Source organism: Semicossyphus pulcher, unplaced genomic scaffold (assembly GCF_022749685.1).
Source record: "Semicossyphus pulcher isolate SPU_LCO1_2020_fin unplaced genomic scaffold, fSemPul1.0.p SCAF_37, whole genome shotgun sequence".
In the NCBI taxonomy this organism is placed as follows: Eukaryota; Metazoa; Chordata; class Actinopteri; order Labriformes; family Labridae; genus Semicossyphus; species Semicossyphus pulcher.
Window position 1 is genome coordinate 641,453 of NW_027211712.1, and position 70,236 is coordinate 711,688.

Here is a 70,236-nt window from a genome sequence, read left to right on the forward strand (position 1 = left end):
CTCAGGAACCTTCAACACAAGGGAGCACAAGAGCTCCCGGGAAGATATGTGGTTAGTAATGTTACCTCCCCTCCTCTCCTCTTTTCTAATCTCTTCTCCTTTCTTCCTTCCCTCTTCTTCCTCCACCTTCCCTTCTCTCCTCATCCTTCTCTCCTCTTTCACCTCCATTCTTCTTACATGTTTCTTTCTCTGACTCAATTTTTGCCTTTCACCCTTTCTTTCTCATATTGCTGCGGGGCGCCTGGGCGCCGCCCCCGTCAAAACATCTCGAGCAACTACATGTTAAACAAACGTATAAATATTATAAATTAAAAATAATGTCTACAATGCGCCAAGTAGTCTGTCAGCAGTCAGCAACTGTCGGCAATCCTTAAAATTTCGTTTTGAATTGAATTTAGTTAATTTCTGTGTGAATACATGTACTTTACATGAGAGGGACGCCGGCCATATGAGAGCGTATGTAAGTCCTTCAACTTTTGGCAAGCAGCTGACCTGAGGCTACTCTCTAATTGGTTGCTTCAGATTTCACACGGGACGCAGCTCCCTGCGCTCCGGACACGCCTACTTTTATTTTCAGCGAATTGATATTGTTTTTGTGTTTTGTGAAATAATGTGATTGGATGTCGACACTGTCTGTCAAGTTCGGCTACGTCAACGTCTAACGTCCCCGTCACTTCCCCGCTAGCCCGCTCTTTCGCTAGTTTGGTAGCGTACTTAGAAATGGCAACTTTGAGTGGAACCGTAACCGAGAGCAAAGAAAATTCGGTTATTTCTCTACTAAAACACCCTTTCTCAAGACGTTCGTTGGAAGAGAAAAACAGGATAAAGGCGCTTGGACCGGACCGACCGGATTTACAAATTCAGCAGCAGGCAAGTGATCGAGGACGAGCTTACACCCGGGGCTTCTCCCGTTCTTGTTATGAAAAGCGGAGTTGGCTAGCTGGATGTTGTGAAAGCAATGCCTTTTATTGCTTTCCCTGTTTGCTGCTAAGTGTTGGCACCGAAGTGTTGTGGACAACGACAGGGGTACGAGACCTTAAACACTCAAGTGGCTTTGACCCCAACACCATCAGAGAAGCAGGAGCCTTCATTAAGCAACTGGAAAATCCAGAGTTCAGGTTCTTCACCACATCATGCCACATGTAGACCTTCTCTATGCCAAGCTCCAGAACAGGGACATTGATTCGGTCCATATCAAGGGGTGCATCCAGCAGTTCCAACAGGACATACAAAAGATCGGGTACCTGTGCTTCTGTTATTATTATTGTTATCATTATTATTATTGTTATTTGCTTTCTCTCTTGTGTTATCATCACTCTCTCTTTTATTATAATAAATTGTCTTTGTCTTTGGCAGAAACTCTCTCCATTCCATGGTTGAGCAAAGCAGTGACTCTCATCCACCAAGCACAGAAGAGTTCAAGGCCTGTTGTGGTGCTGTGGACTTGTTCCAGCTGTTCAAGGAGAATAATCTTGAAGAAGTCTTCTCAGAAACTGTCGCTCTCCTGAAGATCCTCATCACCACACCCATGACCACGGTGGAAGCTGAGAGGTGCTTCTCAACATTGAAAAGAATTCAAACTTTTCTCAGAAACACCATGACCCAGGAGAGGCTGAATGCTCTGGCCATGCTGTCAATGGAGAAGAGTCTGGTGACGGAGATGACTGACTTTAACCAGAAAGTCATTGACAGTTTGCAGGCCAGAAGGAACGGAGGGCAAAATGTATGTTCCAATAGAGGCCAGTGTTTCGGCAACATTACAGTGTGTTGTTTATAGATTAATTTTAATGTTTTGTTTTTTTGCTTAGCTATGACGGAGGACTAGCCCGATGTATCCAGCTGATTTTGGGGTTTTATACCATCGGATACATGTTTATATACCAGTGGGTCCTCTGAGTTATTCGCTACTCAAAGAGTTTGTTTGTTCACATATTAAAAAACACAGCAAACTAGTTCAGTGGATAGCCTACACGCCTGAGTCTTCCCTCGGGCTGTGCTGGACTGTGAGGAATGCTATGGAAATGTTGGTTATATATTAGTTAGTTTGTATATTAATTTCTTGTTTACTCACGCTAATGTAAGGTTTCTGTTAAGCAGAGATGGCACTAGATAGTAGTTTTGTTCAAGTTCAAGTTTTGGCCCGATAAAAATGCCATTTATAGCCTATATGTTGTATTTATTATTATTACTCAATGACTGTATATATAGATGACGCGTCTCTTTCTCTCACTGTATGAAACTGAGGCCTAAATAGAAAGTTTTTGGCCTCACGGTCACGTTAGCATATTTAACAGCAGAACAGCTTCTTTGTGTTGGTCTGAAGCAGACGTTCAGATACGTTCACCTCTCATCGTTGCTCCTCTGTTCTGCTAATCCGGAACAGATCATAACAGCATAAGAACTAACTATAATGACAGAAACCATGTTTGAGAAAAATGTATTTGACTTGTATTTTGATTGTTTGACTCATGTCCCATCTGTTAACATGGATCTGTGCTTTATGAGCTATACTGCAGCCAGCCAGCAGGGGGCGATAGAGAGGGTTTGGCTTCACTGTTAGGGAGCTGTCATGTCCATCTTTTTATACAGTCTGTTATTAATACTACAAATATAGGTTAGATGATGTACAGTCTACCTATATAATCTTGCAATTCATCAGGTAGAGGAAAAAAATATTTAATCTTTTCCTTGATATGTTGGACTGTAGCTTATGGTGGCCTATGCCTGGCTATAGCCTTTTTTGAAGGTCCCTAATGAAGACCGGTACATTTTAATTTTAACAAAGTGATCAAATAGGCTGAAGTAGCCTATTTATAGGCCTAGGGTCTTGGTCTTTTTTCAGCAGGTTCAGGGGTTTGGCCAGCGTTGTGTTAGCCTTCAGTAGGCCTTCATTTTTTAAAATATGCTCATGTCTCACTCACAATTTCAGATTGGAGTTCATACCAACATTGGTTCTCCACAGTGGCTCATTTAATGAGTTTAGTTTCCTTATGCATACAATGATAACCAAGCATGAAATTCATTAGGCTGTCGGCATGGGAGAGGAAAAATGCATGGACTGTAGACCCATAGCATCCATTGCTGATGAAACCTAAGTAAAGACATTTCACCAAAGGTTTGTGTTATTCTATAATTTTACACTACGATTACACAGAAGTGCTGCTTCATATTTGTGAATTCAGCAGCAGGTAAATTGCGCCCCCCCAAAATCTTTTATCACCAGCCTCCAAATTCTTCCCTTATTTTCTATCCTCTCTTGTTTCCTCAGCCCCTCTTACCGACTCTATCTCCTCTTCCTTTCCTTTTCTTCTTGTTTCCTCTCCTCGGTTGCCCCCCCCCCCGCCCCCCGGTGGGCGGGTCTCTTTTCTCTCTCGGATGTGGATCAGATGATTCGGGCTGCAGCGGACTGATCTGCAGTCAGACATGGAGTGAGTACACTTTGCTTTCTTCTCTCTTCATCCTTTTCTTCTTTCTTCTTTTCCTTTTTCTTCTTCTTCGTGTGTGTAATTCGTTGTAAGTTTATGACGTTGGGTGTGACTTTAATGTGAGCGCGCGGAGCCTCGTGTGTCGTCATGGTGCAGCATCAGTCTGTCAGATCGCTGAGTCAGGGGCGTCTTTCCCTGGAAACAGCAGCGGGAGAGCTGCGCAAAAACTGCGTTTAAACTGCGCAATAACTGCGCACAGTTGTGATCAGAATAAGTTTACAGAGAGGTCTGTTAGATCAGTGAGAGTCTCTGCGGCGGGACATGAAGGGTTAAACCCATTAAATCAGGCGTAACACACACACACACACTCACTCTATGCTCTACTTTTCTGTGCGGAAGCCGCGGACTGATCTGATCTGATCACTCATCAATTGAGCAGCACGAGCCGCTATAATTACTTATGGATCAGGGTTCGCCATGAAGGACCTGAATAGTGATCAATAGGATGCAAAGATAGACATGTTAGGACGACACCACTTCCGGTCACACCCTTCAGTATAAAGGCCTTAATTAGGTCCAGGCATATCAACAACAATTAAATATTTATTGTAATAAATAAATATTTAATTAAAACAATAAGAACATCAAAAACAATAAAACTGAGAAATGACAGAAATAAAACTAAATGAGTCACATTTTAAATTTCTGAAGACGTTTCAACAAAGTTTGATGATGATGATGAGAGCGCTCGTTCTGTCTTTAATGATCAGAGAGGAACAACGCTAACATCATCTCTGAAACACAAAGTCCGACATCTGGTCATCAGCCTCTTCTTTTTTCTACTTCCTGTTGATCAGTGAACTCTGACTCTGATCAATAAACATATATAACTATATATATAAATATAGATATAACTAATGCTTCTAGCTTCGTCACTTCCTTCAAAGCTCTTCACAGATTTGTTGATTTGAATTCCTGTCCCATAATTTCTCTGACAGAACGTCTTCGTATATGACTCGATCAAATATGTAGTCTTATTGTGAAGGCAATCCTGGCTCATTTCCTGTGTGTTGCTGCAGCAGTGGGCGGGACCTCAGGGGCGGGATTCCTGTCAAGGACACGGAGAGTTTACTGTGTCAGACACTGTTCAGCTTTTATTTTCTTAATAAAAATAAACAATAAAAACAACATAAGCATTTCTGTCAGTTCAGCTGTTAAAGGGGCCGTATCTTTTTCACACGTTTGGGTGTTTACCGTTCACAGTGAAAAAGTGAAAACTGCAATGTTTAAAAAGGTCGCCTCTGAAGTGGGCGGTTCAGAACAGCTGCAGGTTTCTATGCAGAACCTCGCATTGGCTGAAACTGACCAATAGCCATTCACCATCATTCACCTCAGGCTGCCTTCTCGCACTCGCTTGTAGTCAAGATTTCAGCTTCCCATTCTGATACCTCCTGGAGATTACAACTTTGGAGTGACAGTGCGGTGCAGCCACTCCCCCACATGGGACCGCACACGTGGGGGAGGGGCTACGCGGTCACTCCAAACACTGTCAGCCAATCGTGGCTAAGGTCTGACCTTTGAATGGCAAAACTGCTTGTTGGTTTCAGGAGGAAGATCAATTAATCAGCTGATCGTTGTTTCAGTCATCAGGTTGTAAAAAACACAATAATTACAGTTAATCTGTCTCCGCTGCAGCTTTTCAAATTAAAACAAGTAGAATGAGCACACTGTTTCATTGTAGATGAGATAAATCTGATCTCAGGTTCACTGATCTGAACTGGTGCTGGCTGCTGATTGGACAAAAGGATCAGTTGGTATTTTTTTCATTTTTATTTTGTAGTTTGGTTGTTATACTTCCTGTGTGTGCTGCTCTGCAGTCTGAACTGGTTCCCTGTCGACCCAGTTTGTGTCTGTGAGCTCAGATTGTCTGTTGGTGTGTTCGGTCTCCATGGAGACGAGCAGCTTTGTTCCTTTGAGTTCAGACCATGTGCTGAGTCCCACAGCTTCCAGTTAAACCAGCGACTGTCTCTAAAGATGGACGACACGTCTCTTCCTCTGTTTGTAAGAAGTGAAGCTGAAATACACCCGAGGAGGAGGCACCGCCATCTTGAACATTTAGAGTCTGGACTGTTTGAAGAAGGAGGAGGCCCATTACTATGCCTTTCTCTTGTCTGACCTGTCACTCACAGGTAGCCCCGCCCTAACCCCTCCCCTCCTCCTGGTGTGTGTGACTCTCAATGGGAGCATCAGTGACTAAATGAACATCATGCTGTGTTGAAGAAGACTTGAGACTAGAGACTGAGACCATAAACTCATCAGGAACATGTTTACTGAGGGAATACATCAGGAGAGGAGGAGGAGCACTTTCTCATAGACTTCTATAGGATCACACTGAATGCAGCTTCAAGCAACTTCCTCCGTCAGATATAAGAGCCAACACTTCCTGTTCTGTCAGCTCGTTGTTGACAAGCTGTATAAACAGATACATTTTAGAGGTTACTGAAACCGGACTGCAAACAGAAACCAGACCTCTGATACTGTCAGTCTGTGTTCATATACATTTATCTATTCAAAGAGATCACTGAGACGCTGAATGTAGCTCCACCCACACCTGTGATCTCATGCTGTCAGGCGGAGTCACTGATTGGACGGTCAGGATGTTAACAGAGCTGAAAAACTGTGGACTGTCCCTATACAGGCTGAACACAGTGCTTTATTATCAAACATCATGAACTAACACCTGTATGTCTGTCTGTCTGTCTGTCTGTCTGTCTCAGAGTGAATGAAGCTCTCTATCAGCAGGATCGACTGCAGCTCCTCGCAGTGAGTCTAATTTACACACAGCCATTGAACACAACACGCCCATGTATAAATACAAACCTGCATGAACACACACACACACACACACACACACACACTGCAGCAGATATTTAAACTTCCAGACCCCCAACCCCCGGGCTCTTTCACTAATGCACTTATTGATCCACGCACACGCACACACACGCACACACACGCACACACATGCACGCAGATACACACACACACAGACAGATCTGCTTCCTGTGTAACTCTATCATGCTGCTGTGTCAGACCTCAGCAGTAGTGCTGTAGTAAAAGTACCACACAGTGAAGTACCACACAGTGAAAGTACCACACAGTGAAAGTACCACACAGTAAGAGTACCACACAGTGAAGTACCACACAGTGAAAGTACCACACAGTGAAGTACCACACAGTGAAAGTACCACACAGTGAAGTACCACACAGTGAAGTACCACACAGTGAAAGTACCACACAGTGAAGTACCACACAGTGAAGTACCACACAGTGAAAGTACCACACAGTGAAGTACCACACAGTGAAGTACCACACAGTGAAAGTACCACACAGTGAAGTACCACACAGTGAAGTACCACACAGTGAAAGTACCACACAGTAAGAGTACCACACAGTGAAAGTACCACACAGTAAGAGTACCACACAGTGAAGTACCACACAGTAAGAGTACCACACAGTGAAGTACCACACAGTGAAGTACCACACAGTGAAAGTACCACACAGTGAAGTACCACACAGTGAAAGTACCACACAGTAAGAGTACCACACAGTAAGAGTACTACACAGTAAGAGTACTACACAGTGAAGTACCACACAGTGAAAGTACCACACAGTGAAGTACCACACAGTGAAAGTACCACACAGTAAGAGTACCACACAGTAAGAGTACCACACAGTAAGAGTACTACACAGTGAAGTACCACACAGTGAAGTACCACACAGTGAAAGTACCACACAGTGAAGTACCACACAGTGAAGTACCACACAGTGAAGTACCACACAGTAAGAGTACCACACAGTGAAGTACCACACAGTGAAGTACTACACAGTGAAGTACCACACAGTGAAGTACCACACAGTAAGAGTACCACACAGTGAAGTACCACACAGTGAAGTACCACACAGTGAAAGTACCACACAGTGAAGTACCACACAGTGAAAGTACCACACAGTAAGAGTACCACACAGTGAAGTACCACACAGTGAAGTACCACACAGTGAAAGTACCACACAGTGAAGTACCACACAGTGAAAGTACCACACAGTAAGAGTACCACACAGTAAGAGTACCACACAGTAAGAGTACTACACAGTAAGAGTACCACACAGTGAAGTACCACACAGTGAAGTACCACACAGTGAAGTACCACACAGTGAAAGTACCACACAGTGAAGTACCACACAGTGAAGTACCACACAGTAAGAGTACCACACAGTGAAGTACCACACAGTGAAGTACCACACAGTGAAAGTACCACACAGTGAAGTACCACACAGTGAAAGTACCACACAGTGAAAGTACCACACAGTAAGAGTACCACACAGTAAGAGTACCACACAGTAAGAGTACCACACAGTGAAGTACCACACAGTGAAGTACCACACAGTGAAAGTACCACACAGTGAAGTACCACACAGTGAAAGTACCACACAGTAAAGTACCACACAGTAAGAGTACCACACAGTGAAGTACCACACAGTGAAGTACCACACAGTGAAAGTACCACACAGTAAGAGTACCACACAGTGAAGTACCACACAGTGAAGTACCACACAGTGAAAGTACCACACAGTAAAGTACCACACAGTAAGAGTACCACACAGTGAAGTACCACACAGTGAAGTACCACACAGTGAAAGTACCACACAGTAAGAGTACCACACAGTGAAGTACCACACAGTGAAGTACCACACAGTGAAAGTACCACACAGTAAGAGTACCACACAGTGAAGTACCACACAGTGAAGTACCACACAGTGAAAGTACCACACAGTGAAGTACCACACAGTGAAGTACCACACAGTGAAAGTACCACACAGTGAAGTACCACACAGTGAAGTACCACACAGTGAAAGTACCACACAGTGAAAGTACCACACAGTAAGAGTACCACACAGTAAGAGTACCACACAGTGAAAGTACCACACAGTGAAGTACCACACAGTGAAGTACCACACAGTGAAAGTACCACACAGTGAAGTACCACACAGTGAAAGTACCACACAGTAAGAGTACCACACAGTGAAGTACCACACAGTGAAGTACCACACAGTGAAAGTACCACACAGTAAGAGTACCACACAGTGAAGTACCACACAGTGAAAGTACCACACAGTGAAAGTACCACACAGTGAAGTACCACACAGTGAAAGTACCACACAGTGAAAGTACCACACAGTGAAGTACCACACAGTGAAAGTACCACACAGTGAAAGTACCACACAGTGAGAGTACCACACAGTAAGAGTACCACACAGTAAGAGTACCACACAGTGAAAGTACCACACAGTGAAGTACCACACAGTGAAGTACCACACAGTGAAGTACCACACAGTGAAAGTACCACACAGTGAAGTACCACACAGTGAAGTACCACACAGTGAAAGTACCACACAGTGAAGTACCACACAGTGAAGTACCACACAGTAAGAGTACCACACAGTGAAGTACCACACAGTGAAGTACCACACAGTGAAGTACCACACAGTAAGAGTACCACACAGTGAAGTACCACACAGTAAGAGTACCACACAGTGAAGTACCACACAGTGAAGTACCACACAGTAAGAGTACCACACAGTAAGAGTACCACACAGTGAAGTACCACACAGTAAGAGTACCACACAGTAAGAGTACCACACAGTGAAGTACCACACAGTGAAGTACCACACAGTAAGAGTACCACACAGTGAAGTACCACACAGTGAAAGTACCACACAGTGAAAGTACCACACCGTGAAGTACCACACAGTAAGAGTACCACACAGTGAAGTACCACACAGTAAGAGTACCACACAGTGAAGTACCACACAGTAAGAGTACCACACAGTGAAGTACCACACAGTAAGAGTACCACAGACTACTGTGAAGCACTAACAGATCATTCAAGTGTTTCACTGTAAAAAAAAATAAAGGTTAAATCTGCTGTAATTTAAAGTGTTGTTCAGGGACTAACGGACATCAGCTGATGTTAACATTCAGACCCAAACACACCTGAAAGAACCTGAAGTGTCTGATAAACTGTTACTGTGCCTCACTACATATCCCATCATGCCTCAGGAGAAGAGGAAGTGGCAGACTGAGATCGAGAACAAGAAACGTCAACTTGAGGACGACAGGAGAGCACTGCAACACCTGAAGGTGAGGCAAGCAGGCTGACACACCCAGACAGACAGACAGACAGACAGATCTACTGACTCTGAGTGCTTTTATTTTGTTAAACACAATGTTTCCTGTTGTCAGTCGAAGGCTCTAAGGGAGCGCTGGCTGCTTGATGGAGCGCCCCCCGCTGGACAGGAGCAGGACGAAGTCAAGAGACAACTGGAGCAGGACGAGGCCAAGACCAGGACCCTGGAGGACACCATCAACAGGTCATCTGTAATCTGACCCTCGTAATCTGACCCACCTAATCTGACCCTCGTTATCTGACCCTCGTTATCTGACCCTCGTAATCTGACCCTCGTTATCTGACCCTCGTTATCTGACCCACCTAATCTGACCCTCGTTATCTGACCCTCGTTATCTGACCCACCTAATCTGACCCACATAATCTGACCCTCGTAATCTGACCCTCATAATCTGACCCTTGTAATCTAGTGTGGAATGTGAAAACAGGAAGTGAACGCTGACATGTTGACCCTAACCCTAGAGTGAGGATATAATGTATAAAATGTGGAGTTTATTTCATTACAAGAATATTTAAAAAAAAATGTTTTTATGATTAAATTGAAAATAAAATGTATAAAAAAAGATTAAATTAAATATTTACTGTGTTTGTGTTTCAGGTTGGAGAAAGAACTCGTCAATCTGGAAACTGGAGGCGTGTGTGAGACCATAACACACACTATTGTGAGTACACACATACACACACAGTCATCAAATATATACACACACATACACACTCACACTCACTAACACACACACACACACACATAGTCATCAAATATATACACACACACACACACATACACACAGTCGTCATATATACAACCACACACACACACACACACACACACACACACACACAGAGATCGATTTATCATCATGTAGTAGCGTCAAGTTTAAGTTGTGTTTCCTGTTGGACTTTTATTGTGAAGTTGAACTTCCTGTCTCTTGTCTGTGTCTCCAGGTGTCTCCTGGATCAGTAAAAGGTACGTTTCTTCTTCTGTGTCAGTGTCCTTGGTTTTCTCTCCTCTTCCTGACTGTGTGTCTCTGATCAGCTGTAGAGGTCAAAGGTCACAGCAGCCGTCAGCAGGACCGAGCTGCAGCGTCAGGACAGGTAGTTCAAGGTGAGACTGTAGTCAGATAACAATAACACGGTTTGAGAGGGATGTCTGATTATAACATTAGTTAGATTATAATCAGATTACGTCGAGCTTCAGTCTGTCCTCTGTCTCTGTGCCCACCTCCTTTCTTTCCCATGAGCCCTTGCAGAGGTCAAAGTTCACAAAAGTCCTGGTGTAAACAAAGCGAAGGAGGTGACAGAGGAGATAAAGAGAGGTGAGTGACGAGGAGGAGTCAGATTATTTTGTAACAGACAGGGTGAACACACCTGAGTAATCCACAAATACTGTGATGATGTCACAGTGAGTCTGTTGTCATGGTGATTAATCCTAAAGTGCAGTAAAGCATCTCTCAGAAATAGAACATGTTTCTGTGAGTTGCGGCCAAAACAACAAAACATGTTAGCTTAGCTGTTAGCTCCCTTAGCTAGCCTTTAGCATTCACTCCTGAACTCCAACATGCCTCTAACTGTCAGCTAATCACAGCATGTTACACACCTCACTGTCAGGAAGCTGCAGGTGACATCAGTTAGAGTCAACATGTGTCTGTGTAACATTTAACCACCGTCTTTAACAACTGTCTGTCTGTGTGTGTGTGTGTGTGTCTGCCTGTCTGTGTGTGTGTGTGTGTCTGCCTGTCTGTGTGTGTGTCTGTCTGTCTGTCTGTCTGTCTGTCAATGAGTCTGTGAGCTTCAGTGTTTTATTTTCTGTCTCGATTTTTGTTTCTTTACTTTAAATCAGTAGCTGTGCGTGCGTGTGTGTGTGTGTGCGCGTGTGTGTGTGTGTGTGTGTGTGCGCGCGCGTGTGTGTGTGTCTTGTTGACCCTGTGTGACCTCGTCCTCAGCAATGTACTCGGTGGAGATTAAAGTAGAGCGGGACCGAGTGACGGGGGAAACCAGGGTTCTGTCCACTAACACCACACTTCCTGTTGACCTCTCTCACCAAGGGGTCAAAGTTTACGAAGACAAGCAGAAAGGTGATGTCAGCAAAGAAAAAAAAAACAGAGCTGGCTTTACGAGAGGTTACCTGCTTTTCATGAAAAAAACATGTCCCCAAGAGTGGACAGAGAAATAAAGTTACACATAAGAAGTTCTTTAACGTGGGCTCGAGCACATCATGTCGCTGTTATGATGCAGTGAGGAATGTTTTTAACACGGCTGCAGTGAACTTCTCTTAAAGTTTAACCTGCCAGCATGATGATGCATGATCACATGACCCCCATCCTCTAGGATTCTAACCAGGAAGCTTCACTGCAAAAAGAAAGACAAAGATAAACTCAGGTAGGGGACGAACAGGTGATGTTCAGGTGTCAGACAGGTGACTGGCAGGTGATGTGCAGGTGTCAGACAGATGACAGACAGGTGACTGGCAGGTGTTGTTCAGGTGTCAGACAGGTGACTGGCAGGTGATGTGCAGGTGTCAGACATGTGACTGGCAGGTGATGTGCAGGTGTCAGACAGATGACAGACAGGTGACTGGCAGGTGTTGTTCAGGTGTCAGACAGGTGACTGGCAGGTGATGTTCAGGTGTCAGACAGGTGACTGGCAGGTGATGTTCAGGTGTCAGACAGATGACAGACAGGTGACTGGCAGGTGTTGTTCAGGTGTCAGACAGGTGACTGGCAGGTGATGTGCAGGTGTCAGACATGTGACTGGCAGGTGATGTTCAGGTGTCAGACAGGTGACTGGCAGGTGATGTTCAGGTGTCAGACAGATGACAGACAGGTGACTGGCAGGTGTTGTTCAGGTGTCAGACATGTGACTGGCAGGTGATGTGCAGGTGTCAGACAGGTGACTGGCAGGTGATGTGCAGGTGTCAGACATGTGACTGGCAGGTGATGTGCAGGTGTCAGACATGTGACTGGCAGGTGATGTGCAGGTGTCAGACAGGTGACTGGCAGGTGTTGTTCAGGTGTCAGACATGTGTCAGACAGGTATCAGACAGGTGATGTTCAGGTGTCAGACATGTGACTGGCAGGTGATGTGCAGGTGTCAGACAGGTGACTGGCAGGTGATGTGCAGGTGTCAGACAGGTGACTGGCAGGTGTTGTTCAGGTGTCAGACATGTGTCAGACAGGTATCAGACAGGTGATGTTCAGGTGTCAGACATGTATCAGACAGGTGACTGGCAAGTGATGTTCAGGCTGTGACATCACAGATATAGTCATTTTCTATTGGTCCTTGAGCTGGAGATCACCTGTGAGCTGTAACAGCCAGGTGTCCTGATCCTGGTTCTGTCTCTGTGTCTCAGTGGTCCATGAGATGAACGGTGAAGATGGCATCCAACTGCTCAGCCTGTCGGAGGTTGAAGAGCTCATCCACAAAGCTGACGAGGCCTCGATGATGTCACAGACTGTCACCACGGTGACGTCTCTCCCTACAGAGGAGGTCCATGAGGAGGTGTGTCTTGAGCTGCCGGTTCCTGTGGAGATCACAGGGCTGGAGACCAAAGCGGGTGGCGAGCCCAGCATGGCGGAGGCGAGCGTGGAGAACCCGGTCACCATGGTGTTCATGGGATATCAGAACGTGGAGGACGAGGATGAGACGAAGAAGGTTCTGGGCCTGCAGGGGGCGGTAAAGGCTGAGCTGGTGCTGATCCACGACACCAACGGGAAAACACCACCCAGTGAGGAAAGGGAGGAGCCAGGCAGTCCTCCCACAGAAGCTCCGCCTCCACCCACCACGACTGCCCCGCCTCCCTCCACCAAACCTCCAGAGACAACAGCAGCAGCAGCGAGCAACGGAGAGACGGCGGGGGAGGCAGGGGAGGTGAAGGGAGGAGTGGTGCAGGTAAAGAAGGAGAAGCAGCCATGTAAGTGCTGCAGCATCATGTGATCCTGCAGGGGGCGCTGCCTTATTGTATAATATTATAAAATAAAGGAGGAAGACTTTCCAGGACAAAAACTCCAGGAACTAAACTCCACCCACTGCCCTAAGCCCCACCTCTAACAACATGACATCATCTCCTGTTTTTTCATTCCGCTGTTTTATAAAATCTTTCCTTTTTTCTATTTTTGTGGCCTTTTTACTTTTGTACTCCTTGTGTTTCCAGTAGCATTAGCATTAGCATTAGCACTGGCCGAGCAGTCCTGACATCTGTAACATTAACCTCTTTTATGAGCTCTATAATATCAACAGTGCTTTCATTTTATTTATTTCATCTTTGATTCTGTTTGTTCCAGAAACTTCTCAGATTTTTTTTTTAAGAGAAAATAAAAAACTGACGACTCAACAGAGCAAACGCCGTCTGGGTTTCTGTTTGCAGGTTAACGTCACAGACGCTGTAACCTCCATCTCCTTCACCTCCATCTCCTCACACTTCCCTGCACTTTGTTTGCAACATGACGCTTTCAGTGCAGCAGATTTTATTTATTCAGTCATAAACTATTTTTTTTCAGCATGAAGGTAAAACCCATAAATAAAGATTAATAAGTATGAGGAGAGAATCAAAGAATACCAAAGAAATTAGCTCGGTAAGGTCAGTTGGAGAAAAACAGTCGAGGTAAACATCAGGTGAACCTGATCAGAAACCTCTGCAGCAGTTAACGGCAGGAGGTTACAGAGTCTCTTATCTTTAGGATTCTATCATTAAAGAAGCTCATGAAATCGTCACCGCTGAGGGCTGTAGGAAAACATGGCTCAATGGAGCTGTGACTCTCTGTCAGCCTGGCTACAGTGCTGAAAAGGTACCTGGGATTGTTTATTTTCTTCTGTTAGGGAGGAGGAGTAGAGGAAGTGACATCATGTCTGACATCACAGTCGTTTGCCTCTGGAATCAAAGTTCAGTCTGCAGTCATGCTAGCTGCTCTGTGAAGCTGTTATGAGGCTCAGGGGGGACTTTGGTAATGCTAATGTTAGCATTCTAACATGCTAACAGTGTCTGTACAAAATGTCCAGTCCAGTCCATCAAATAGATCCTGAAATATTTCGCTGATTACATGAAAACATGACCTCATCATGACCTCATCATGACCTCATCATGAAGCTGATTGTACAGTTCATGTTCGGGGGAGTAACAATGTCCGAACCACCAATCACACAGATGGTGACAGACAGACAGGCAGACAGACAGAGAGACAGACCATCTGATCATTTGTAAAGACGGTCATCGCTGCAATCACTCGCTCTTTTCTCCATCTTTTGTGTAAATGTAGTTGTTGGGTTTTTTTTGTATGTTTATTGGATTTTCTTACTTTACACGAAGACATACTCTACATAGCCATTATAAAATGACCAAACAAACAAAGACAAACAAAAAACAAACAAAACACAGGAGGTTACAGAAGTCAACAGATTGGTTATAGGTTACCATACAGACTTAAGAGACTCCTCGTAAGACTGCAGCGAGATCGGGCCCGAGATAGTTCAGATAGGGCTGCCAGACTTTGTACAACTGATCTGTATTTGAATGTAGAACAATGTGGGATATTCCAAGGGAACCAGTTCAAATATGATTGTACACCTTTAACAGAAGGGCCTTTATCACTAATCTATTTAATAATCTATTTTTTCTAGCAGCAAAGGTGAGAATGTTTTATTCCTACTCAGGAGTCCCAGAATCAGACACATCAGATCCATTTCTAAATTTTTGGCAAATATTTTTTTCCATTTCAAGTATTTCAGACCAATATTTCTGCAGATGACGACATGACCATAGACAGGGGGTTATGGTTCCTATTTCTGTTTTACATTTGGGACACAAAGGAGAAAGTGAGGGATTAAAGGAGTGTAGTTTTTTAATCGATGGCGCTGATGTGAAGCAGTCTCACATCACATCCGGTTTAAACGGCTTCATGTCTTCATCAACAGATCTGAACTGATCTGATGCCGGAAGGTCACCATGGTGATGAAGCAACAAAGAGTAATGAAGTTCTGACAGAGAGAGACGATCAGCGGGTTCTCGTCCTGAGAGAAGAGAGTAAACGGACAGGTGTGTCCTCTGAAGAGCAGGAGTCTGCCACCTGACCGACTGTCGCATGCTGAATCTATTCACAGTGACATCATCACGACATTGCATCTGAAACTAACAGAGCCTTAAATAACACGTCTGTAGATTGTCTTCATGAACGAACCCTCGACCCTCCTTGTGTCTCTGCTGCCTCCACGCTGGAGTCAAACTCACATTCAGGACGTGAAAAGGGCTGATTTTATAGAAACAGGAGCTGCGTTTCATAGATACCTTCAGATAAAACCTCCTCCTCCTCCTCCTCCTCCTCCTCCTCCTCCTCCTACTCCCCCTCTTCTCTGCTGGACTCAAAACTAACTGCATGAAAGCCTCCACCCCTCCTCTGACACCAGAAATGATAAAAAGAGAAAGGGTCCCAGACTGGAGCCCTGTGGAACTCCTCAGTATGTAAACGTCACATATTCACTAATAAATATGAATCCACAGATGCTGAGACGCTTTGTGTTGTATGATCATGATGATTCCTTGTTATTTTTCTTTCCTTTCTAAATCTTTAATTTTACATAAAGTCCAAAGATATCAGAGCTAGAGTTTACTGACCAGGAAGCCTCACGCCGGGGATACACCGGATGCCGAAGCGCTGCGGTGTGTCCCCGGCGTGAGGCTTCCGCTGGTCGACAAGCGCCTCTGCTCCTCAGCTGTCGTTTACTCACATTTAGAGCTGTTTTTTAATCATGCTCTCTCTCTGTTTGCGTGTGTGTTTTGACACCCCGCCTGCACCCCCTATAGCCAGTCCACGTTGTGTCTAACTCTTTCTTGTGCGTGTGTGTGTGTGTGCGTGTGCGTGTGCGTGTGTGTGTGTCTATGTCTGTATGTCTGTGTCTGTGTGTATCTTCGTCTCTCTCGCGCTCTGTTTAGATACTGACAAATATATAAAAGCACACAAATATAACATCGCATTTGTCAATCGCGGCTATTCGCGGCGCTTCGGCGTCCGGTGTGTTCCCGGAGTCACACCTCCACCTACATCGAAAAACTGCCTCAAATAGACAAGTTCAACGTTAAAATGGCAGAACAAATAAAAATCGAGTTTATCAAATATGTGATGATTTGCTAAACAATTAAACACCGTTCAACACGCCAGGTGGACGTCTTTATCTCAAGTGATTAAATAAATACATTTCCTATTTATATTCAGTGTTGAAGTCAGACAGGTTTACACATGGAAAATATATCAATCACAATACAGTCAAGTCACATGTTCATTCTGACCAACAGCAAACAGCTGATGAGTCGTTTACATCATCATGTGTGTTAGAGTCCACCTGATAAAGCTTCTCACCTGGGCCTCACATGGAATAATGGACTCATCCAACCACACACACGTCTCCTCATTTGTCCTCAATGAAAAACTGCACTGTTAAAAAAACACAGCTTCACACTGTTTATGTGTGAGTGATGTAATTATCCTACAATTGATCAGGTGATCAGGTTCATGTCTAAGCAGCTGATTGTCTCTTTACACCGTGAGATGTTTGAAGACCTCGGCAGGTTCGGACGCTGCAGCGGGTTCATCTCTGACTGAAAGTCGTGACCTCATAAATCACTTCCTGTTTGTACAGCAGCGTCACAGAGCGTGGACTCTGAGAGATGACGGCACACTGTCAGAGTAACATCATACACACCTGCAGACTGTATTTAACACAACTTTATTTAAAACCATGACCTCATGTTGTCATGGTAACCTGCTGACTGATGCTCAGCGTTGTCCCCTGCAGGACAACAACAACAACAACACACGACAGAGTTACTGAGAGACATAAAAGCTTCCTCTCAATTCAAAGCTTCAGTTTGTCTGAAGCCCAAACACACACACACACACACACACACACACACACACACACACACACAATCACTATGTAGTGGGAGCGGTCAGTCATTGTGTGTGTTTCTGTTGGTCAGCAGCATTCCTGACAAATTCTATTGCTCAGCAACACACATACACACACACACACATACACACACACACACACACACCACACACATACACGTACACACACACACACACATACACATACACATATACACACAGACACGCACGCACACACAGAAAGACACACATACACACACAGACACACGCACACAGTCTGGATCAGTCGTCCGTCAGCTGGCCGAGCAGCTCCTGCAGGTGAGTCCATGCAAACATACAAACATGTTTACAGACATGTTTACAAACAGACTCAATGATGATGTTGTTTCATCGATCACTCTGATTGGACGGAGAACAAAATGAAAAGTGTTGAGTATAAAAAGAGTAAAATGTTTGAGGGATGATCTTTATTGATTGAACTTTGTCTCTGAATTGTTCTGGTGATTGAATCTTTTCATCCTGCTGTGACCATCATGCTCTCTCTTAAACTTCAGTGAAACACATTGTCCTCTCAGATAAACTTTACTTTGACAGTTTGTTGGTGACTTCCTGTTTACATTACTGCTGATTGCTGATTGGACGCCACATGAGCAGATAATCACATGACTCTTTAAGATTTAATGGAACAAAGTTATTCTCTTTTTCTCTCGCAGGTTGATGGTGATTGGTCCCTGCTGGCTGTGGGTCTGACATCATCACCATCATCACCATCACACAGACCAGAACCAGTACGAACCAGTCAAGTGTGGTTCAGGTCCAGTATGTTCAGGTACACTCCTCCCTGGCAGGTCCTCTGTCAGAGTCTGGACCACGACACCAAGGTGAGACTAATTAATTGACTGACCGACTGACCGACTGACCGACTAACTGACTGACCGACCGACCGACCGACCGACTAACTAACTGACTGACCAACCAACCAACGGACCCACCGACCCACTGACTGACTGACTGACCAACCGACCAACGGACCCACCGACCAACCGACCGAATAATTAACTGACCGAACGACCGACCAACGGACCCACCGACCGACCGACCGACTAACTAACTGACCGACCAACGGACCCACCGACCGACCGACAGACTGACAAACTAACTGACTGACCAACTGACCAACGGACCCACCGACCGACCGACAGACTGACAAACTAACTGACTGACCAACGGACCAACCGACTGACAAACTAACTGACTGACCAACTGACCAACGGACCCACCGACCCACCGACCGACAAACTAACTGACCGACCAACGGACCCACCGACCGACCGACAGACTGACAAACTAACTGACTGACCAACGGACCAACCGACCAACCGACCGACAAACTAACTGACTGCCTGACTGCCTGACTGACCGACCAAGGGATCCACTGACCGACCGACAAACTAACTGACTGACCGACAAACTAACTGTCTAACTGACCGACTGACCGTCTTGCTGCCTCACTGACGGACTGACTGTCTGACTGCCTGACCGTCCAACCGTCCAGTTTAGTGTTCAGTGTGTCTGTGACCAGCAGGGGGCGGCAGCTGGTTCCTGTTAAACATTGAGAGGTTAAAAACAGGTGAATAAAACAATAAACAAAATAAAACTTGAAGATAAATAAATAAACTTGCGTCTGATTGGCTGAGAGAGAAAGATTAAAGCCAATCTGCATTAAAATGTGTTTAAATGATTCTTAATAACTAAATAAAGTTAGAAAAACAAACAGTTAAAGCAGGTACACTGTAAAAACACTGAAGTTAAATCAGGAAGGTGTGATCAGCAGGTTTACAGTGTGCAGACAGGTCAAAGGTCAGTCTGACTCTACTGACTACTGACTCTGCACCCACACCAGAGTGTCCTCAAGTCAGGCAGTGTGTGTGTGTGTGTGTGTGTGTGTGTCAGAGAGGGCGGGGCCTCTGATTGGGCGATAGAAGCTGAACTTTGTCACGTCAGTTATTTTTCAGTCTGAAGTTTCTGCTGGTGACTGAAGCTGAGCTCAGGTAGGAACCGTACAACACTGTTAAACCTTTATTCATTATAAAATCCTCTTTAATTATAAACTCGACACTCGACTAGCAGACGTCTGAACGTGTCTCTTATTTTTATAATAAAACGTATTCAATGTTTATGAATCATCACGTTCATGTGAATATTTCAAAGCGTCGTTATAGCAACAGTAAAGTTTATCATCCATCAGCTCTGACTTCCTGTTTCACAAACATTACAGCGACTTTAATCTTTAAAATACAAAGTAATGATTTTAATTTGGACGTTAACGTTTCGTGTGAAACAGGAAGTGTGACAGTGAGCGCCCCGAAGGCTAACTGCTAACAACACGCTAATTTACGTACAGAACGTCCTGATGGTGGCGCTACAACCAACATCACACTGACATTAAAATGTGTGTGTGTGTGTGTGTGTGAGAGAGAGAGAGAGATTAACAGGAGTGTTATCAGCTGACAGCAGAGTGAGGCTGCAGGCGGGGCAGTTTATCACTGACACACACACACACACACACACACACACACACACACACACACGCACACACACATACACTAACGTACAGTAATGCTAACAGCGCCTCTGAAAGCTAAAGGAAGCTTAGCTTTATATTCCTGCTCCTGTTTCTGTGAATGATTTATGACATTAATGAAACAGATATAATAACAGACGACAGCTCCATGTCTGTTTATTACAGGCTCACCTGTGTGATGACTCAGTGGTTGTCGTGGTAACAGGTGTATCAGGTGTATGTAGATGGGTCATCTAAACTTTACTGACATTCCTCAGATTCATTTTTATTTCCTTTAAAACTTGAACACAACTTTTACTGTCGTGAAACTTTAGTTGCAGGACTTGTACTTGTTAACTAGTACTAGTAACTAGTACTGAGTTATTAATGTGAGCTGCTGATCCATAGTCACTGCAGTAATACTGTTAATAATTATGATGAATATTAAATACTGCACAGGTGAGTACTTCAGGTATTCTTGCAGAGATCTGTAGACCTTAAAGTATAAAGTGCGTTAAACTGTTTGATTTGGATGAGTGCCACAATGCTTTGCAGCAACACCCCCAGACTTCTCTGACCTGTTGTAATTTTTTTACCTGTCCTCTCGATGTTTCAGAGACTCTCGGCAGGCAACCGTCAGGACATTTCAACTTCTCAGAGTTTCCAAACATCAAGCTCTGTTCAGCGTCCTCCATTAGAAGCTCCGCCCCCTGCCAGCCCCACAGCGCCCCCTGTAGCCATGGACAGCATCCCGCGGAGGTGGGTGCTGAAGCCTCTGTCCCCACTGCTGCAACCCTCAGACCTGCGTACCATCGCCAGCCCGACCCGGAGCCCTGCCCCTGACCTGGACAACCAGGTGTTTAGCTCTGACAGCATCTCCATCTCTCGCAGTCTGTCCTCGGTGGTCGTCTCCTCACAGGGAGGCGGGTCCAGGGACGTGGTGGTTCAGGCCCGGCAGGTGGCGGTGTCACAGGATGGAGGCAGCACCAGCGACGAGTGGCACCCCAGCAGCACCAGCAGCCCCAGCAGCCCCAGCAGCAGCTCGGGCTCTCAGTGTGGTTTCTACTCCTTCGTGGAGGACCCAACAAGTCCAGAGGCCGAGCTGAATGAAGCCTGGATGATCTCACCACAGCGGCAGACTCAGCTGGCAACCCTGAAGGAGGAAAAAGGATTCAAACTACAGACCTACACCGACAGCAGGAAGCCAGAGAGTCTGTTTTCAGAGAGCAATGGAGACTCACGGTACAAAGTGGATCCAAACAACGACTTTGTGGTGGTCCGGGAGGAAGAGGAGAAGCAGCTTCGGAAAGAGATCATTCGCAGCCAAGCACAGAAGAAGAGCACGACACTCAGAGATCAGCTCAGTGGTCTTGAAAATCTGGATCTGAGCAGATCCACAGACAGACTCATAGAAGGATTCAGTGTGAGCTACAGTCCTGTCAGAACCACACCAGAACCTCCCCACCCTGCTGAGCCTGGCACCATCGACAAAGAGCAGATCAACTTCAGCGCTGCCAGACAACAGTTCCTGAAGATGGAGCAGGACCGACTGACTGCACTCCTCAACCCTCCGAGGTCTTCAAAAACCCGTCTGAACAGATCTCTGCAACCAGACCCCAACCTGTCCTCATCCAATCAGGTGGCGACTTATGACAGCGTGGAGGAGAGTGGAGATAAACCAAGGTTTAGACCAACATATGAAGAAGAGACCTACCCACGGAGGAAGGTGAAGGTGTGCCAGACGGAGGAGAGTCTCAGTCGGCAGAGTAGTGTGGATCTGGACTCCAGCCTGGAGGAGCTGTCTGTGGAGGTGGGTGGTGGCTACACCAGTGATGAAGGTGTGTTCAATGACAAGTCAGTGAGTGACTTTGAGACCCCAATTGAGAGGGAGATCCGGTTAGTTCAGGAACGTGAGGAGAACCTTCGACGATCTCGAGGGATGAGGCTCAGCGACAGCAGGGCTGAGATGATCCAGATCAAAACCAAACGTTTACAGTTGCTGCAAACGCCTGTCAGAGCCAAAGAGAAGAATCGAGTCAGCTTCATCATCCAACGTGAGATCCAGAAGGAGACCCAGAGAAGGGAAGACCCTCAGCAGCAAGGAGGGTTCCTGGGGCGATACAGTCTAAATCAGGCACCTGAGTACATGAAGAGGGAGTTTGACCAACAAGACGAGGTTGAGGGTACAAAACAAAGACCCCAGTCTGAGTCTAAAGATGCTGAAGTCTTCCTGTCTCCTTGCTGTCCTCACCGACACCCCGAGGAAACCGAGCTGTACATCAGCCAAATGAGTTCAACTCCTTCCTCTGCGAGAGACTCAGCCGTCCAGGGCACAAGAGGTCTCTTTCGAGATCGAACAACATCCTCATCCTCCCACTCCTCCTCCGCTCCCTCCTCTCCAACACCGACACATCGGCATGACACGACCCTCACCACACCTCGGTCCTGGAGGGAGAACCTGGAGTCGACCGGCCTGCAGTCCAGAGGACAAGGAGCTCCAGATTTCATCGAGAAGGAGATCGAGGAGGCCCTGAGGCGTGAGCAGGAGCTGAGGGAGACCAGGAAGGAAACTGATCGGCAGCTCTGCTCTCCAGCTCCTCTGGTGGAACAGGCAACCAAGATTGCCGTCAGTCAGTTCTACCCACCTGTAAAAACAGGTATGTGGTCCTTATCAATGCTGGAGTAACAACCTGGCCATCTGGGCACCTTGTTCGTGGCCCCAGAACTCCAAAGGTCCCCAAATCCACATGTCCACTGGGTGCCAGATGCTTTTAGTTATTTCCTGTTAGCTGTTTGTGAATCCATCACTGAGTTAGTGGGTAAAGTCGTCTCCAAGTTTTCAGTTAGTTTCAGACAAAATGAGACAAAAAGATAAAACTTCAGAAGAATTTCAGCGAGTAAAGTCTCATACTGTCCAATCAACAGAACGTGACGGAAGCATCAGGAGCTGGGATGTAAACTTAGAGTCCTTTGTTTTTATTTTATCTGCATGCATGTAGAAATCTATTTTTTCATGTGAGCGGGAATATCATCACAGTATTTCTGGTAATTTGAGGTCTTTGTGTGAAATGTAATTTAAAGTCTTCCTAGTCTGTATGCTAAGTTACGGTAGCTTTTTCTACTCTTCATGCTAAGTTAAGGTAGCTGTTTCTACTCTTCATGCTAAGTTACGGTAGCTTTTTCTACTCTTCATGCTAAGTTAAGGTAGCTGTTTCTACTCTTCATGCTAAGCTAAGGTAGCTGTTTCTACTCTTCATGCTAAGCTAAGGTAGCTGTTTCCACTCTTCATGCTAAGCTAAGGTAGCTGTTTCTACTCTTCATGCTGAGTTAAGGAAGCTGTTTCTACTCTTCATGCTAAGTTAAGGTAGCTGTTTCTACTCTTCATGCTAAGCTAAGGTAGCTGTTTCTACTCTTCATGCTGAGTTAAGGAAGCTGTTTCTACTCTTCATGCTAAGCTAAGGTAGCTGTTTCTACTCTTCATGCTAAGCTAAGGTAGCTGTTTCTACTCTTCATGCTGAGTTAAGGAAGCTGTTTCTACTCTTCATGCTAAGCTAAGGTAGCTGTTTCTACTCTTCATGCTGAGTTAAGGTAGCTGTTTCTACTCTTCATGCTGAGTTAAGGTAGCTGTTTCTACTCTTCATGCTAAGCTAAGGTAGCTGTTTCTACTCTTCATGCTGAGTTAAGGTAGCTGTTTCTACTCTTCATGCTAAGCTAAGGTAGCTGTTTCTACTCTTCATGCTGAGTTAAGGTAGCTGTTTCTACTCTTCATGCTAAGCTAAGGTAGCTGTTTCTACTCTTCATGCTGAGTTAAGGTAGCTGTTTCTACTCTTCATGCTGAGTTAAGGTAGCTGTTTCTACTCTTCATGCTAAGTTAAGGAAGCTGTTTCTACTCTTCATGCTAAGCTAAGGTAGCTGTTTCTACTCTTCATGCTAAGCTAAGGTAGCTGTTTCCACTCTTCATGCTAAGCTAAGGTAGCTGTTTCTACTCTTCATGCTGAGTTAAGGAAGCTGTTTCTACTCTTCATGCTAAGTTAAGGTAGCTGTTTCTACTCTTCATGCTAAGCTAAGGTAGCTGTTTCTACTCTTCATGCTGAGTTAAGGAAGCTGTTTCTACTCTTCATGCTGAGTTAAGGAAGCTGTTTCTACTCTTCATGCTAAGCTAAGGTAGCTGTTTCTACTCTTCATGCTAAGCTAAGGTAGCTGTTTCTACTCTTCATGCTGAGTTAAGGAAGCTGTTTCTACTCTTCATGCTAAGCTAAGGTAGCTGTTTCTACTCTTCATGCTAAGCTAAGGTAGCTGTTTCTACTCTTCATGCTAAGCTAAGGTAGCTGTTTCCACTCTTCATGCTAAGCTAAGGAAGCTGTTTCTACTCTTCATGCTGAGTTAAGGAAGCTGTTTCTACTCTTCATGCTAAGTTAAGGTAGCTGTTTCTACTCTTCATGCTAAGCTAAGGTAGCTGTTTCTACTCTTCATGCTGAGTTAAGGAAGCTGTTTCTACTCTTCATGCTAAGCTAAGGTAGCTGTTTCTACTCTTCATGCTAAGCTAAGGTAGCTGTTTCTACTCTTCATGCTGAGTTAAGGAAGCTGTTTCTACTCTTCATGCTAAGCTAAGGTAGCTGTTTCTACTCTTCATGCTGAGTTAAGGAAGCTGTTTCTACTCTTCATGCTAAGCTAAGGTAGCTGTTTCTACTCTTCATGCTGAGTTAAGGTAGCTGTTTCTACTCTTCATGCTGAGTTAAGGAAGCTGTTTCTACTCTTCATGCTAAGCTAAGGTAGCTGTTTCTACTCTTCATGCTAAGCTAAGGTAGCTGTTTCTACTCTTCATGCTGAGTTAAGGAAGCTGTTTCTACTCTTCATGCTAAGCTAAGGTAGCTGTTTCTACTCTTCATGCTAAGCTAAGGTAGCTGTTTCTACTCTTCATGCTAAGTTAAGGTAGCTGTTTCTACTCTTCATGCTAAGCTAAGGTAGCTGTTTCTACTCTTCATGCTAAGCTAAGGTAGCTGTTTCTACTCTTCATGCTAAGTTAAGGTAGCTGTTTCTACTCTTCATGTTAAGTTAAGGAAGCTGTTTCTACTCTTCATGCTAAGCTAAGGTAGCTGTTTCTACTCTTCATGCTAAGCTAAGGTAGCTGTTTCTACTCTTCATGCTAAGTTAAGGAAGCTGTTTCTACTCTTCATGCTAAGCTAAGGTAGCTGTTTCTACTCTTCAGGCTAAGCTAAGGTAGCTGTTTCTACTCTTCAGGCTAAGCTAAGGTAGCTGTTTCTACTCTTCATGCTAAGCTAAGGTAGCTGTTTCTACTCTTCAGGCTAAGCTAAGGTAGCTGTTTCTACTCTTCAGGCTAAGCTCAGCTAGGTAGCTGTAGCATTACATTTGTTGTATAGACATATATATATATAAGATTTTACTTTCTTATTTACTTTCACACAGACGTTTGTTTTAGGGGCGGCTGTGGCTCAGTGGTAGAGTTGGTCGTCTTTCAATCGGAAGATCAGAGATTCGATCCCCAGCTCCTCAGGCAACATGTCGAAGTGTCCTTGGACAACACACTGAACCCCAAATTGCTCCCGGTGGCATAGCCAACGGGTATGAATGTGATATCTGATTGACAGTTGGGCAGTTTACGTAGCAGCCTCTGCCATCAGTGTGTGAATGGGTGAATGTGACATGTAGTGTAAAAGCAGCTTTGAGTGGTCTCAAAGACTAGACAAGCGCTATAGAAGTACAGTCCATTTACCATTTACCATTCTTCTTTGGGAAATTAACCAGACAGACTTTTAAAGAAATGATAATAAAAGAAACGGCACCTAGAAGGAAGGATTCAGTGTATGATTTAAAAAATGATGAGCAGGATTATAGAATGGACGTTTGGAGAACAGACTAAAAAGTGAATGGAGTTTGGTGTGGCTGTGTGATAAACTGGAGAGAATGAGTAACTTAATGGGAGGACGACCAAAGTTCAGCAGCAGCTTGTGTGAATCAGTAACAGACAGAAACATAAACTCAACGTCTTCTTCAACAGAGTTCAAACTAACAAACCAGAGGTCAGAGGTCAGTGCTTCAGTCCAGCTGACAACACACTCTGTCACTCATGATGTAACTCATTTATTGTTCTCTTGGTTGTGTTTCAGATAAAACCATCACCTTTTCGTCTCCTCATCCTTTCGTCCGCCTGCCCTTCATCGCTGCTCAGACCTGGACCTACTCCCCTCCCCCCTCCTCCTTCTCCCCTCCCCCCGTCCCCTCCCCCCTCTCCCCCTCCCCCTTCCCTGCAGGGGTCCGGCAGGCCCCGCCTCCTCTCAGAGGTCTGACAGGCACTCTTCTTCAGGACTTTGAGGAGAGACGAGTCCAGCTGAAGTTAGAAGAGAGCTCAGTGAGTCATCCATATACCCAAGCTCTTATTTTGAAGGTTTTGTGCCTTATCCTGTCAGAATAAAGTTTCACTCGGCAGGTTTAAGACAGCTGAAGGAAAAATAGTTCTTAGAGATATTTGTTGATTAAGTAGTGAATGATATAACTAAAAGGAAGTATGCAAAGAAACTTTCACAATAACAGCTGGGATATAAAAATGTAAAAGATGATCATCAGATGTTTTTAACAGCAGCTTCTCTGTTTCAGTACGCAGGAATCCAGCCGGTCGATGCCGTCAACAACGAGGTACAACCTGATTTCACTACACTGTTAACCAGCCTGTTAACAGGCCTGTAAAGCAGCCTGCTAACCAGCCTGCTAACAAGTTAACCAGACTGTTAACATGTTAGCAACCTGTTAACCAGCCTGCTAACATGTTAACCAGCCCTTTAACCAGCCTATTAACATGTTAGCAACCTGCTAACCAGCCTGCTAACCTGCTTGATGTGGTGACCTCAAGTGTTTAGTTATCTTATGATCTCACAGGACTCTGTGTCTTTGTCTCTTTGTCCCTCTGTATCTTTGTCTCTGTATCTTTGTCTCTCTGTATCTTTGTCTCTTTGTTTATATGTCCCTCTGTATCTTTGTCTCTTTGTTTATATGTCCCTCTGTATCTTTGTCTCTGTATCTTTGTCCCTCTGTATCTTTGTCTCTTCGTTTATATGTCTCTCTGTATCTTTGTCTCTCTGTATCTTTGTCTCTTTGTTTATATGTCCCTCTGTATCTTTGTCTCTGTATCTTTGTCTCTTTGTTTATATGTCTCTCTGTATCTTTGTCTCTGTATCTTTGTCTCTCTGTATCTTTGTCTCTTTGTTTATATGTCTCTCTGTATCTTTGTCTCTTTGTTTATATGTCCCTCTGTATCTTTGTCTCTGTTTATTTGTCTCTCTGTATCGTTGTCTCTTTGTTTCCTCTTGGCTCAGGTTGTTGAGTCGACTCGAGTTATACGTCATAAAAACAAACGAGCTCTGCGCTGGGAGGCCGGAGTGTTTGCAAACCAGGAGGACCAGTGAGACCAGCAGGACCAGACCCAGGACCAGGACCTGCAGGATCTCTGGTTTCTCTGCTTTTCCGCTTTAGTTGAGATTAAAATTATTTTAACTGGAACACTCCAAAGGAAGGGCGGCTCCTGATTGGTCCTAAAAGATCCAGCCTTTCTCCCTGTCCAATCAGCTGCTGAGTAGAGATGGAGTGAGTGAAGAGGAGCAGAGTGATGAAGGCTTCAGTTTACTAAGATCAGCTGATTGTTTGTGATTTAAAGATTCTGAAAATGACACAAAGAATAAAAACTATTTTTCAAACTGTCTCAGACGTGAAAACATTTCATCAGAAGGGTTAATGTCAAATATTTCACAGGTGACATCACTTCCTGTCACATGACCCTCATGCCCAGATGATCAGAAACATGCTGCTGACTCAACTCAGGAGCATGACTGATGGTACTGTCAGGATGCAGTGCTCTCTGGAGCCTGCAGGGGGCGACATCTGTCTGTCTTTATGCTTGCACACACACACACACACACACACACACAAACACACACACACACACACACACACACATACACACACACACACACACACACACACACAACACACAAAGCGACTGCATGCTAAGCTATTAAAGTGATAAACTGCACCCCCCCCCCCCCCCCCCCCCCCCCCCCACCTCCCACACACACACACACACACACACACACATTCCTGGTTGCTGTTGCCATGGCAACAGGCTGGCTGCTGGATGGCCTCCAGGAAGCAAAGAACAGTGTGTGTGTGTGTGTGTGTGTGTGTGTGTGTGTGTGTGTGTGTGTGAATAACAGTGTGTGTGTGTGTGTGTGTGTATAACAGTGTGTGTGTTAATGTGTTTGGTGCCAGATTCAGTGTGAAGAGGTGTGGTGTTTTTCTTTAATACACAAACATATATGTGTGTTCGTGTGTGTGTTTGAGCTCTTATCTTGACATCAGCCATCCACACTGTTGCCATAGAAACTACATAATTGGGGTGGAGGTACAGGCACGAGGCGAAGAGTGTGAGTGTGTGTTAATGATGTCACAAACCAGAGTGTGACATCACCAGGTGAGCTGACCTCACACATCTGTACACACAAATGATGTCTTTAATAAACACATTTCTTCCTCTTCTTCTCCTTCTTCTTTTCTTCTTCATGTGTTCTCTCTGTGTTCTCTGAGGACCATTCAGGTTCTTTACAGCGTTTACCTTAAGCTCCACCTTCAGAGCAGGTTCTCTCTTAGCACAGGTGGAACACTGAGTGATGTCGTGTTTGCTGATTGGTCAAACTCATGAGCTGAAGCAGCTCGAGCAGACGCCATCTGCTTCAGACTCCGTTATTGTTTTAACACGGGTTGTAACACCTGTTGTTGTTACGCTGCTTTGCACCACCTGAGCAACACCTGGGCGTCACCTGGGCGCTCCAGTCGGAGGTCTTAATAAGAGCAGAAAGAAGTTTGTATTTCTCTGAACGGTTTGTTTGAAACAGTTTGACCCGCTGATGCAGAGAGCGTTGCATGATGGGATTTTCACAGCTGTCATGATGCCTGCTGGTCGGTGTTTTCATGAGCGTCTGAAGGTCTGGAAAGTTAAAATGAGGATTTTTATTTAAGTGTTCTCTGGAGGCTGAGCGGGGAAACCTCCCGCTGTCAGTCTGACTCTGAACACCTCGTGAGTCTTTAATCTCTCAGCACTAATTGGTCGTTTGAACGAGACACCCGGCGGGAGCCCGAACTCCAGGAAGCTCTAGCTATGAAAAACTGCAGGAGGAAGATAATCTGAAGCTCTTATTCTGAAGGATTAAAACGAGTCAGATGAAGTTCATCGTCTCTAATAAAAACATTTTTAAACCCTTGAAGAGGAGATAACCTGAAGGTGACTGACTGATTCAAGACTCAGTCTGATTTGTGATGATGATTGAACTGGCTCACCTGACAAAACTACCTGACACTGACCTCTGTTTTTAACCTAAAGCGACAAGATTTGTTCTTTGAAATGGTCAAAAAAGACACCAATTCATTTTCAAGCAATAACTTTTTAGACAAAAAAGTCACAGTGTATAAAGCTTGTAAAAATAAGCGTGTATAAAGCATGTATAAATAACAGTGTGTAAAGCATGTATAAATAGGTGCGTATGAAGCTTGTATAAATAAGCGTGTATAAAGTGTATAAATAAGCATATATGAAGCATGTATAAATAAGCGTGTATAAATCGTGTAAAAATAAGCGTGTATGAAGGGTATATAAAAAACAGTGTATTAAGCGTATATAAAAAACAGTGTATAAAGCTTGTAGAATAAAAATGTATGAATAGGTGTGTATGAAGCTTGTATAAATAAGCGTGTATAAATAAGCATATATAAAGCGTGTACAAATAAGCATGTACAAAGCTTGTATAAATAAACATGCATAAACCGTGTAAAAATAAGCATATATAAAGCACGTATAAATAAGCATGTATAAAGTGTGTATAAATAAAAGTGTATAAAGCGTGAATAAATAGGCATGTATAAAGTGTGTATAAATAAGCGTGTACAAAGCTTGTATAAATAAGCATATATAAACCGTTTATAAATAGGCGTATATAAAGTGTGTATAAATAAAAGTGTATAAAGCGTGAATAAATAGGCATGTATGAAGTGTGTATAAATAAGCGTGTACAAAGCTTGTATAAATAAGCATGTATAAACCGTTTATAAATAGGCGTATATAAAGCGTGTATAAATAGGTGTATATAAAGAGTGTATAAATAAGCATGTATAAAGCGTGAATAAATAAGAGTGTATAAAGTGTGTATAAATAGGTGTATATAAAGCGTGTATAAATAAGCATGTATAAAGCATGAATAAATAAGAGTGTATAAAGTGTGTATAAATAAGAGTGTATAAAGTGTGTATAAATAGGTGTCATGTTATGTCTGTTTAGTTCATGTTTCCCCCTGCTGGTCATTTGAAAGTATTTCATGTTATCTATCATGTTAATTTCCCGCCATCGGTTCTTATTGGTCGATACAGTCATGTGACACAGTCAGGTGGCAGCTTAGACTTGAATCAGGAAATGCTTAGTTATTGCCATGCGGTCAGCTTGCAGTTCCAGTCGCCTTTTTCTTTCCTCCCTTTGTTTGTGCCTGGAAAAGCTTCGCTTGTAAGTTTAGCTGCTCTCGCGGCATATTATATCAGTTCATAAGTGTTGTTAATTGAATTCTGTCGTGTGAATTTAAAATGGACATATTTACAAGTGAACATTGCTAATGTTAAAATAGCCATGAGTGGCACTCATGTTTTCTACTGTAGTTGTTTATTGATAGTTTCATTGCTACATTTGTACCAGTACTGTTTAAATTAATATATTGTGCTGGTCAAATTTATGTGAAATATTTACAGAATATTTACACGTTTTATTCAGCTATTCTTGTGTTATATTTTTGTAGCTGCTGTTTGCTTTGTTTAATGTATATGGACGTGTAATGTTATTTTACTAGCATCCAGTAATTGGTGCTTTCCTTTTGTATCATTTCAGTTTTACAAACAAAAGAGTATCTTCGTGAGAATGACGACAACAGTTAAGAGAATTTAACTTTACTCCAGCCTCTGACTTTCTCTTGAAGTCTGTTAGCTATCTGTCGATTCCTGTACAGCAAACACGTTGAGGACAGAATCATAGGCGTGTATAAAGCGTGTTTAAATAAGCGTGTAACACGTAGGTGGTGAAGAACACGGTTTAATTGAACTTTATGTCACACAGCATGCAGCGTCCTTCACTCTGAAATCTTTCTGACATTCAGACTTTTTACAGTTTTTTCTTTTTTCTGTTTCACCAAAGTTTCCAGATAAATTCATGTTTTACATTCAAATGTTCTCAGGATAAAAGAAACTTATGAGACATGTGACACATGCAGCGACACACGGACACGCAAACACACAGATTTCATGTTTACACACAAACTGATTCTGTTTCAGACAGCTCGACGTCTCCCTCACTTCCTGTTCTGTTCCTTTCAGTGTAAGAGTAACTGTAAGAATCATCATCAGAGAATATTTAGATCTATTACAGACAATCATTCAACATTCCGTAATATAACTTTTATTTTGAAACGTCCCATTTGTCCTAATAGTGTGCTTTATATTTAAACTGAATCAGTTCTTTTTTCAAAGATATACAAGCCTGTTGGATATTTCATTATAGTCATGGAGAGTAACAATTCATGTTCATCCCTCTCTTTGCCACTAAAGATGAAAACTTTAAAGAATAAATAATAAAATCTTTTTTAAATTTATATCAGACACTTTAAACTTTTAAAGAGTTTAAATTTTGAATATCTTTATAAATATTTAATCTCACGTTGGTCCATTCTTAATAAACACCCACACATCCACACACACAAACACGGACTGACAGCCTCAACCAATCAGAGCACAACACACTGACAACAAACATGCTGAGAATCACTGTAGCAACCAAACCATCACAACAGAAGGCAACAACACTCGTCCAAAATATACAACCAGTGAGAGCTCCAACATGGCCCCGTCTTCCTGTTCCTGCATGGACACAACAGGAAACACTGCTCAGGCCACACCCTAGGAGAAGGTGGAGCCTGAGGCAGGAAGCTGACGGTTGGTGGTAATGTGAAGGGGGCGGAGCTTCACTGCATATCTGTGCTTCCAGAAGAGTCTTTAAAAACGGCTCTGTGCTCAGTCAAAGAGGGAGTTGCCATGGAAACTGTCCTGCTTCCTGCTTGGGGGCTCCTCCCTGTGGACGGTCGTGTAAAGATGGAGGGAGAGCGTCAGAGGAAAAAATGAAGCTGCTGCTGATATCATCAGGACTTAATGTTAAGAGGACTATTGAGGTTTAGGGCCTGTGTCCACTAACAGCGTTCTTTGCGCTGGCAGCGCCCACAACCTCAATTTCAGACAACTTCTCATCGGCGCTTACTATTGCTAGGTTACAAAAGTTGTCTGACCGTTAAGTCTATTTTAAATCGCTCTGTATTCTTAATATTTGCTTTTATTCAGGGACATTTTACAAAGAAAACAGAAAAACAATGAAAGTAATCGTGTCCTGGCGTTAACAGCAGCTCTACACCTGGAGATTGTACCCTCAAAAAAACTAAACGATCTGCTTCTCCTCCACCATTGATGTTGACAAAGTTAATGTTGGAAGTCCCGCTCCTTCTTGATTTTGATCGGTCGGTGAGGGAGAAGTAAAATTGACGAGCTCTGCGCTGTTCCAAAAGTTGAACTACTTTCAACTGAGAGCGCAGCGACAAAACACAAGTGACGCCGAGGGCATTTTTGCGATGAGGACTGCATCGGTTTTGTTTAAAAAATAGGTGCTGCCAATGCAAAAAACACCATTAGTGAACACAAGCCCTGATCTGTTGTGGTGATCAGGGTCTCCTGGGGAACAGAACAGGGGCAGCGTCAGAAAGCAGTCAGACAGCTGAGAGTAGATTTAAAGCTGAAAACTATCCAATAGAAAGAGCTCATTTTAAAGTGTAGCTGCTATCAGCTAAAGGATGATACTGTGAGCATGTAGAGAGTCTTCTGAACGTGTTGATGTGCTTTTCATATCTTTAGTGTTTAAAATGTGAACAGAGGAGCAGATTGAAAAAGTGCTCCCAGGTGGCACTCCAGAAACTGCTGGACCCATTTAACATTAGAGCAGATGGGCAGCTGGCCGGCGCTCCTGTTGCTTTGAAGCTCTCTGTGTTAAAACTGTTAATCAGTTTTACTTTATGATCACATGAGGAACACAACACAAGTTTTTCTACAGTTTGAGGGTAAAATTATGTGTGTGCAGGAAAAACTGTGGACTGCAGATCAAAATATTTGAAAGATATTTACTATTTTTTAAAGCTGCTCTGTCACATTCACTCTGTCACCAACATTCTGCCCAACACACACTCATTATAACAAAGTCATCATTCCTCTGTCATATCAACATGTCTGTTTGCTTTAAACCAGCCTAGTCATGATCATAGACTGTATATAAGTGATCATAGCAGCTGTGATGTCACCCGTTGGTTTCAAGCTTCCACTTTGACAGTTTTGCTGTCGCCATCTTGGTTTTTTGAGCCAGACAGAAGTGACCATATTTAAGGTTGGATACAGAGCGTTGCCACTGTTTTCTGGTTGACAGGTCACCATGGTAGTGATCATTTATTCATTAATTTATCAATTACTGATTTTAAACTTTGAACCGAATTTTAATCTTTGACCAGCCCTGGTGTGACTCATCTTTCATGGGGCTACACGAGGGGGCCATCTTGCACCTTTGACTGTGTACTTACTGATTGTCTCTGACAGACTCCTGATTGCCGGCCTGTGGCCTGTGTAGACTGTAAAAACTGAACTGCCCCGCCCTAAAGCGTCCCCTGCTTTGACTTTAAATGGGAGTGTACTATTTGCTTGTTTTCTGTAAAGTGCTGTTTAATACTGTTATTAATGTGATAAATGTCTGTGTCCCTCTCTGGTGGCACCTTTGGGTTCATCCTGCAGATTTCAGTGATAACACAAATAACGTGACTGTTCCTTTAAGAGAAAACCGTCCACAGTGATGAGCCCCTGAATCTGAGCCCCCGAATCTGACCTCCATCATCGAAACTTTCTTTCAACTCTGACCTTTCATCACATGAAGCCACAGAGATGCATATTAACCCTTTCCTCTCTGCTGTCCAGGTTCTGATAGTGAGCAGTTTGAAAATAAGGCTTTTATTTTGAAAGGTAAGAGACTAATCCTTGTACCGCCGTCCCTGCAGACTCTTATAATAGTTATCCTGTTCAGTCTGGTTTCGGATCTCTCGATCCAACAGAACCAGCGCAGTCTTGCGTCTCATGGCCATCTCCCTGCGCTGAGCGTCTGCTGACATCTCTGGGTGAGCGGGGGGCAGGGCCAGGTCAGGATCGATAACGGCGCGTGGGGAGGCAGATCGGTGAGGCCGGAAGCTACTGCCACGGGCAGCAGAGTCTCCCCGCGTCAGGCTGTTGAGGTCATACGTGTCTCGCGGGTCGCCACTGTTGGGCGCCCCCGCCCACTCCCAAGGGCTTCCATTACCTGCAAGGGGCGGGGCTTGAGGGGGGGGTGGGGCTTGGACGACAGGATGATGAGGGGCATGAGCATCCACTGTGATGATACCGGACCCCTCCCGCTGGGGTTCGGAGGGGTGGCGATAGTGCGGGGAGTCGGTGGTGGAGGAGGTGCCGGAGCAGGTGGAGGTGGTCTCGGAGGATTTCTCCCCCGAGGAGGAGGAGGGGAGGAGGCCCTGCTGCTTTGACATGGCGATTACCTGCATGAGTCGAGGCTGGTTTGCGGCGCTGCGGGCCGACCCCTCCCCACTCGTCTTCTCTCGGATGGCGAGCCACTTGGCCCGGGTCAGGGCGCTCTTCGGGGACACGGGCGGAGGTCCAGCTTCAGGGATCTGCGGTGGTCGGGGAGTTGCCACGGCTTTGGCTCCGCCTGGAGGTGGGGTGGGGTTTCGACTACATGGTGCCCTCCCAGACTGCACTGGGTGCTGGTAGACGTGGACCTGGGACCCCCCCTCGTCTGTCCCCACTGAGCCCCCATCGGAGCCGTCCTCACTGGCCTCGCGCTCCGCCTCGTCTCGGACGCTCAGGCCCCTCATCTCCATCGACTTCTGCTTCCACTCCGACACCAGCTGCTGTGACCGCATTGGGTCCACGGGGACTTGCACCGCCTTCAGTCGCCGCTGCACCGGCTGCACCGGGTCCTCGGGCCCCTGGTTGGCCCCAAGCACCCCATTAGCGCTCATGCTAGCTCTGGGCAGCGTGTTGCTGAAGGTTAGCATGGTCTCCTTGCCCATGGGGCTGCGGGGGGCCAGCAGCTCCACGTCCACGCTTGCCCTCTTCAGGCTCCCCATGGAGTCCTTCTCCCGTTGCAGGGGCCCCAGGGCCTCCAGCCGGTCCAGGGGGGCCGGGGCCACCGCAATCTCGTCGTTACTCTCTGAGGCGGAGGCGGGGCCTTTGTTGTACACGGACTCGTGTCCTCGCTCCGTCAGTGCTCGCAGAGGGTCCTCCTTCAGGGGCGGGGGAGGCGGGGCCACAGTGATGTCATCAGAAGACTTGAAGTTGGCGACAGCGTGAAAAGCCTGAAGAAGAAAAAACACTTCAAATGTGAAAATGTCTAAAAATAAACACAAGCTCGAAGTTCAGACTGATTCTGTTCGTTTGTTCTTTTTATGTCGCCGTCTGATCCTCAAAGATTCACCTAGACAGACAGACAGGCAGGCAGAGAGACAGACAGGGAGGCAGAGAGACAAACAGGCAGGCAGGCAGACAGAGAGACAGACAGGGAGGCAGAGAGACAGACAGGCAGGCAGGCAGACAGAGAGACAGACAGGCAGGCAGGCAGACAGAGGGACAGACAGAGAGACAGACAGGGAGGCAGAGGGACAGGCAGGCAGGCAGACAGACATACAGACAGACAGACAGACAGACAGACAGACAGACAGACAGACAGACAGACAGACAGGCAGGCAGGCAAGCAGACAGAGAGACAGACAGTCAGACAGACAGGCAGGCAGAGGGACAGACAGAGAGACAGACAGGGAGGCAGAGAGACAGACAGAGTTGAGTGGGTATAAGGAGGCCTGTCAGAGGTTTGTAGGCGTGGTCCGAGGCGTGGTCCTGCTCCTGAACCGAAGTTGTTACATTAACTTCATTTATTTTACAAACTGAGTTTATGTGAAAAAGTTATTTCAAACTGTGTTGATTTTGATAAATAATAATAATAATAATAATAATAATAATAATTTAATAATGATCCTTTTTTACATCTTGTCGTGAACTTTACGTCTGTTTCCTCTGAGGCTGACAAACAGTCATGCTGTAGCTCGTGTGGGTGGCTCTGCAGCAGGTTGAGTCCTGCTTCCTCCTCCCTCTGCACCGACATTTACCTTCTGGTTAATACTGATGCTGTCGTCATGGCAACAGAAACACAAGGAGGTGTCCGTGACAACAGCAGGATGGTGTGAGCATTTGTGCCCACAGGACAAAGTGAGGCTTTATATATCATATTATCCACAGACAGACAGCTATGACAGCTCTGATTGCTTCAGGTGAACTAGACGACAGCAGGTGTGTTGGTATGGGATCTCACCAGGTAGGCGGCGATGAAGGCTCCAATCAGGAAGCCCACATACACGTCGATGGGGTGACTGCGGTGCTGCGTGATCTGAGTCAGACCCGTCAACCCCGCCGCCATTGCAAATGCAAACACCAGGACGGGCTTCAGCAGCTTCGTGCTGTCAGAGATGGTGGAGTTAAAGTACATCTGAAACACACCATCAACACCTCAATATCATTATACATATACATATATACTGTATATTTATATGTATATTCAAGCTGGACTGACACTTACGGACACATAGACGGCAGCGAAGGCCGACAGAGTTGCATGCTGGGAAGGGAATGTTTTCCTGTGGCAGCAGAAGAAAAACAGAAACTGATAAATAAGCAATCGTTCACCTTTAACTCCACACGAACAGGAAGCAGTAGGTGACCCACCTGGCGGCCATGATGGCGTGCTGGTCGTGACCTGAGCAGATGTCTTTTGTGATGTAGGCGTTCCTGTCACATGACACGCCAGCCTGCGTGTAGTTCGGCTTACAGACGGTCAGGAAGAAGGGAGCGTGGTAACCTGTCGACAGCTGGATGATGTCAGTGAGCAGAGCCGTCGCACACAGCCCGAACACGTGCACACCTGAGAGACAGACAGGTAAGAGAGAGACAGGTTTATACAACCAACAAACATGTAAAGATAGAAAGGTGTAAAGATTTTGTTTCAGGTGTTGGTGTCGTACCTACGAAGCGCACTGTCCTCCTCAGGAAGGAATTGAAGTTGCAGCCTCCGGCGTTGATGCTTCCCTCTGGTCTGCGGAGCTTCAGTCTGGACTGCAGGCAGTAAACCAGACCCTCCACCAGCATGATCTGATCATGAGAACAAACACAAAACAAACGCACCCTCAGAGTCCTGCACACAAACAAACGAAACTTTCTGCTACTTAATTCAGACAAACTGAAGTTATTGTGCTCGGCCCAAAACACCTCAGAGATTCTTTCTCTAATGATATAGCTGCCCTAGATGGCATCAGCCTGGCATCCAGCACTACTGTTAGGAATCTGGGAGTTCTGTTTGATCAGGATATGTCCTTCATCTCCCACATAAAACAAATATCAAGGACAGCCTTCTTTCACCTTCGCAACAAACATCAGACACATCTTGTCTCAACACGATGCAGAAAAACTCGTCCATGCATTCGTTACTTCCAGGTTGGATTATTGTAACTCGTTACTATCAGGCTGCCCTAATAAGTCACTAAAAACTCTGCAGCTGGTACAAAATGCTGCAGCACGTGTGCTGACAAGAACTAGGAAGAGAGATCACATCTCTCCTGTATTAGCCTCTCTGCACTGGCTTCCTGTAAAATCTAGAATAGAATTTAAAATCCTTCTTCTTACTTACAAAGCTCTTAATGGTCAGGCACCATCATATCTTAAAGAGCTCATAGTGCCATATTACCCCTCGAGAACATTGCGCTCCCAGGATGCAGGCCTGCTTGTGGTACCTAAAGTCTCTAAGAGTAGTGTTGGAGGTAGAGCCTTCAATGATCAGGCCTCCCTGTGTGTGTGTGTGTGTGTGTGTGGGTTTGTGTGTGTGCGTGTGGGTATGTGTGTGTGGGTGTATGTGCGTGTGTGTGTGTGTGTGTGTGTGTGCGTTTGCGTGTTACCGAGGCAGCCGGCCCGGCGAAGGCGAGGCTGAGCAGCATCAGCAGGGGGATCAGCTCGTCTCCTCCGTCCACGTACGGCATGCTGAGCTCTCGGTCATGGCAGCGGAAACCCACCTGAGCCGGCTGCACCACGTCGGTCAGCTCCAGGAAGTACAGAGACACCATAGAAGAAGCCACGATGGGCAGCTACACACAGAGACACCACAGAAGAAGAAATGATGGGCAGTTAAATACATATGTACCATGTACTAACCTGTGATGGAAAAGTGTTTCCTGAAGCTGATGTTCATGTGAACCTGCAGGGGAGCGCTCCTCCTGAGTTTGTTTGTCCTTCATGAAGAGACTTTTTCAAACCGGAGATTCTCACCTTCAGAGCAGCGACATGTTTAACAGCGTGGATCTTCTCAGGTGTTTTACTGACGCCTTTATAGACTGTGTGTGAAAGTGATCAGTCAGCCATGTTGACAGTGTCAGCGCAGAAACACACATACACGAAAACACCGCACCTCTCTGCGAGGTGTTCAGGTGTTTCAAGATTTAACAACTTCAAACTTTAAAATCCAGTTAACTCTGATTCCTCTGTGACCTTCAACTCACAGACAGCAGGTCGTGTGACCGTGTGATCATGTGACCATCAGAGGGTTCTCACCTCCACCCATACATCAATTATCTTCCTCTTATCCAGGGTCGAGTCGCAGTGGCAGCAGGCCAAGCGAGGTGACCAAGGCGTCCCTCTGCTCAGCAACATTTCCCAGATCCTTTTGGGGGATTCCGAGGCGTTCAGTCCAGACAAGATATAAAAATCCCATCAGTGAGCTCTGGGTCTACCCCGGGGTCTCCTACTAATTGGCCTTGCCCGGAAAACCTCCAAAGGGAGGCGCCCAGGAGGCATCCTGATCAGTTGCCCAAACCACCTCAACTGGCCCCTTTCGAAGGAGTAGCGGCTGTAATTTGAGCTCCCTCCAGATCTCCGAGCTATCACCCTTTCACCCTCTCTCTAAGGCTGACACCCTGCAGAGGAAACTCATTTCAGCCCCTTGCATCCTCGATATCATTCTTACAGTCACTACCCAAAGCTCATGACACCAGGTGAGGGTTGGAATGTAGATCAGCAGGTAAATGGACAGCTTTGCCTTTAGATGGTCACATTACTGCTGATGCAGCACCAAACCATCTGTCAATCTCACGATCCATTTTAACCTCACTGTGAAGACCCTGAGATACCCTGACCCTGAGATACTTAAACTCCTTCGCTTGAGGCAGAGACTCACTCCCCACCCGGAGGGAGCAATCCACCGTTTTCTGGCAGAGAACCACGGCCTCAGACTTGGAGGTGCTGACTCTCATCCCAACCTTCTGCAAAAAGCAGAAATGCAATCCCCAAACTGAAAACCGCCCTCCCCCTGGCTGCACCTTGAGATCCTGTCCACGAAAATTATGAAAACAGAATCGGTGACAAGGAACAACCCTGGCGGAGGCCAACACGCACCGGGATCGTGTCTGACTTTGTGCCGAGGATGTGGACACAGCTCTCATTCTCTGCGCAGTACCCCCCACAGGACCCCCTGGGGGACATTACTGTCGGCCTTCTCCAAGTCCACAAAACACTTAAGACTGGATGAGTCAACTCCCATGACCCCCCAAGCAGCCCTGCAAGGGTAAAGAGTTGGTCCACTGTCCCACGGCCGGATCAGAATCCACTTCGTTCCTCGTGTATCCGAGGTTCGCCGACTGCCCAGGGCCTCTTTTCAGCACCCTGGAATAAACTTTACCCGGGAGGCTGAGAAGTGATATACCCCGATAGTTGGAGCACACCCTCCGGTCCCCCTTTTTTAAAAATGGGAACCACCACCCCGGTCTGCCTCTCCACAGGTACTGTCCCAGATCCAGTTCTGTCAACAGTCACAGCTCTTGTCAGTCAGATTTATCTCACCCTAACCTCAGACACACACACTCACACACACTGTACTGCTTTCCTCCATGCTGCTTGCTCTCCTCTTAGATGACCTGTTACAGTGAACACAAACCAACATCAGCTGTCAGGTTCAAACTACTCACCTCCACAAAGTAGAAACATGGCAGCAGAGTCAGACTGTCCTTTGGAGGTTTCTTCTTCATCTTCTCCGACGAGTTTATCATCATCCTAAACCACCTGCACACACACACACACACACACACACACACACACACACACACACACTTTTTAACAATTTATTTATGTCCACATACAGAACAGCCGTACAGAGACACACATATTAAGAGGTGCAGTGAAGTAGGCTACATTAACAGGATCACGGACCAATGGCAGAGGTCTGCACAGACACATCATCATCCTCGTAGTAAGTAGCAACGTCTCTTCGTCTTTTGGGCATGCCAAGTTGTTGAAGCCTTTTTACAGCCAACCTGAGTGTGTCCTCGGCTGCCAAAGGTCAAAACAGTCCACTCCTACAGCCCAGCTCGGAGATGGTATTCAGAAGCGGCTGGTATTTCATTATCTTGGTCATAAAGGCTTCCTCCAGGCTAGGGTCAAATGTTCAGGAGACTTCTAGAACAAACACTTCATTTACCACAACAACATCTGGCATATTGTCACACAGGTGAGAAAAATACCTTTACTTTTACAGAGAAGAAACACTGTTTGACGCAGGAATGCATGTCCATCCTCACTGAGGGTGAAAAACATTTTGATATGTCCTTTACTATGAGGTCCAGTATTCTGTCATGACGTGCTGTGTACAAGATGTGTGACATTCAGTTCCAGGGATCTGTTCTGTGCTGGGATGCAAACAATGAGGAACACGAGCCGTGCGACCCCAGAGAGGAAGGTGGAGTCTGGTAGGACGGACGTGCAGTCTGGATCTGACTGTGAATGTGACGATGTCCTCACTGAGCGATCAGAGAGGGAACACACCACCATTCCATCCAGTCCAGTGATGTTGTTGTTGATGACAATCCATCAGAGTTCACCGAGCACCTGTAGGTGCGAGCAGGTGATTATGTGCACGTGTGCCTTGACAGAGATGACGGGTCATTTATAATGTCCTCTGAAACCCTCACAGTCTCAGAGTCAGCCCCCCACCGGTTTGGTGCCTTGCTCAAAGGCCCCTCTCAGCTCTCTGGAATTGAACCAGTGACCCCGCCCCCCTTCATCATCTGTGACCACGTGACACATCATCACATCACACCTGAACAGCACACACCTCTGCTGCTGCCAATTAACAACCGACCGATCAGAGCGCAGATACACACGCGCGCGCACACACACACACACACACACACACTGCTGCTGAAGGACTGCAGTAACAACACGCGGGCGCGCACACACACACACACACATACACACACACACACACACACTGCAGCCAGGAGCTGTGTGGACCGGATGTTCCGGGAACGTTCCAGGTCTGTTCGCCGTTTTATTGTCTCTGCTGCAGCTTCAGCTGAACAATGAGTCAGAAGAACGCAGAACACACACGCACACCCACACGTGCGCGCACACTTAACTGAACACATACACTCACTACACGTAGCTACACACGCGTGCACGTGCATACGCTGAAAACCAACAGACTGATTCGGTCTAACCTCAGACCATCGATCCGCTCTGATACACGTCACGTTTCCTCCTCCTGCAGCAGAACCGGAGCCGGAACACCGGACACACCTGCCTGCTGTCCCGGGTCACAGCGGTCCCGGTTCTGGTTCCGTTTACCCCGGTTTGAGCTCCGTGCTGCGAAATAAACGCAGCGCTGCGACCGAATACTGCTTCCTGGCGGATCTGCTGCTGCTGTACGGTGTGTGTGTGTGTGTGTGTGTGTGTGTGTGTTAGAGAGGGAGTGTGGTGAAACATGGAGGTGTTAGAGCTCGTGTCTGAGCTGTATGACGGGTGATCAGTGCCTCCTGTTTCTCACTGCTGAATCTTTAAAGCTGCATTGTTTGTCCACCATCATCATCCCTCATTCAACTCAACCTAACTTTATTGATATAGCACCTAACACACAACACAGTTGATCCAAAGTGCTTCACATTAAAAACAAAAACAGAAGAGCAGAAAAAGCACAAAACATCGAAGAAGAGCAGATCGAGTGACATTAATAACTTAAAAACAAACTTAAAATTATAGTTATTACCACCACTAATAATGATGAAAATAACAACAACAACAAAAACGGTAATAAGAATGATAACATGATAATAATGACCTACAGAGCAATACAGAGCGTACCTGGGATAGATAAGTTAGGGACAGTTGAAAGCTAACGAGTAAAGGTGGGTTTTAAGATTAGTCCTGAAAATGTATTTGGGGAGAATCTGATGGAGGAAGAGAAGTCCACAGTTTTGGAGCTGCGACGGAGAAAGCCCTGTCCCCATCACACTTAGTCAGAGAGCGTGGGACAGACAGACAATCATGGAGATAGGAGTTCTGTAATGTATGAAGGAGTAAGACCATTCAACACTTTGAAGACCAACTGCTCGTTTTAATTATATTAAGCATTAAATTATAGGGGCTGGCTCACCTGAGGTGGATCCTGCTGGCTGTCTGCTAGACGTCAACACAGACACACAGTCACTGAGCTTACCTTCACCTGTTTGTGTTGTTGGAGCCTTTAGAGGACAAATAATCTCTCTGTGGGATTTATGGAACTTTATGTCTGTGCAAGAAGTCTGAGCTCCAGCTTTAAGTAAGTTAAATGCTAGTGTTTGTTAAATCTGGCCTCCTGTTAGGACCACAGAAGCTGAAGACGGACACGGAAAGCAGTTCAAAGGTGTTTAATTAATAGTGCAGGCAAAATTACCCAACAAAAAAGTAAAAAGTCCAAAAAGGGCTAGACCAAAATGAACCAGGTGGCGGTGGCCGGAGGCTGGCTGACCACTGAAGCAGGTGAGTCAGAAGTCTGACGAGGCTGCAGGGCGCACACACTAAAAAAACACAAAAGAAAAAGCTGTTAGCTACAGCAATTACAAGGCCAAAGGCTAAAGCTACAGGTGGCAGGGAGAAAACACAGCCTGGAAAAAACACTGAAGAACACTAGAGGCAAAAAGTACATGCATCAGCACTACCGAACGAAACAGAATTTTCTGGCAGAGTCTTGACCAGTCTTTATGGAGTAGGTGATCGCTGGAAGATTGAGAACTGGTGCCTCTGCTGCAGCTCCAGAGGAGAGTGAGTCAGCCACGCCTCCTGACACACACACTGGAAAAAGGTAACACAAAGAGGAGGGGGAAGAGGAGAGAGAAAAACAGAGCCACAAGAAAGAACAGAAACAACACAAGAAAACTTCAGACCCTAACAGTGTTATTGTAATGATATATTGTTAGCACTAAGTAGCAGGTATACTGTGCTCGCTTTAGCTGCTTGTTAGCCTGTTCAGTGTTTAGCAAACATTTATTGAATTGTCGGCCAGTAAACGGGAGTCAGGAGTTTAAGAGATTACAGCGGACTGCAGTGATGAGAAGATCGGTTATTTTACGTTTCCTGTTACGTGTCGGCTCACCGCTCTCTCACCGGGCGAGCGAGCTCATGTCTGCTACTTCTTTAGTCTGATAACTAAACACCTGCAGTCAGTCACCGTCAGAATCTCCTCCTGGCAAAGTAAAACTCGCTCATTAATTATTTATACAGTCTATGTGTCATGAGTTATTCTAGTTTAGTTATGTTTCTGATTTGTATTTCAGGGTTCAGATAACGTTTGCTGTTAGGGTTAGCTTGACACTTTGTCTCTTGCTGTAATGAGTTCTCATTGTTTAGTTTGGTATTTAGTTTATTCTGTGTTCTTGTCACGATTTAGTCTTGTTTAGTTAGTTTTTAATTTGTGTTTCACTGATTAGATCATTTCCTGTTTTACTTTGTCACAGTGTGTGTGTCCGAAACCGCTTACTATCATACTATCAGACTAATCAGACTAACCGTGACGTTAAATTGAGTATGTCATGCGTTCTCATCTCATAGTATGCAATTTTGTGTATGTGAGAAATGCCCGGATGTTTGAGTATGAGACGGGAGCTCACTGGTTGTACTCAACTGCCCCAAAATGCATTGCGGCTATTCAGCTTCTACTATGGCGGAGATGAAACCGGAGATCAGAGCGGACATACGTAAACGATTGACTCACGTGATACGGAGAAGACGGCTCTGAGTATGATGCCACCGGTTAGTCAGGATAGGAGGCAGGATGCAGTACATACTGTTTGAGTATGTAGTAGGCAGTACGTTAGTATGTGCTTTCGGACACAGCCCTTGTCTCTCGTGTTGGTCCACTTCCTGCCTTTGTGTTTCCGCCTGTTTGATTATGTGACCTGCCCTGAGTGTTTTCACCTGCCCCTTGATTGTCTCACCTGTGTCTGATTAGCCTCAACTCCTAGTCTATTTAGTCTTTGTGCTCCCCTGTCTCGTGGCTGGTTCATTGTCATGTTACCTGTGGACTTTCCTGCGATACCCTCGTCTTTTGTGGATTTTCCTGTTTCCTTGTGGCTCCCTGTTGTTGCTCCTGTGCGTTTCCGGTTCTTCCTTTGGATTATTCTTTTACGTAGACTGTAAGATTGTTCTACCATTTGGTTTTCTGTTTTGTCTTTTGTTGGATTTAAGATTTAGTTTTTGCATTTAGTTAATGAAACTCTTTACCATTGTCTGCACCTGGGTCCTTCACCTTTTTGTTTAAAACTTAAACCATGTCTAAAAGTCATATAGCTTATAACCGCTAGCTATGCTGAGGAGCATATAGCTTAGCTTCATAACCGTAGCTGGCTGATTCATGCGGCCCGCCCATCGAGCTCAGCCATAGGCTTCAGCTCGTTTGCGCTCCGCCTCTTTGCCCATCTCTGGATTAACTGGCTCTGGCAATTCCAATATGGCGACCCCCAGCGGTGGTGCAGTTCGGGCTTCAAAACGCTTCTTCAGAAACCAATGGGTGACGTCACTGAGACTACGTCCATTATTTATACAGTCTATGGTTGTGACAGAGGGGGCCAATGGACCAGGATGATGTGTCAGGTCCGGAGTTTTTGTCTGTACTTCCTGTTTTATTCTGTTAATCTCCCCACTTCCTGTTTGCATTCATTTGAGGTTTCTTTACTCCCTGTGTGTGTGATTGCTTATTGTTTTCACCTATGTCTCGTTGTCTCCTCCCCTCTTGTGTATATTAGCCTGTCTTCCCCAGTGTGTCTTTGTCAGATTGTCTGCATCCTTGTGAGTAGTTTTCCGGCGTTATTTCGTCGTGTTAGTTTCTCAGTGTATGATCAGTTTTCCTCGTGTTCTCCTTTTGCCCAGTGATTTTGTACTTCTGCCTGTCTAGTTTGCTACCTTGGTTTTGACTTTTGCCTGTTTTTTGGACTACGACTTTGCCTGCCGATTTTGTTCTGCTGCCATTGACTGATCTCCCGTGTACCGAACTCTGCAAATAAACGGTCAAACGAATCTGCTCTGCCTCAGGTCTGCTCTATGGGTCTTGTTGTCTGTCTGAACGTGACATGAGGGGAGATAGTGTTGGTTTAATGATCTGCTCCAAATAGAATAACTTAATTAGTAGCCATCCAGGACTTGATATCATGAAGGCAGTTATTGAGGTTGGTGAGTTTGTTGTAGTTCAGGTACCAGGTTCAAGGGGGATGTAGATCTGTGTGTCGTCCGCATAACAGTGAAATTAAATGTTATGTTTTTGGATGATGTGACCTAGCGGAAGCAAGTAGATAGAGAAGAGGATTGGATCCAGTATGGAACCCTGGGGGACACCACATGAGATGGGGGCTGAGGAGGAAGAGGAGTTACTGATAGAGACATTGAAAGATCTGTAGGATAAATGTGAGGAAAACCAGTAAAATGATGATCCAGACACTCCTGCCCATTTGTGTAATCTGTGAATGAGAATAGAATGGTCTACTGTGTCGAAGGCTGAAGTAAGATCTAAGAGAAGGAGGATTGAGCAGTTCCTGAGTCAACAACTACAAGGAGGTCAATTGTGATTTTCAGAAGTGCAGACTCAGTGCTGTGGAGAGAAATGATAGTTCAGATATGGGTCTGTAATTACTGATGTCTGAGGGATCTAGATTTATTTTCTCTAAGACTGGCCGGACAACTGCATGTTTGAAAGACTGTGGAACATGCCTGGTTTCCAGGGAGCTGTTGATAATTGTCAAAACACTGGGACTAATGGAAGAGGTGATGGAGTCTAACACAAGAAAAAGTACTCTGGGATGATGATAGTTTTTGTCTATAACATCAGACAGGTATTGAGCTTTTGCAATTTTGACGGCCAGCTGGTATTTATCCAAGAGATCTGTCAGGATGTGAAGTGATATCTGCCATCGATCACAAAAGCCAAGGATTCAGAAGACGGGGCCTGTAGAAATACTGGTGCACTTGAGGGCATTTTTGTGGATGACAGCAACCCCACCACCTCGTGCATGTAACCTGGATTGATGAAAGTAAGAGTAGCCAGGAGGAGTGGTTTCAATTAGAGGTCATCTGGGGTAAGCCATGACTCAGTGATGAAGAAACATCCCTCCACCATTCACCCTCACTCGTGGACCCTCAGACACTGGTTCCTGAGACTCTGCCCCTCCACAGGCTCTTCTGTTCCACACCTCCCAGAGAAGACACAACAGTGTCCAGAGCCTTCAGCATCACAGGTGAGGCTCATTCACACCTGGCACCTGCTGCTGAGGAGCTTCCTGCCCTCACAGAACTGATCAGGTGTCACTTTGAGGCTTCACCTGGGGGGTATACTACAAAGCAGGATCAGGTGTTATCGAGGTAACTTCAGGGTTAACTCAGAGTTTTCAGTACTACAAAGATGGTTCACTTCTTCCCGGGGAAGATCACCGTGGTAACTTATGCTGAACACCTGACCTGCTCCGGAGCAGGTTATGTCCGAGATAAGAGATCAACCAGACCTAAATACCACCTACTGACCAATCAGGTCTCTTGATTCAGGAGCTCTGTGAGCAGATGGTGAGAGGGAGGAGGGAGAGAGTGAGCGGTAAAACACTTCCTGTTTACGTCTGATTTTATGAAATATATTCAAGACAGGTATGGATCGAGCTTCACTGGTAAACATCTGCAGCAGAGACTGATCACAGCACTGAAGCCTGGTACCTGATGGACTTATAAGATATGAAAGTAAACTTTAAACCGCTTCAAATGTTATACTTATTTTATTTACTCTGAGACTGAGAGAATACGTCTGTCATAAATACATGTAATGTAACACAGGTGATGTTATAGTCAGTATGTGGTGCTGATGATGGAGTCAGTATGTTGTGCTGATGATGGAGCAGTGATGTTATAGTCAGTATGTGGTGCTGATGATGGAGCAGTGATGTTATAGTCAGTATGTGGTGCTGATGATGGAGCAGTGATGTTATAGTCAGTGTGTGGTGCTGATGATGGAGTCAGTATGTGGTGCTGATGATGGAGCAGTGATGTTATAGTCAGTATGTGGTGCTGATGATGGAGTCAGCATGTGGTGCTGATGATGGAGCAGTGATGTTATAGTCAGTATGTGGTGCTGATGATGGAGCAGTGATATTATAGTCAGCATGTGGTGCTGATGATGGAGCAGTGATGTTATAGTCAGTATGTGGTGCTGATGATGGAGCAGTGATGTTATAGTCAGTATGTGGTGCTGATGATGGAGTCAGTATGTGGTGCTGATGATGGAGCAGTGATATTATAGTCAGCATGTGGTGCTGATGATGGAGCAGTGATGTTATAGTCAGTATGTGGTGCTGATGATGGAGCAGTGATATTATAGTCAGCATGTGGTGCTGATGATGGAGCAGTGATATTATAGTCAGTATGTGGTGCTGATGATGGAGCAGTGATGTTATAGTCAGTATGTGGTGCTGATGATGGAGTCAGTATGTGGTGCTGATGATGGAGCAGTGATGTTATAGTCAGTATGTGGTGCTGATGATGGAGTCAGTATGTGGTGCTGATGATGGAGCAGTGATGTTATAGTCAGTATGTGGTGCTGATGATGGAGCAGTGATGTTATAGTCAGTATGTGGTGCTGATGATGGAGCAGTGATGTTATAGTCAGCATGTGGTGCTGATGATGGAGCAGTGATATTATAGTCAGTATGTGGTGCTGATGATGGAGCAGTGATATTATAGTCAGTATATTCACGTTTCGAACAAGTTTTCCCCACTCAGCGACACACCCGCTGAGAAACCAACTCTGGTTATTGGCAGCTCCATAGTCAGAAACATGAAGTTAGCGAAGCCAGCGGCCATAGTGAAATGTATTCCTGGGGCCAGAGCGGGCGACATCGAGTCCAATTTAAAACTGCTGACAAAGGATAATCGTAAATTTGATAAGATTGTAATTCATGTCGGCGTTAATGACTCCCGGTTACGTCAATCGGAAGTCACTCAAATTAATGTTGAGTCGGTGTGTGCATTTGCAAAGACGATGTCGGACTCCGTAGTTTTCTCTGGACCCCTGCCCAATCTGACGAGTGATGACATGTATAGCCGCATGTCATCATTCAACCGCTGGCTGTCGAGGTGGTGCCCAGCAAACGATGTGGGCTTCATAGATAACTGGCAGACATTCTGGGGAAAGCCTGGTCTTATCGGAAGAGATGGCATTCATCCCACTTTGGATGGTGCAGCTCTTTTGTCTCGTAATATGGCTAAGTTTGTTAGTCGTAAAACCTGACAAACCAGAGTTGAGACCAGGAGGCAGAGCTGTAGTCCTACACACTCCTCTGAGCTTCCCTGTGAGCAGTTTCCCAGCCACAATGTTAATGTTATAGAGACTGTGTCTGCCCCCCAACCCAGGCCTGTTATTACAGTTAATTCAAACTCAAATAAAAAAGGAGTAAATCAAAAAAATTTAATAAAAATTAAAACAACAACCAAAGTTATGCCAAAAAATATGAGAATTAAATGTGGTCTGTTAAATATCAGATCCCTGTCATCTAAAGCTCTATTAGTGAACGATCTGATATCAGATGATCATATTGATTTACTCTCTTTAACTGAGACTTGGCTGTGTCAGGAAGAATATGTCAGCTTAAATGAATCCACTCCTCCCAGTCATCTTAATACTCATACTCCTCGAGACACTGGTCGAGGTGGTGGAGTGGCAGCTATCTTCAGTTCTAGTCTTCTAATCAACCCTCGACCCAAACTTAGTTTCTGCTCTTTTGAAAGCCTTGTTCTGAGTTTTTCACACCCAGCCCGTAAAACTTTACAGCCTGTTTTATTTGTGATAGTATACCGCCCTCCTGGCGCATACTCTGATTTTCTAACTGAATTCTCAGAGTTTTTATCAGATTTAGTCCTGAGTTCAGATCAAATAATTATTGTAGGGGACTTCAATATTCATGTAGATGTTGATAATGATAGTCTTAGCATGGCATTTATGTCCCTTTTGGACTCTATTGGTTTCACTCAAAGTGTAAACCAGCCTACTCACCGCTTTAACCACACCCTCCACCTTGTTCTAGCTTATGGCCTTGAAACAGAAAACTTAATTGTCTTCCCACAAAATCCTCTTTTATCAGATCACTATTTAGTAACATTCGATGTCCTATTAACCGACTACTCTCCAGTTAACAAAAATGTACTCACAAGATGTTTGTCTGATAGGACTGTAGCTAAATTTAAGGAGACAATTCTTTACCACATCTGTTTACTACAGAAAGCTCTTATGCTAATGTTAGTCCCTCTCAGCTTGATCAGTTTGTTGATAGTACTGCAGGTTTGCTGAGAAGTACTCTAGACTTGATTGCCCCCTTAAAAAAGAAGATTATTAAACGACAGAGGCTAGCTCCATGGTATGACTCAGAAACTCGTAACTTGAAGCAAATGTCGCGTAAATTTGAAAGAATGTGGCGATCCGCCAAAACAGAAGAGTCTCGTTTATCCTGGCAAAATAGTCTTAATAAATACAGGAAGGCCCTACGGCATGCTCGAGGTGTCTACTACTCCTCCCTCATAGAAGAACATAAAAACAATCCCAGGTACCTTTTCAGCACTGTAGCCAGGCTGACAGAGAGTCACAGCTCCACTGAGCCAAGTATTCCTATAGGCCTCAGCAGTGATGATTTCATGAGCTTCTTTAATGACAAAATCCTAAAGATTAGAGACTCTTTAACCTCCTGCCGTTACCTGGTGCAGGTGTATCTTTGGAAACTGCTCACACACCTGATGTTTACACTGTTTTTCTCCAATTGACCTTCCTGAGCTAAATTCTATGATATTTTCATCTAAACCATCAACCTGTCTTTTAGACCCGATTCCAACCAAGCTGCTTAAGGAAGTCTTTCCCTCAATTAGCACTTCTTTACTAGATATGATCAATATGTCTTTATCGACGGGCTATGTACCCCAGTCTTTTAAACTAGCTGTAATTAAGCCACTTCTTAAAAAGCCTACCCTATATTCAGGCACCTTAGCTAACTATAGACCTATATCTAACCTTCCTTTTATCTCAAAGATCCTTGAGAAAGCAGTCGCTAATCAATTATGTGACTTTCTTCATAACAACAGTTTATTTGAGGACTTTCAGTCAGGATTTAGAGTCCACCATAGCACTGAGACAGCACTGAGAGTTTCAAATGATCTACTTACTGCTTCAGACAGAGGACTTCTCTCTGTACTCGTCCTGTTAGATCTTAGTGCCGCTTTCGACACGATAGACCATCACATCCTGTTACAGAGATTAGAACATTTAATTGGCATTACAGGATCTGCACTAAGTTGGTTTAAATCTTATCTATCAGATCGATCTCAGTTTGTTAATGTTCATGATGTGTCCTCTATGCAAACCAAAGTTAGTCATGGAGTTCCACAAGGTCCTGTGCTCGGACCGATTCTTTTTACCTTATATATGCTTCCTCTGGGTAATATCATGAGGAAACACTCCATTAATTTTCATTGTTATGCAGATGATACTCAATTATACTTATCTATGAAGCCAGACGAAACCAATCAGCTATCTAAACTAGAAGCATGCCTTAAGGACATAAAGATCTGGATGACTAGAAACTTTCTGCTACTTAATTCAGACAAAACTGAAGTTATTGTGCTCGGCCCAAAACACCTCAGAGATTCTTTCTCTAATGATATAGCTGCCCTAGATGGCATCAGCCTGGCATCCAGCACTACTGTTAGGAATCTGGGAGTTCTATTTGATCAGGATATGTCCTTCATCTCCCACATAAAACAAATATCAAGGACAGCCTTCTTTCATCTTCACAACAATGTTTATGTACCAAGGACATATGTTGTTGTGGTAACAAGAACATATGTTGTTGTTGCTCTCTTTGCCTGTCTCTATCCTGCATCTCCTTCTATCCCATTTTCGGCCCATCCAGTCGAGGCAGATGGCTGTTCAACATGAGTCTGGTTCTGCTCGAGGTTTCTGCCTGTTAAAAGGAAGTTTTTCCTTGCCAATGTGCCGAATTGCTAAGTGCTACTCATGGTGGATTCGTGTTGGGCCTCTCTTTAAATAACATAACAAAGAGTCGGTCTAGACCTGCTCTTTCTGTAAAGTGTCTCGAGATAACCCTGGTTATGATTTGGCGCTATACAAATAAAATTTGATTGATTGATTGATTGATATATGGTGCTGATGATGGAGCAGTGATGTTATAGTCAGTATGTGGTGCTGATGATGGAGCAGTGATGTTATAGTCAGTATGTGGTGCTGATGATGGAGCAGTGATGTTATAGTCAGTATATGGTGCTGATGATGGAGTCAGTATGTGGTGCTGATGATGGAGTCAGTGTGTGGTGCTGATGATGGAGTCAGTATGTGGTGCTGATGATGGAGCAGTGATGTTATAGTCAGTATGTGGTGCTGATGATGGAGCAGTGATGTTATAGTCAGTATGTGGTGCTGACGATGGAGCAGTGATGTTATAGTCAGTATATGGTGCTGATGATGGAGTCAGTATGTGGTGCTGATGATGGAGTCAGTGTGTGGTGCTGATGATGGAGTCAGTATGTGGTGCTGATGATGTAGTCAGTATATGGTGCTGATGATGGAGCAGTGATGTTATAGTCAGTATGTGGTGCTGATGATGGAGCAGTGATGTTATAGTCAGTATGTGGTGCTGATGATGGAGCAGTGATGTTATAGTCAGTGTGTGGTGCTGATGATGGAGTCAGTATGTGGTGCTGATGATGGAGCAGTGATGTTATAGTCAGTATGTGGTGCTGATGATGGAGTCAGCATGTGGTGCTGATGATGGAGCAGTGATGTTATAGTCAGTATGTGATGCTGATGATGTAGCAGTGATGTTACAGTCAGTATGTGGTGCTGATGATGGAGTCAGTATGTGGTGCTGATGATGGAGCAGTGATGTTATAGTCAGTATGTGGTGCTGATGATGGAGCAGTGATGTTATAGTCAGTGTGTGGTGCTGATGATGGAGCAGTGATGTTATAGTCAGTATATGGTGCTGATGATGGAGCAGTGATGTTATAGTCAGTATATGGTGCTGATGATGGAGCAGTGATGTTATAGTCAGTATATGGTGCTGATGATGGAGCAGTGATGTTATAGTCAGTGTGTGGTGCTGATGATGGAGCAGTGATGTTATAGTCAGTGTGTGGTGCTGATGATGGAGTCAGTGTGTGGTGCTGATGATGGAGTCAGTGTGTGGTGCTGATGATGGAGCAGTGATGTTATAGTCAGTATGTGGTGCTGATGATGGAGTCAGTATGTGGTGCTGATGATGGAGTCAGTGTGTGGTGCTGATGATGGAGTCAGTGTGTGGTGCTGATGATGGAGTCAGTATGTGGTGCTGATGATGGAGCAGTGATGTTATAGTCAGTATGTGGTGCTGATGATGGAGCAGTGATGTTATAGTCAGTATGTGGTGCTGATGATGGAGCAGTGATATTATAGTCAGTATATGGTGCTGATGATGGAGCAGTGATGTTATAGTCAGTATGTGGTGCTGATGATGGAGCAGTGATGTTATAGTCAGTATGTGGTGCTGATGATGGAGCAGTGATGTTATAGTCAGTATATGGTGCTGATGATGGAGCAGTGATGTTATAGTCAGTATATGGTGCTGATGATGGAGTCAGTATGTGGTGCTGATGATGGAGCAGTGATGTTATAGTCAGTATGTGGTGCTGATGATGGAGTCAGTATGTGGTGCTGATGATGGAGCAGTGATGTTATAGTCAGTATGTGGTGCTGATGATGGAGTCAGTATGTGGTGCTGATGATGGAGTCAGTGTGTGGTGCTGATGATGGAGCAGTGATGTTATAGTCAGTATGTGGTGCTGATGATGGAGTCAGTGTGTGGTGCTGATGATGGAGTCAGTATGTGGTGCTGATGATGGAGTCAGTGTGTGGTGCTGATGATGGAGCAGTGATGTTATAGTCAGTATGTGGTGCTGATGATGGAGTCAGTATGTGGTGCTGATGATGGAGCAGTGATGTTATAGTCAGTGTGTGGTGCTGATGATGGAGTCAGTATGTGGTGCTGATGATGGAGCAGTGATGTTATAGTCAGTGTGTGGTGCTGATGATGGAGTCAGTATGTGGTGCTGATGATGGAGTCAGTATGTGGTGCTGATGATGGAGCAGTGATGTTATAGTCAGTATGTGGTGCTGATGATGGAGTCAGTGTGTGGTGCTGATGATGGAGTCAGTATGTGGTGCTGATGATGGAGCAGTGATGTTATAGTCAGTATGTGGTGCTGATGATGGAGCAGTGATGTTATAGTCAGTATGTGGTGCTGATGATGGAGTCAGTATGTGGTGCTGATGATGGAGCAGTGATGTTATAGTCAGTATGTGGTGCTGATGATGGAGTCAGCATGTGGTGCTGATGATGGAGCAGTGATGTTATAGTCAGTGTGTGGTGCTGATGATGGAGTCAGTATGTGGTGCTGATGATGGAGCAGTGATGTTATAGTCAGTGTGTGATGCTGATGATGGAGTCAGTATGTGGTGCTGATGATGGAGCAGTGATGTTATAGTCAGTGTGTGGTGCTGATGATGGAGCAGTGATGTTATAGTCAGTATATGGTGCTGATGATGGAGCAGTGATGTTATAGTCAGTATGTGGTGCTGATGATGGAGCAGTGATGTTATAGTCAGTATGTGGTGCTGATGATGGAGCAGTGATGTTATAGTCAGTATATGGTGCTGATGATGGAGCAGTGATATTATAGTCAGTATATGGTGCTGATGATGGAGTCAGTGTGTGGTGCTGATGATGGAGCAGTGATGTTATAGTCAGTGTGTGGTGCTGATGATGGAGTCAGTATGTGGTGCTGATGATGGAGCAGTGATGTTATAGTCAGTGTGTGGTGCTGATGATGGAGTCAGTATGTGGTGCTGATGATGGAGCAGTGATGTTATAGTCAGTATGTGGTGCTGATGATGGAGTCAGTGTGTGGTGCTGATGATGGAGTCAGTATGTGGTGCTGATGATGGAGCAGTGATGTTATAGTCAGTATGTGGTGCTGATGATGGAGCAGTGATGTTATAGTCAGTATGTGGTGCTGATGATGGAGTCAGTATGTGGTGCTGATGATGGAGCAGTGATGTTATAGTCAGTATGTGGTGCTGATGATGGAGTCAGCATGTGGTGCTGATGATGGAGCAGTGATGTTATAGTCAGTGTGTGGTGCTGATGATGGAGTCAGTATGTGGTGCTGATGATGGAGCAGTGATGTTATAGTCAGTGTGTGGTGCTGATGATGGAGTCAGTATGTGGTGCTGATGATGGAGCAGTGATGTTATAGTCAGTGTGTGGTGCTGATGATGGAGCAGTGATGTTATAGTCAGTATATGGTGCTGATGATGGAGCAGTGATGTTATAGTCAGTATGTGGTGCTGATGATGGAGCAGTGATGTTATAGTCAGTATGTGGTGCTGATGATGGAGCAGTGATGTTATAGTCAGTATATGGTGCTGATGATGGAGCAGTGATATTATAGTCAGTATATGGTGCTGATGATGGAGTCAGTGTGTGGTGCTGATGATGGAGCAGTGATGTTATAGTCAGTATGTGGTGCTGATGATGGAGTCAGTATGTGGTGCTGATGATGGAGTCAGTGTGTGGTGCTGATGATGGAGCAGTGATGTTATAGTCAGTATGTGGTGCTGATGATGGAGTCAGTATGTGGTGCTGATGATGGAGTCAGTGTGTGGTGCTGATGATGGAGCAGTGATGTTATAGTCAGTATGTGGTGCTGATGATGGAGTCAGTGTGTGGTGCTGATGATGGAGTCAGTATGTGGTGCTGATGATGGAGTCAGTATGTGGTGCTGATGATGGAGCAGTGATGTTATAGTCAGTATGTGGTGCTGATGATGGAGTCAGTATGTGGTGCTGATGATGGAGCAGTGATGTTATAGTCAGTGTGTGGTGCTGATGATGGAGTCAGTGTGTGGTGCTGATGATGGAGCAGTGATGTTATAGTCAGTATGTGGTGCTGATGATGGAGTCAGTATGTGGTGCTGATGATGGAGTCAGTGTGTGGTGCTGATGATGGAGTCAGTGTGTGGTGCTGATGATGGAGCAGTGATGTTATAGTCAGTATGTGGTGCTGATGATGGAGTCAGTGTGTGGTGCTGATGATGGAGCAGTGATGTTATAGTCAGTATGTGGTGCTGATGATGGAGTCAGTGTGTGGTGCTGATGATGGAGTCAGTATGTGGTGCTGATGATGGAGTCAGTGTGTGGTGCTGATGATGGAGTCAGTATGTGGTGCTGATGATGGAGCAGTGATGTTATAGTCAGTGTGTGGTGCTGATGATGGAGTCAGTATGTGGTGCTGATGATGGAGCAGTGATGTTATAGTCAGTGTGTGGTGCTGATGATGGAGCAGTGATATTACAGACTTCAGTTGTCCTTCCTGCGTCCAGCAGCTGCAGCTCAGTGGATTTCAGTCTGGATTAACTTCTTTATATCTTTCTAAAATCAGAGCTTCTCTGAGTTTGTAAAAGATGGCGCTCAGCTGACTGCAGACTTGACAAATTGATCGGATGCTACAGACTCCGCCCCTTTTATGTGAGCGCCTCATAGAAACCTTATTCCTTAACCTTGACTTAATGAGTTGATAACCAGTGTCATGTGACTGCTCAGTGTGATCTCCTTTTTCAGTAACAGAAGACAGTTGAAGAGCCTGGGGGTGTGATGAACTCTCTTCCTAGTGCAGGCTCTGGGTCTCCATCCTCTGTCTCCTCATCAGACACCGCTTCATGACATCACAACCTGAGTGTCGATGTCACCAGAAGATGAAGCCCAGGTAAGTTTTATATCTCGTCCAACCAGTTTCATCAGAACTGATCTGGTTCAGAGCACTGATCAAACTTTATTCATCAAACTGAAAAGATTCCAAGTACTGACACGCCACAAAGGGCTTTTATTTTGAAATTTTTACCAGAAAGTGAATTACAAAAAAATAACGTTATTTACAGGATGAAAAACTGACACGACAGTGGAACATCAGATTACTGCCCCGTCACCAAACGAGGACCGGACCGGACCACGGTCATCACACCATATATGTTGGTAGGCATCTGATGTGTTCAGGTGTTTCATCTTCCGGTCCGTGGTGCGTTCAGGTGAGTGTGGGGGGGATCCTCCTCCACAGCCCTCCACACAGACAGTTCTTGATCCAGCGCTGCTCCCACTGCTTCATGGCGTTCGTCTTGTTGGGAGATCGAAGCATCGTCACACAGCCGCACCTGAAACACAGAACATTGAATCCCACCTGAAACACGGAACATTGAATCCCACCACCTGAAACACGGAACATTGAATCCCACCTGAAACATGGAACATTGAATCCCACCTGTAAAAACACTCCTTTATCTGTAGAAACACTTTTAAAACATCCTCTAATATCTGGGCTTTTAATTTGACAAGCCGTACTGTATTACTGATCACTTCCTGTTAAAACAACAGGATGTGTTCTGAATAATTGAATGATCTATGTTAAAGGTGTAATACCTTTGATTCTTACTGCAGGTGTGAGTGAGGGTTCACAAACACACCTGCAGAGTGACATCACTTCCTGTGTACCCACCTTGTGCAGGCCTTACTCTCCTCCGTGGGACAGACACCCATGTGAACACAGCGCAGGTTATCCATCTTCTGAGAGCCAGGACTCCTAAACACACACACACACACATACACACACACACGTTCATCATTATTCTGAACCTGTTGGTTCTCCTTCACCTGTCCGATCACCTGAGACTGTAAGGCTGTTTCTTTACAGTTCTCATGTGGTTCATGAATCTGTTTCATTAAACCTCAGAGTGTTTGACCTGCAGCCCCTCAGTGAGTCCTGGTTCAGGTTTAGGTGAGTGTTACCTGGTGAAGACCTCCAGCGGGGCGGCGCCCCCTCCAGGCAGAGAGGAGGCCTTTCCAAACTGCAGCCTGAGCGGGTGTTTCCCCTGCAGCTTCACAATGATGCCGTCGTTCACTGGGAGCCAGTCCATACTGGGAACCAGCAGCTGGCTGGGCAGCAGGCAGCACTCGTCTATCAGACTCTCATCGGGGTCCTGGGGGGGTCCGTCGTCCCGGGCTGAGACACAGACAGGAAGTGACATGAACACATGAAACACAGGAGGAAGTCCTTAACAAGCCGTCACACTTATCAGACCTGGAGCCAAACACAGACCATGAGGCCAGGACCTGGTCCGGACCAGGTAAACTTCATCTGGTCCAGGATCTGTAACGCCTGGTCCAGGCTCAGTAATGCCTGGTCCAAGATCTGTAACGCCTGGTCCAGGATCTGTAACGCCTGGTCCAGGCTCAGTAACGCCTGGTCCAGGCTCAGTAATGCCTGGTCCAAGATCTGTAATGCCTGGTCCAAGATCTGTAACCCCTGGTCCAGGCTCAGTAACGCCCGGTCCAGGATCTGTAACCCCTGGTCCAGGCTCAGTAACGCCTGGTCCAAGATCTGTAACGCCTGGTCCAGGCTCAGTAACGCCTGGTCCAGGATCTGTTACGCCTGGTCCAAGATCTGTAACGCCTGGTCCAGGATCTGTAACGCCTGGTCCAGGCTCAGTAACCCCTGGTCCAAGATCTGTAACGCCTGGTCCAGGATCTGTAACGCCTGGTCCAGGCTCAGTAACCCCTGGTCCAAGATCTGTAACGCCTGGTCCAGGCTCAGTAACGCCTGGTCCAGGATCTGTAAAGCCTGGTCCAGGCTCAGTAACGCCTGGTCCAGGCTCAGTAACGCCTGGTCCAGGATCTGTTACGCCTGGTCCAGGCTCTGTAACGCCTGGTCCAGGCTCAGTAATGCCTGGTCCAGGCTCAGTAACCCCTGGTCCAAGATCTGTAACGCCTGGTCCAGGCTCAGTAACGCCTGGTCCAGGCTCAGTAACGCCTGGTCCAGGATCTGTAACGCCTGGTCCAGGATCTGTAACGCCTGGTCCAGGATCTGTAACGCCTGGTCCAGGCTCAGTAACGCCTGGTCCAAGATCTGTAACGCCTGGTCCAGGCTCAGTAACCCCTGGTCCAAGATCTGTAACGCCTGGTCCAGGATCTGTAATGCCTGGCCCAGGCTCAGTAACCCCTGGTCCAGGATCTGTAATGCCTGGCCCAGGCTCAGTAACCCCTGGTCCAGGCTCAGTAATGCCTGGTCCAGGCTCAGTAACGCCTGGTCCAGGCTCAGGTTAGCGGTGCCTTACAGCAGAGCCACAGCTTGGTGAGCAGTCTGAACAGCAGCTGCATGCTGTCCTGGTTGTCGGAGGTGGCGGTGAAGGTGGGCAGGCAGCCGGGTTTCAGCAGACCCCAGATCCGGATCATCACCAACATCTCCCTCAGCATCCCCAGAGACGCCCCGTCCCTCATGAAGCCGAACCCGGGCCGGACCATCGAGCCCTGCAGGGTTAGATCTCAATACATCAGATCTCTGGATCAGATTATCACTGACATATTTTAATCACGTTTTTGTGGTGGCTGGTTAGCTCACCTGGTTGGGCAGGTTGGCCAGCAGGTAGAGGACAAAGTCTCCCACCCATTGGATGAGCTGCTGCAGGGACTGTAGAGGGGGGCCGTCCAAAACGAACTCCTCCGTCTTCAGGTTGATCATCACCTTATCGATGTCTGAGGAACACACGACCACTGATGATCAACGTTAAAGCCCTCTCTCACCTGTCTCTCACCTGTCTGACCGGTCTCTTAGGTATCTCACCTGTCTCTCACCTGTCTGACCGGTCTCTTAGGTATCTCACCTGTCTCTCAAGTGTCTTACCTGTGTCGGTGTTCTTGGCGCAGATCTCGGTCAGGCGGTCACCTGGGCTCTTGTCAGGTGTGTTGAGGACGTGCGGTCTCAGTAGAGACTTTAAGGTGGAGCTGATGGCGATCAGCAGCAGCTTGGCGTGGAAGTCGCATGCTCGAGCCGCCGTCGCCGTGGAGAGTTTACAGAGCGACGCCTTCACCGCCACGATGCGCGTCGCCAGAACCTGAGAGATACATCTCTGTGATTAAAAGGGGTGTACACCTGCTGAGGCATCATGGGAGATGTAGTTCACTGAACAGGTCAGTGAAACTGCTGACGAAGAAAGTGAAAAATGAGTTAACAGTTAACTGAAAGATTTGAGTGTCACGTTTTCTTTATCAACGTTCTATCATTCTTACATGTTTTTGAATCACGTTGGTAAATTTTGTTTCGTTTAAAAATTGTATAAATATTTTCATTTAATTATTTTTCAGAGCCTCTCCTTCCTCCTGAAACCAAAAAGTCAGACCTTAGCCACGATTGGCTGACAGTATTTGGAGTGACTGCATTGCGTTGGATCGAACACGTGGGGAAGCGGCTGCACTGCCTCAGGTTGTAATAAAGACACCTGATCACATGTTCCTCCTGCTCACCTGCTGCAGCGCCTGGTTCTGCCTCATGTACTCCTCGTGCAGCTTCTCCACCAGGTTGTGGACCATGGTGGGCTGCACGTGCAGCAGGACGTCCCACCAGTCGTAGCCTGTCACCATGCAGTACTCCAGGAGAAACAGCAGGTGGCGCAGCGTGGTGTTCATCTCCAACACCTGGCCCATAGAGGGCGACACTCGCAGCATGTGGAGCTGAGGAGGAAACGAGTCAGAATATGAAGCAGCTGACAGACACGATATGTTTTTCATATATCTAATTTAACTGTAAGTCTATAATATAATCTTGTATAATCATGTAAATGATAGAAGCTGCGAGCGCTGTTAATGAGACGTTATGTGTTTCAGGGCAGTTATGCTCTGAACTACAACGGGGCGCTCCACAGCGACTGTTGTTTTGGAGTGTTGTCCGATGTGACAGTGAAGCTGTCTGTGGACTTTGTTGTGCTTCTTTGTGTACTGCTTCTTGAACTTTACACTGGCCATGTGATTGGACACGAAGTGGGCGCATATCATGACGCCTTCCCCGGGAGAATCACCTTCAGTTGTGAGTTTCTCCTGTCACTCCGGTCCACCACTGACGGTGTGGTACCAGTGAATATTTCACCAGAGCTTCGCAGGCCGGACCCTAAATCTACATGTCGGAGACATAGAACTGTTGACCATCTCACTCCGGCCCTTTCACCTGCCGCATCAGTTCCAACAGCTGTTTTTCACCATTGTTTAAATCCACCCCCGCACTAAGGCGCCAGCCGCCACTCAGCTGATTGCTGTTGTAACACACCGACTCGACGCAATATGCCCGGATGCTCCGAAATTTGTCCTGGGTGATTTTAATCACTGTCAACTAAACAAGACTTTGAGGACGTATGAACACTACGTGACATGTGCCACCACACAGACGAACTCTACCATAGACCTGTGTTATGGCTCAGTGAGTGGTGCTTATAGATCGCTGCCACTGCCGCCTCTTGGATCATCTCATCACAACAGTGTGAATCTCATGCCCCTGTACACACCCGCATTCAGGCGGCTCCCCCGTGTGGAGAAATCAGTGAAATGCTGGTCAGAGGACAGCATCTCTTCTCTTCAGGCCTGCTTTGACTGTACAGGGAATGTTTTCAGGATGCATGTAGTGATAATATCAATGATCTTCGTCGTACATCACATTCTGTGTAGACTCCACTGTCCCAACTAAAAGCATTGTTATCTGTCCAAATAACAAAGAGCTTAAATCAGTTATCAACAAAAAGACCTGTTGTACTGGTAATCCCGTTGAGAAAAAGGCAGTTTCTAGAGAAGTACAAATGAAGTAAGGAAGGCCAAACCAAGGACAAAGGAAACAACTGAAGCACAACATAGCAGTGGAGACCTTAGAGCAGCCTGGCAAGGTATTAGGACTATGGCCTCCATTAACCATTACACTGAGACCAAACAATCCTTTAGTGTGAATGGAGTTGCCGATTCTGATCTGCCCAACACTTTTAACTCCTTCTTCTCCCGCTTTGAAAGGTCTGACTTCACTGAAAATGTCTCCTTATGTAGAAAGTCCCTCAAACCTCTTCATGAAATTGTGATATCTCAGGAATGTGTCACAGCCTAATTAAAGTCGGTGAAGCTGCTGGTCCCGATGCCATCTGTGGCCGTGCCCTGCATTATTGTGCCGACCAGCTCAGAGGGGTTTTCACCAGACGTCAACCATCATACCTATTCCCAAAACTCCAAAGAACTAAGTGAGCACAGACCTGACGCACTTTCAGCACTTGTAATGAAAAACCTTGAAGATTTTAAAGGATTTTATTTTGTCTTCCATTAATGGGAAACTTGATCCGCTGCAGTTTGCTTACCAGCCAGACAAAGGCATGGAGGACGCTAAACTTTTTATATTGGACACTGTGTGTAAGCATCTAGAAAAACCTGGACCTCATGAAAGACTCTGACTGTCAGACTTTCCCTCTGCTTTTAACAGGATGCAGCCTCACATCTTCATTGAGAGGCTAGCCTCTTATTTTAATCTCCCAGACCAGCTTCTCATGCTGATTTTACATTTTCTTACTGCAAGGGTCCAGCAGGTTTTTGTGAATGGTCAAATGTCCAAGAGGTCTGTATCAAACACGGGTTCACGTCCGGGTTGTGTGTCATCACACCTCCTAACTTTTCTGATGATACTGTACTCCTGTCCTTACTTCAAGGTGCAGAGTCTGATCATGGTCCTGCATTACCTGAGTTTGTTGATTGGTGCGATGATAATTATTCCAAAACAAAGGATATGATCATTGACTTCAGACACAATACTGAACACAAAGTTAGTGTTGTACGTGGTGAAGATGTTCAGATTGTGTAGTGGTACAAATACGACCCTGCAGGAAGGGACAGGGTTTAGTTTGTCTTCAGCTGAATCGCACTTCATCCTGCCAACTGTGTGCGCTGTCTGCTCCGCCCTCCATCACACCTGCAGCCCTCATGCAATGACACAGCGGATTAAGTTTTGTAACGTCCTTTTGGATCTCATAAAGATGCACAAGTTACGTTAGCATCACACACAGAGCAGAGAGACAGCGCTGTCACCTGGTCTCTATGTTTTCATTTAGTCCCCACCAGGCGGCAACCCCCGGTGTTAAAAAATGAAGCCAATGTTCCTCGAGTGGCCATTTGATGTTTACAGCCTGGTACAAAAAACAGTTTGTACACACATGTAATAACAAACATTATAATAACCCTACTCCGTGAGCATTACTGTAAACAGGAAGTAACATGAGCTGGCTGTGCTCAGAGTTTCTCTGTGGTAGCGTTGTGAGCAGGCTAAGAGGCCTTAGAGGTCTTTTTGTTGCCGTAGTAATAAAACAGGTAATAATAATAATAATAATAATAACATATTTTATTTATAACGCACTTAACATTTGAAGCATATCTCAAAGTGCAAGGTGTTGAGTATCGCTCTTTTACTAGTATTGTATCGAGGTTTGAAATTCTGGTATAGTGACAACCCTACTCACTATGGTCTGTCCAGGTGTATTCACAGGTGTGTGTCCTCACCTTGCCGTGGTTGTCCACCCCAGCCAGTGCCAGTGAGGTCCAGGAGAACTGCAAGGCCTTGAAGTGTAGGGCAGGGCCTCCGGTCCTCTGGCGTTTGATGGCAGACTCATCGCCTGCTCTCTGATTGGACGATGAGGAGCCGTAGAACACCCCCATTGTGTGGAGGGAGAGGCGGTGTAGGATCTGAATACTGCCGTCATGGAAGGCCAGAGCCAGACCTGAAAACACACAGAACCGGATCTCAGAGGGTGTACATGTGATCCAGTCTGACTTAGGAGAACCACAGATTCCCCCTGGAACACGGGTCAAACATAGACCGAGTAACCTGGACCTGGACCCGGTGTCCTCCCAAAGACAGCTGCCATTTTAAACATGTGTAACTGATGACATCATAAAGACAAGGTCCAGGTTCTAACTCCCTGACACAGGACGGGTTCTCCTCACCAAGTCCAGGGCAGAACTTGGTGTCTGACGCAACCTTCAGGTCGGTGTTGGAGATGGAGATCGGCAGTTTGGGCAGAGCGACGGCCGACACTCGCTCCAGATCATTGGTGGTCGTCAGGATCCTCCACTTCAGGATGGTTGGCTGCTTCTCCCCAACTGGACCAAGATAGGGGTCAGAGGTCAAACAGAGAGAAACTCCCTAGTCAAAGCACCACTAAGAACCAGTTAGAACCACCAAGGACCAGTTAAAACCTCTAAGAACCAGTTAGAACCACTAAGGACCAGTTAGTTTGTCTTACCCACTGGTGAGCGGTGCTGGAAGATGTTGTTCACAGGAAGTCCCTCCTTCCTCAGAGACCAACACTCCACGATGCTGCCACTCTGATTGGACGCACACAGCAGAACCTGTAACACACAAATGTTCAGTCAGGTTCTTCGGTTCTACAGCCACCAAAGGTTCTGTGTGACTTCATTTAGGTTCTTCAGTTTCTGCTGTTTACAGATCCATAACGAAAACATAACTCCTGAAACAAAACTACTACTAAGTGTTAAGTTCTCCTGGTTACCTGTTCAGAGTTCTCTCTGGTTCTAAAGGTTCTCATGGTTCTCTGTTCAGAGTTCTCTCTGGTTCTAAAAGTTCTCCTGGTTACCTGTTCAGAGTTCTCTCTGGTTATAAAAGTTCTCCTGGTTACCTTTTCAAAGTTCTCTCTGGTTCTAAAGGTTCCCACTGTTACCTGTTCAGAGTTCTCTCTGGTTCTAAAGGTTCTCATTGTTACCCGTTCAGAGTTCTCTCTGGTTCTTAAAGTTGTCATTGTTACCTGTTCAGAGTTCTCTCTGGTTCTAAAGGTTCTCATGGTTCTCTGTTCAGAGTTCTCTCTGGTTCTAAAAGTTATCCTGGTTACCTGTTCAGAGTTCTCTCTGGTTCTAAAGGTTCTCATGGTTCTCTGTTCAGAGTTCTCTCTGGTTCTAAAAGTTCTCCTGGTTACCTGTTCAGAGTTCTCTCTGGTTCTAAAGGTTCTCATGGTTCTCTGTTCAGAGTTCTCTCTGGTTCTAAAAGTTCTCCTGGTTACCTGTTCAGAGTTCTCTCTGGTTCTGAAAGTTCTCCTGGTTACCTGTTCAAAGTTCTCTCTGGTTCTAAAGGTTCCCACTGTTACCTGTTCAGAGTTCTCTTTGGTTCTAAAGGTTCTCATTGTTACCCGTTCAGAGTTCTCTCTGGTTCTTAAAGTTGTCATTGTTACCTGTTCAGAGTTCTCTCTGGTTCTAAAGGTTCCCACTGTTACCTGTTCAGAGTTCTCTCTGGTTCTTAAAGTTGTCATTGTTACCTGTTCAGAGTTCTCTCTGGTTCTAAAGGTTCCCACTATTACCTGTTCAGAGTTCTCTCTGGTTCTAAAGGTTCCCACTGTTACCTGTTCAGAGTTCTCTCTGGTTCTAAAGGTTCTCATTGTTACCCGTTCAGAGTTCTCTCTGGTTCTTAAAGTTGTCATTGTTACCTGTACAGAGTTCTCTCTGGTTCTAAAGGTTCCCACTGTTACCTGTTCAGAGTTCTCTCTGGTTCTAAAGGTTCTCATTGTTACCCGTTCAGAGTTCTCTCTGGTTCTTAAAGTTGTCATTGTTACCTGTACAGAGTTCTCTCTGGTTCTAAAGGTTCCCACTGTTACCTGTTCAGAGTTCTCTCCGGTTCTAAAGGTTCTCATTGTTACCCGTTCAGAGTTCTCTCTGGTTCTTAAAGTTGTCATTGTTACCTGTACAGAGTTCTCTCTGGTTCTAAAGGTTCCCACTGTTACCTGTTCAGAGTTCTCTCTGGTTCTAAAGGTTCTCATTGTTACCCGTTCAGAGTTCTCTCTGGTTCTTAAAGTTGTCATTGTTACCTGTTCAGAGTTCTCTCTGGTTCTAAAGGTTCCCACTGTTACCTGTTCAGAGTTCTCTCTGGTTCTAAAGGTTCCCACTGTTACCTGTTCAGAGTTCTCTCTGGTTCTAAAGGTTCTCATTGTTACCCGTTCAGAGTTCTCTCTGGTTCTTAAAGTTGTCATTGTTACCTGTTCAGAGTTCTCTCTGGTTCTAAAGGTTCCCACTGTTACCTGTTCAGAGTTCTCTCTGGTTCTTAAAGTTGTCATTGTTACCTGTTCAGACTTCTCTCTGGTTCTAAAGGTTCCCACTGTTACCTGTTCAGAGTTCTCCCGGGTGAGGAACTTGAGGTGGGTGACGGCGGGGTACTTCTCCCTTCTCAGCGGGTCGGTGGTGCAGCGCAGGAACAGAGACGGTAACAGTTCAGTGTCGATGCGACACTTCTCGCTGACGACACTGACGACCACCTGAACACACAGAACAGGTTAAAGTGAAACCAGTTCAAAGGTCACAGTGGTACTCAGATGTGGTTCTGGTTCTGACCTTGTAGAACTGGACGGGGGACGAGCTGCTTCCGTCCGTTGCTGCGACCACGATGTTCCCTCCCCCGGTGAAGGCGATGTCAGCTAACGCCACACGGCCTCTCAGCCGGCACAGACTCTCGCTCGCCGTCAGCAGAGCACCGCCTGGTTTCAGCAGCGACACGGTGACCAGCCCACTCACCGTCACCGCCATCCAGCCCTCCATCGGCTTCCCCCCGAACAGAGTCAGAGACGGAGAGAACTTCACCCGGGAGAACTTCTCCCCGAAGTTTGTGGAACCCGACTGAACCGAGAGAGAATAGAGGAACCAGATTTATTCCCTGTTCACCGTCTGACAGGCAGCATCTGAATATCTGACATTTATCATACATGTATAGATCTATGTTTGAGCTGTGTGCACACACGTGTCTGTACGTCATGTTACCATCTCCACGTGTAGAGCCAGCTTCACTCCGTTGTGCAGCCAGCTCAGAGCCACGATCGGGTCTCCGTCCAGAGAGGAGGACAGGACGCTCTCCCAGCTGTTCACCAGGTGATCTGACATCGACCAGCACTTAATCTGACCGTCCCCATCTGCAGACAGCAGCCGAGAGCCTGCACATACAACCACACAACAGCTTAACACACACACATCAATACACAATCACATACAGTACTGTGCAAAAGTTTTAGGCAGGTGTGAAAAAATGCTGTAAACTAAGAATGCTTTCAAAAATATAAATAATACTTGTTTATTTTGATCAATTTATAAAATGATCAGTGAGCGAACAAAAGACAAATCTAAATCAAATCAATATTTGGTGTTACTACGCTTTGCTTTCAAACCAGCAGCAATTCTTACAGGTACACCTGCACACAGTCAGGGATGTTGAAGGATTATAATCAGGTGTATGATGAGGAACATCAACACATTCCTGGCTGAGGAACAGCCAAACTCTGCTACCAAGGTGAGGCTGTGGAAGACAGTTTCATGTCACAGGTCAGACACCATGGCAAGACTGAGCACAGCAACAAGACACAAGGTAGTTATAGTGCATCAGCAAGGTCTCTCCCAGACAAAGATTTCAAAGCACACTGGGGTTTCAAGATGTGCTGTTCAAGCTCTTTGGAAGAAGCACAAAGAAACGGGCGACGTTGAGGATCGTAGACGCAGTGGTCGGCCGAGGAAACTTAGTGCAGCAGATGAAAAACACATCGAGCTTATTCCCTTCCAAATGGGAAGATGTCCAGCAGTGCCATCAGCTCAGAACTGGCAGAAACCAGTGGGACCCATGTACACCCATCTACTGTCCGGAGAAGGCTGGCCACAAGTGGTCTTCATGGAAGAGCTGCAGCCTAAAAGCCTCCGACATGGAAACAAGGCCAAGCCACTCAACGATGCACGAACACATAGGAACTGGGCTGCAGAGAAATGGCAGCAGGTGCTCTGGACTGATGAGTCAGAATGTGAAATATTTGGCTGCAGCAGAAGGCAGTTTGTTCGCCGATGGGCTGGAGAGCGCTACGATAATGAGTGTCTGCAGGCAACAGTGAAGCATGCTGGAGGTTCCTTGCAGGTTTGGGGCTGCATTTCTGCAAATGGAGTCGGAGATTTGGTCAGGATTAATGGTGTCCTCAATGCTGAGAAATACAGGCAGATACTTATCCATCATGCAGTACCATCAGGGAGGCGTATGATTGGCCCCACATGTATTCTGCAGCAGGACGACGACCCCAAACATACAGCCAGTGTCATTAAGAACTATCTTCAGCGTGAAGAAGAACAAGAAGTCCTGGAAATGATGGTATGGCCCCCACAGAGCCCTGATCTCAACATCATGGAGTCTGTCTGGGATAACATGAAGAGACAGAAGGATCTGAGGAAGCCTACATCCACAGAAGATCTGTGGTTAGTTCTCCAACATGTTTGGAACAACCTACCAGCCGAGTTCCTTCAGAAACTGTGTGCAAGTGTACCGAGAAGAACTGATGCTGTTTAGAAGGCAAAGGGTGGTCACACCAGATATTGATCTGATTTAGATTTCTCTTCTGTTCATTCACTGCATTTTGTTCATTGATGGAAATAAACTATGAACACTTCCATTTCTGAAAGGATTCTTAGTTTACAGCATTTTTTACATCTGCCTAAAACATTTGCACAGTACTGGACCTCATTTATCAATACATACACACATCATGTTACTTGTTCACCTTGACAGGTGTAAACTCACCTGATTGGTCCCACTCAAGACAGGATATGACTTCAGTGTGTCCAGAGTTGATGGAGTAAACGTCCCAGGGGTGCTCAGTGTCAATGATGTGGATCATGTGACTAACATCTGAAACACACACACACACACACACACACACACACACACACACACACACACACACACACACAGGGTTAAACTCACCTGTTGACTGAGGTTCATCTTAGCACAACAGAACCTGACAGTTTCTAACAGGTCCATGTTGTTTAGCCCTTTATACTGCAGGCATGTCCGTGCCTCAGGTGTATTGTGGGCATATCCACACCTCAGGTGTATAGAGGGCGTGTCCACACCTCAGGTATATTGTGGGCATATCCACGCCTCAGGTTTATTAGTGTGTGTTTACCTTTGTCATCCTCGTCACTCTTCAGGTCGGTGGTGAAGGCCACCAGGTTCCTGCAGGACCAGGAGCAGACCAGCGGGATGGAGGGACAGTGGGTGCTCTTGGGTCGTTTCTCCCACTCACACACGTAGGCCAGTTCCATGATTCAACCACAGAAGAAGAAGGTGGAGGCCAGGTGACCGCCTCACCTGAGAACACACAGGTAAGGACTGTGATGTTTAAAGTGTTTTAAATTTACAATCTGTTAATCTACGAGTGATATGTTCAACACTGTAATGAGTACTTTTACTCTGACACTTGAATTACAGCTCATAATACTCTTGTACTTTTAGTACAGGAAGACTTTGAATGAGGAACTGTTTATATTTGCAGTAAACATACCACTGAGGTAAAAGGTCTGAATACTTCTTTAACCACGGATACTCCCCTGTTCGTTATGTGTCCACCCACAGCGAACTCCCTTTAAAAAACTCTAGATTGAAGGAGAATTGATTCCAGCAGATTGTACAGAGGCTGGCGTCAGTTTAGATGTATTAACTCCGAGACTTTCTTAAAAACCTGCACCTCACTGTAGAAAATTTCTGTCGAATTAAACCAAGTCTCATTCTGAATACAGTTCAGTTTGTAGATGGTAGTTAGTCGGTAGTTAGTCGGTAGTTAACAGTTGTACTACAGAACTGTCAGATAGCCGCTAACGTTAGCTTACCTTACTTTGATTTCAGCTCCAGTGACGCAAAAATTCCAACTTATCAGTTTTCTTGACAAAACTTTAAATTTGACATTTAATTTAAAATATAAATGAATCAATTGAGTCCGTTTCAGCCGTTTAATGTTGTAAAATAATAATAGTGTTCGCTTGTGTAACAACAAATCTCTCAGCTATCATTCAGTCCAACAAAGTGTCAGGACCCCGCAGTCCACAGGCCTGTCTCTACATGTGCCTGTCTGTAAAACATTCAAGGAAAACTTTAAACGTGTAATCAGACAATAAATCTATGGTTCAGATGTTCTGTGGTGATTAGTGTAGTGTGTTTTATCAGGCTGTTCGGTCTTTATAGCAGCTTTTACTCTTAAGTTGTTGTTTTTTTAACATGGCGCTGCTCGTCCGCTTCCTCTAGCTCTTTAGGGGTCTTCTCCCTGAGCGATGTCTTACAGGTGCACCTGGTGCATCAGTATACGTTTGGTTCATCTATAAACACGTAATATGGAACCTTCCCAAGATCTCAACTGCCCAGGCGTTGAAATGGAAAGGGTCACATCAGGTGATTAGGTTATATCAACGATAAAAACAAATCAATTAAACACACATTGAATATTGTTTCCCTTGAATAAACACTTGATCTCTTCACATATTTTACCTTAATTGGACTACAGTGATTTGCTGTTTCAGATGCAGCTGAGCAGGGCGTGAAGAGACTGGATACTGTGTCATTGTGCTTTGTATTTATCTGTATGTTGCTGCTCTGACTCATCTCTGTGTGTCTCCAGACTTTCACATTAACTGACTCTTATATATTGATCTCTCCCTGGGCTGGTTCCTATTTATCTAAGTACATACATGTGTAAAGCTAGATCAGCATGGTATGCTGTCCATGAAGTGCTGAAATATGAATATATACCGTATGTTTCTTACGTGTATATATTCAGTGTAACGGCGTCATTCTTTAAAAAGAGTTCAACGAAAT

General features: G+C 45.5%; 4 protein-coding genes across 14 annotated transcripts; 2 read left to right on the plus strand and 2 right to left on the minus strand.

The window, feature by feature from the left end:
• Window positions 1-728: 728 nt before the first annotated feature.
• On the plus strand, window positions 729-16,148 carry palm1a (paralemmin 1a). 9 transcript variants are annotated; one of them, XM_069679206.1, is made up of 13 exons: window positions 729-1,240; window positions 1,357-1,723; window positions 3,387-3,428; window positions 6,203-6,248; window positions 9,544-9,624; window positions 9,727-9,854; window positions 10,269-10,332; window positions 10,613-10,634; window positions 10,704-10,772; window positions 10,909-10,983; window positions 11,611-11,742; window positions 13,017-13,555; window positions 15,575-16,148. In XM_069679206.1, the coding sequence occupies exons 3-13, from the start codon at window positions 3,424-3,426 to the stop codon at window positions 15,578-15,580; spliced, it is 1,167 nt and encodes a 388-aa protein (XP_069535307.1). In that variant the 5' UTR covers window positions 729-1,240; window positions 1,357-1,723; window positions 3,387-3,423; the 3' UTR covers window positions 15,581-16,148. The 9 variants fall into 9 exon arrangements, with proteins under 9 accessions (XP_069535307.1, XP_069535303.1, XP_069535305.1 ...); XM_069679202.1 differs by lacking the exon at window positions 15,575-16,148 and having other exon boundaries at window positions 13,017-14,006; XM_069679204.1 differs by lacking the exon at window positions 15,575-16,148 and having other exon boundaries at window positions 10,918-10,983; window positions 13,017-14,006.
• Window positions 16,149-18,350: 2,202 nt separating this feature from the next.
• On the plus strand, window positions 18,351-27,772 carry misp (mitotic spindle positioning). The gene is made up of 5 exons (XM_069679232.1): window positions 18,351-18,422; window positions 20,721-22,761; window positions 26,233-26,474; window positions 26,720-26,758; window positions 27,436-27,772. The coding sequence occupies exons 1-5, from the start codon at window positions 18,363-18,365 to the stop codon at window positions 27,523-27,525; spliced, it is 2,472 nt and encodes an 823-aa protein (XP_069535333.1). The 5' UTR covers window positions 18,351-18,362; the 3' UTR covers window positions 27,526-27,772.
• A 3,450-nt stretch (window positions 27,773-31,222) lies between these two features.
• plppr3b (phospholipid phosphatase related 3b) lies at window positions 31,223-42,015 on the minus strand. Its single transcript, XM_069679228.1, has 8 exons — window positions 41,854-42,015; window positions 40,327-40,420; window positions 38,269-38,454; window positions 37,342-37,468; window positions 37,046-37,241; window positions 36,900-36,957; window positions 36,636-36,809; window positions 31,223-35,625 (listed from the first exon to the last, which is right to left on the minus strand). The coding sequence occupies exons 2-8, from the start codon at window positions 40,408-40,410 to the stop codon at window positions 34,252-34,254; spliced, it is 2,199 nt and encodes a 732-aa protein (XP_069535329.1). The 5' UTR covers window positions 40,411-40,420; window positions 41,854-42,015; the 3' UTR covers window positions 31,223-34,251.
• Window positions 42,016-56,591: 14,576 nt separating this feature from the next.
• On the minus strand, window positions 56,592-69,433 carry med16 (mediator complex subunit 16). 3 transcript variants are annotated; one of them, XM_069679188.1, is made up of 16 exons: window positions 69,263-69,433; window positions 68,555-68,739; window positions 68,170-68,277; window positions 66,384-66,553; window positions 65,961-66,242; window positions 65,735-65,884; window positions 63,872-63,977; window positions 63,573-63,728; window positions 63,129-63,346; window positions 60,081-60,287; window positions 59,461-59,671; window positions 59,179-59,312; window positions 58,895-59,087; window positions 57,570-57,783; window positions 57,280-57,363; window positions 56,592-56,938 (listed from the first exon to the last, which is right to left on the minus strand). In XM_069679188.1, exons 2-16 carry the CDS (start codon window positions 68,691-68,693, stop codon window positions 56,812-56,814), a joined length of 2,499 nt encoding a protein of 832 aa, XP_069535289.1. In that variant the 5' UTR covers window positions 68,694-68,739; window positions 69,263-69,433; the 3' UTR covers window positions 56,592-56,811. The 3 variants fall into 3 exon arrangements, with proteins under 3 accessions (XP_069535289.1, XP_069535288.1, XP_069535290.1); XM_069679187.1 differs by having other exon boundaries at window positions 69,258-69,433; XM_069679189.1 differs by lacking the exons at window positions 68,170-68,277; window positions 68,555-68,739; window positions 69,263-69,433 and having other exon boundaries at window positions 66,364-66,449.
• Between the last annotated feature and the right edge of the window lie 803 nt (window positions 69,434-70,236).

Excerpts from the sequence above, each read along its gene's own strand:
- misp (XM_069679232.1), top strand. The coding sequence starts at position 18,363 with ATGTTCAGGTACACTCCTCCCTGGCAGGTCCTCTGTCAGAGTCTGGAC. Across the intron at positions 22,762-26,232 it reads CTACCCACCTGTAAAAACAG|ATAAAACCATCACCTTTTCG; the intron begins GTATGTGGTCCT and ends GTTGTGTTTCAG. Across the intron at positions 26,475-26,719 it reads TGAAGTTAGAAGAGAGCTCA|TACGCAGGAATCCAGCCGGT; the intron begins GTGAGTCATCCA and ends TCTCTGTTTCAG.
- med16 (XM_069679188.1), bottom strand. The coding sequence starts at position 68,693 with ATGGAACTGGCCTACGTGTGTGAGTGGGAGAAACGACCCAAGAGCACC. Across the intron at positions 68,278-68,554 it reads GAGTGACGAGGATGACAAAG|ATGTTAGTCACATGATCCAC; the intron begins GTAAACACACAC and ends TGTGTGTTTCAG. Across the intron at positions 56,939-57,279 it reads GAGAGTAAGGCCTGCACAAG|GTGCGGCTGTGTGACGATGC; the intron begins GTGGGTACACAG and ends TCTGTGTTTCAG.
- plppr3b (XM_069679228.1), bottom strand. The coding sequence starts at position 40,410 with ATGATGATAAACTCGTCGGAGAAGATGAAGAAGAAACCTCCAAAGGAC. Across the intron at positions 37,242-37,341 it reads GAGGACAGTGCGCTTCGTAG|GTGTGCACGTGTTCGGGCTG; the intron begins GTACGACACCAA and ends TCTGTCTCTCAG. Across the intron at positions 36,958-37,045 it reads CACGCCATCATGGCCGCCAG|GAAAACATTCCCTTCCCAGC; the intron begins GTGGGTCACCTA and ends CTGCTGCCACAG.
- palm1a (XM_069679202.1), top strand. Across the intron at positions 6,249-9,543 it reads ATCGACTGCAGCTCCTCGCA|GAGAAGAGGAAGTGGCAGAC; the intron begins GTGAGTCTAATT and ends ATCATGCCTCAG. Across the intron at positions 10,984-11,610 it reads GACAGAGGAGATAAAGAGAG|CAATGTACTCGGTGGAGATT; the intron begins GTGAGTGACGAG and ends CCTCGTCCTCAG.